Raw genomic sequence first — 72,089 nt, forward strand, 5'->3', positions numbered from 1 at the left:
ATTTTCTATCTACTGATTAGCTTAGCCTTGAAGGAAACTACCACAAACCAGATTGCCAGGAGAGTAATTAAACATAACTAATTCCTTTGCTAACCAAAAAATGCCTCATTCAGTATAACAATTAACTTTTGGATTGTACAAAGCCGTAAGTAATACAAGATCCTGGAGGCTCAAAGGATATAGGAGGTTTTGAAAATTTATTACTCTGATCTGAATGGTATCTATTTTATAACTTCTTTGACCATTGAGCTGCTCCTCTAGGATTCTGTACTTCATGTATTATCTATTTATATTTCACTGTTTTGATCTTTGAAAAACAAATCAGCTTAAACTACTAAGGCAAGCTTGAATATGGAACAGTATTCGATGCTGAGATCATGCAGTTATCATGTTATGGTCATTTGAATTAATGCCCACAGCAAGCTTATAAGCACAAAATATGATATATGTATTTTAAAATGTGAATTCAAATCAGTAGATGATATCCTAAAGTTCTGGAAACAATGCTGAGGCACAGAGCATGAAGTGATTCATCCACGGTTCCCAGAAGGAAGTGTCTGACAGACTAGCTGTCAGATTGTCTGATACCCCATTGTCTACACGGAAAAGGGTTTAAACTTTTGTAACATATAAAATAAAGTTTGTGGAACGTTACTTACAGTTTGCATCTTACTTTGTAAATGGATCTACTTAGAAAATAGTCATTAGACACTAACCCCACCCTTACTACAATTCTTGATTTGAATTTTTACCTGATATACAGGAAGACACAAATGTCTGTCAAATGACACTTTGCTTATTTTGACATATATTCAGTTTGTGGCATATGACATGTCTTCAAGCCCCATTTTTAGTGACTTCAGAACAATATATCCAGGGGATTAAGGTACAGATTCATTCATACAAAATTAAATTAATTAATACAGACATTTTAGCCTGGTATCCTTATAGGATACAAGTATGTAGTAGGATTGAATTCCCACTGTAATAACTTTATAAATCCCTGGCCCACCACAACCAATTTTAGTTTGGGCGCAGGGCACTTAAAAATTCTTCATAGAAACATATGCCTGCAGTTAGAAAAAAATGTTGTGGAGTAATGCCCATTTTAGACAGGAAGGAGTTATATAATACATGAGGTAAATTTCAAGATGCAAATCCGTAGAAAACCAGGCATCCTTAGCTCTACATTTTTCAAGTTATATAGAGGACTTTAAAAAACTCCTATGTAATACACTTAAAATATTCTGTGTTACAAAGTAACTGGGAAAATTTCTACATAAACACTAAATGATTCCTTAAGTCATTTCACTAGTTGCAAAACTGGCAATGCACAACTGTACTAGCAGTTTTATAAAGTAGCCTTTTTCTACCCAAAAGGATGTACATACTGCTTCTAGTGCACTTGCAGTCTAGGACAACTGTTCATTTTGTTGAACATATTCACTCCTTATTGAAGGCTATGAATAATGCCTTCTTGTGAGAGTTTAATTAATAAGCAGTATAGACTTAACTGATCCAATTATTTACATTTTCTAGACTTTCTTTATCTGACCCTAAGTGCTACTGGTACCTGAAAATGATAGCAGTGCCTTTGTGTTTAAAATGGCAATGCTATCAGCTGCATTCATACAGGAGGAGGTAAACACACCATCACCATAATGTTTCATAAAACCAGTCCTCGGATTTTGAGCCCAGCTGACAACAGCTGTTAATTCTAATAATCCAGAGAAAAAGTCCAGACTAATGCTTAGAGAACATGTCACTCGTGACACGTCAGAGCCTTACAAGGCATGTGGATGAACACATTAGCAGGTGTAGTCTGACTGAATTTCTGATCCCAGATTCTATCTATGTGCACTTGCATTTTGCTTGCAACGTGTATACCCTCATCAGTGATTACATAGTTGAGTTATGTAATTTGGTTCATAAATTCAAAATTACAAAATCAACAAAGCTTCAGAAAAAGCAAAAAAACAAAGTAAATGCAGCTATTATTATTAATTCAAATTACAGAATTTTTTTTACACAAAACCAATGAGAGGAGCAAGTTTTCTTGTCCACACTTTCATTAGAAGATGTTTTAATTAGCATAGATTTACTTTCCTGCTTTTCTTCCCACTCTTTGCTTATGCAAAACAAACTACTCCATCGCTGAATTGGACTAATACAATTGACTTCAACATTTCAAAAGCCATTTGAATATGCTCAAAGTGCTGCAAATACATTGTTTTGTAAGAATAACTTTAGTGTTTGTAAAAGACAGCTCAGGAATCTCCACTTTTCAGACAGACAACTGCTGTAGAGTGAGCCTTTCTAGATTTTCCTGCCAGCATTCCCCAGTGGTAAGCGCTCTAAAACCCAGCTAGGAAAAAGAGGATGCTCTTTCCCTCGCTGTCCACGTTGTACCAGCTGTCACTAGCACTGAAAACAATATCAAATGTGCTAAAGATTTTCCCTGTACTCATTCATTCAGTAGACACATTGCAAAACTCTTGACTTCATACACTTTGCCAAAACTAGTTCAGAGGTCACTAAAGAGCATGACATATAAACTTGAGGGACAAGATTTATCAAGAGATACAAATGCCTCCAGAACACAAAGTAAGACATTCAGGCTATTCCATCCAAGCAGATTTTGCTAGAAATTCATAATCTTAGTAGCAGATATCTGCATATGTATAATTATTATTGGGAATTGTTAGTTTTTCCTTCCTTTGAAAATTACTATTGCATGAATACATAATATCTTCCAGCTCTGCATACCTTACGTATATAAATTAATCCCTAGGGTCTGTTAGAAATAAATAAATAACATTTATCTAGGGAAAAAAAATTAATGATATCTAGTTTCATATGGATTTGTGTCAAATCCCTACACCCCTCTTCAGGCCACAGTAATCCCAGGTCCCATCCGTCCATGGTTTATTTCTCCTCCTTCCCAGAATATGCTGCAGCTTGTTCAGAAGCAGGAATGCACCACTCAGCCCCACAAGCATCACAGAAAATACTCTGAAACTTTTTCCTCAAAGAATGCCTTTCTCTGATTTCTGTCAACTCCCAATTTTCATTAAGGAGTTAAATTGTCTTAGAGCTTTCTAGCTCCTGTCCAATTTTTCTGAAACTGAACTATGTGCTCAATGTGGGTCTGACACATGCTTAAATCTTGCTTCCTTAGGAAAGCAGGCTAGAGATTCTGCAGCATGGAAGGAACTGTCGGTAGGAAGCTCTAATTGGGCTGTAAATAAGACTACTAGTTACATGGAAATTAAAGCAGTAAGAAAATTGTTTATTTGTCAGGCATAGAAATTGCTCCAGCTGTCACAAAGTGACAAATTTACATTTTTAAAACCAGGTTAATATATTACATAATAGCACACCTTCAGTTTTGAGAAACAATGAATTTTAATGCAGTGAGACTAAAGAGAATAAATTATTAGGATGTCTAGAGCAAAAATTTGTTCTCTATTAGCACAGTATCCAATCTTTTAAAAATAGTTAAACATCTCTTCCTTCTCAGCTTTTAGGAGATGTAGCTTTGTGTTTGAGTGTGTGTGCACATGAGCGTGTGTGTTTGCGTGTATGCTTGTGTATACATGGAATGATCTTGGGAAGAGGCAGATCTAAAGAGAGTTTATTTATAAGTCCTGTTCCTTACCCTGCGGGAGCATATTACAAAGTTTAAGTCCCATGTCTGCAGAAGTTCTGTTATGCCTGCCTTGGGCCACTCCTTCATTTGCCAAGGATTTTACAGCTGTAGTAGAACTTGGATATCATAACATTCACATGCTTAAATCCTGTTTCACAGGCGGCTTTGATTATCAGGACAGACTTTGAAATCAAACTCTGCATTCTGTGCACAGCCAGCTGAACTCCAGGGCAAAGTTATCACTGTGACCTGTTGCTAAATACATAGGACTGCAGTGTTTTACAACTGCATGAGTTTTTATAACACAGAGCTTTGTTCCTGAGGATGAGTTGCAGCAATGAAATATGAAGGTCAGTGATGTAAATATTGTCATGGTCAGGAGTGAGGCTGATAAAAAAGGACACAATGTACAGCTAGTTATGGAAAAAACCGGTTTTGTTATTGGCAGACTGAGCTTCACTATTAGACACAGGTGCTCTGTTGTGAAGCACTCCCCTGTTCCTGAAGGCAAAAATCAAGTTCCATTTAAGTTTACTGTCATCCAGATGCTAAATCAATGTCAAACAAGTGCTAATTTTGGCAGGCCACTTAGGATTCGGTGTAATCCAGATGCTAGTTCGGTTTCATCTGGATGCCAATCTTGACAGGGCACTGAGAATTCAGGAAGAAATTAGTATTGTTCCAGCTTCATACATTCATATGTTCAGATGAGAAGACTAAATTGTAATTTGACTCTTCAAGTGTGATGAAGCTTTTTAGATGTAGAAATCCTTACAATTACCTTAATTAAAAGGACTTGAGATACTTCAGAGCACTGTTTTAGCTCTGAGGATGACAAACAATACAAAAGGCATCAGGGAGCTGCAGCAGAGACATTATAGACATATTTTCTTTATCTTTTAACAGAATGAAAACACAGAGCGTAAGTGTTGTCTCTTACTGTGCACAGGCTTATGAATGATCCTGTAAATCTTAATTCACAGATGACATTAGGGGGAACTGTTTTTATCTAATTCCTCATGTGAATGGTTAGGTAGAAGGCAGTAGTTTGTGGAATCACTTTTACAGAGCAACTGTGTATTGAGCACTGTTGGGATAATTGCACACATTAGGATGTGTAACATACTCATCTATATCAGTGAATGATGATGTTTAGGGATAGCTACAGCTAAGGCAGAAGTAATCTCACATAATCTTACTCGTTTAAGGGAATTATTTTTTTTTTGCAGATACTCAGTTGTACTGTGCATGAATTTATTTGTGTATATCAAATTCACAATTAATAGTGCAAGTGCTTGTTTTGTGCAACTAGAAAGGTGTTCATGAGTGCAAGCACATACACTGTTACATTTTAAAGTTCACATGCCCCCTAGAACTGGCTTGCAGTTCTTCATGGTGAATTCTTCTGGTGCTTATGGCTGTAAAGGCAGATCGTGGGTTTTGCCCTTAGACAAAATTCTACAGCCAATATACAATTCCAGATATCTTCAAAACACACATTGAAAAAAACCTCTTATATGAAGACTGATTTCTATAGGCCTTGGTCATGCTAAACTGCCACTCCCAGTTTTGCTTGTATGTGCTTACAAATGGGATACTGAATGTTACCATACAATTTTAAATAAATGTTTTCAGTGAAGCCCAATTTAAAGCTTTCCAAATGTATCTTTTAAATAGCAGATGAAAAGTAACAAGCAGTTCACATATATTATTAGTTCATGCTTATATGATATTATCCATCAATATGATGAATAAACATTTATTCCCTATAAAATTCCTTACTCTAATAATGCATCTAAATATATTTAATTCTAAAATCAGAAGTATTTATAACTGTTCTTGACTACTGGAAGCCATTCACATGCCAGTGCAAAGCAGGCTGTTTATAATCCCCAATAGTGCATCTTAAGTTCTTTCTTAATATGTTAACTTAAGCTGTGCCTAAAATTAATCCTTACTTAAAAGCCATAAAGTAGAACACATCTGAGTTCCTCCCTCCAGGGGCTGATGAGTCAACTTAGACATCATGGGAAGATGAATTCCCGGCTGAGCTGTTGTAACCTCTGGGAGATGTCATGAGCAGACAACGGGCTGCCTGCGGTTCCATCTAGAATGATCTGAAAAAGAATTAAAAAAAAAAATCTTGCTTATTTGAGCATATTCATGTTTTGAAACAATCCAGCATTTCATAATACCAAAGCAGTAGGTTAAAGTTTGGATATGATCAGTTCCTGGTTTAGGTAAATAGCTAACTAGATAACACAGGATTATTCACAAATATTTGACCATGTGAATAGTGAATGAAACCTGTGACCCTCCACGTCAATAAAGACAAGCACATAAGGACTAAGAAATCTGATGTCTAGGTAGGGCAATGTGCCTGGCATGCAAATCGTCTCGCTCTGTACTGGGAACACCGTCTTAAGACTTCATTACAGATGCTCAGAAAACTGTGAGAAATACAATATATCTTAAAATAAATCATTGGTTATGACCAAGTGGTATTGGTGCCTAATCTCTATGATTTATCACCAAACTTGTTTTGCATCTGCAGAAAGTAGATAGAGCTGACTAACATCACTATCCCAGTATCTTTTTAAAAATTGCTGCTGCCATCTGGCCACCCCTAAATATTTACTAAGAGTTTTAAACCTCTTACAGGTGAAATGAAAGCCTATGTTTGTCAGAACATTGCATCTGATTTCCTCCCTTCTCTCTCCTGATATGGCAGTATTTAAAACCAATCACAAAGTTGTCTTTTCTTCTCTGCTTTAGGTGTTACTGATGCCTGCCGAAAAGAAAATAGAAACTCCAACAAAGAAGTTAATTCTTAACTTTTCCTCAGTTTTAATCACTATCAGGTGTGTGTGTGTTAGATTTATGATCTGGAAACCTTAGCAGTCAATAAGAATTTAAATTAAATTGACAAGAAATGTCAAAGATAGCAGTTTTCCAGGAGTTACTGTGGGGTTGAACACTTTTCCCTTAAGAACTCTACAAGTATTTTACTCAAAAATAAAAAGAAAGATCTTGTAACATTTTAAATCTTGTTAAACCCCAGCAGATGACCCAGCAGAGTCCTAATGAAGCTGAGATGGGAAGTGCATGTATAGTGGACTAGAAAATGTCTCTAAAAAAACATTTTGCATTTCTGCAAATGCATTTGCATTTCTATGGTATGATACTGTCTGGCTCTCAGACCAAGACACTACTGGTGTTGAGAAGCTACTGGTTCTCAACACCACTAGTCTCCAAAATCCATGCAATTCTTTGTGGATGCACTTGGGACATGCTCTATGTCTTTGCACACTGTGATTTTCTCTCAAGGTCTCTGGCTACATATGGAGGGACATCTTGGGACTTACCTAGTCCTAGATTCCACAGTCTTTGAATACAGTCTAATAGTTTCTAAGAGAGGATCCCTCAATCAGGATGAATTTAGGATCCCTCAATCAGAATTAAGTTAGGAGAAGATTTAGGATTGGTGAGGTGCAGTATAAGGAGTAATGCATAAAACTTTTGTTTGCCTAGTGACACTGTCATCCTTGTGCCTCACGTGTACTTTCCCTATTTCTTTGTTCCCACTCTGGGATACAAAAAAATTTGTACATAATCAGAAAATAAAAAGGATGGAAAACATAGGAACCACTCCTACCTATAGCCCCACGCTATTCTACTGCTGTGAGTGACATTTCATACTCCCCTACAAAAGAAATGCCTTATGTCTCTCAAGTAGTAATTTTTCTTTCTAAATACTAATGTAGTTAGACTTTAAGGGCCTTCTGCTAATTTTGATGAACACCATGGACCTGTTTCTAAATGTAAACAAAGTGCATTCCTTTGTAGCAAGGACAGAATCTCCTCATGTTTGTGAAGAGAACATGGAAAAAATGTGTCCGAGTGTCAGAAGCAATGAGTAAGAGTTTCAGAGACATCTTAGTCACTTATGGATCTAAGCAGTGACTTCTGATCCCTGCTACTTAGGTGTAGCTTCTGATCTCTGGCAAGCTTAGGTGTTGTGGACCTAACAGATCCATGTTCTGACAGGATGATTTTCGGAGCCTGACATAGGTTCCTTGTTTTTTTGTGCTGCCAGTGGAAAGAGATGAGCACCCTGTGAGGGTTGTGCAGTGTCTGCATTGCAGAGCTGTCTATCCAGTAACTGTATAAGGAATTTACACATGTTAACAGTGCAGCTCAGTGGTCCTACAGACTGAATGTGTAGCTGCCTGAAGTCATGGTGCTTAGAAAACAGGAGTCAGAAGATTTTGTACAGCTCACTGACAGGGGTCTGCCAACGTACAGAGAAGACCCACATTGATGGTTCAGAAGCAGTGACAAGTCTGACATTATGCTCCTCGTTGCAGAACACACCCAGGACACAGAGCTGGTAGGTCCTCTTTATCCACAGGTGTAGGTACCACTGCTTGCCTACGAGGAGAACATGCTCCCTGACTAGGTTATTCCATATGTCTGGCTAAGGGTATTTCTCTATTTTGTTTGTTGAAGTGGATCTTCCAGACAGCAAAGAGTGTCCAAAACCAGAAAAAACTAAAGGGGAGATTTCCTTTCTGGCATTTCCCTCAGAAGGGAAGGAACCACTCTTGGTCCAGTCATTCACACATTGTCATGTCAGCATTTTTCATAGTTTTGTTAAATTAAATAGTGAAAAAAAATTCAAACGTGGGATAAAGAATTCTGCTGATTTCTCCTCAGCTAGATATTATGAAGACTACTGGAGGCAAACATAGTTACACTAACTAGCAAAGAAATTAGTTAACAATGAAAGAAATAGAACAAGAAGAGATTTACTTGACTTTGGTCAGCCTAGAAGTTTACTGTCTAGTCTAAATTCATTTCCACAGCTCAGTTTGTAGTCAGAGGGAAAAGACAAATACTTTCCAGAGTTATTGATCCCATCCACTCTCAAAATCTATTTAAAGATTAATTATTCTGTTTCTCTCCACTTAGATTTACAGAGCAATTTGTTTGCAAAAAATATTCAAGCTGCAATGTATAAAAATGTATAAAAATGTAATGAATGTATAAAAATATCAGGCATGGCAACTTATTCTTTATGGACTTCATGAAATTAGTATCTCTACTTGAAAGTAAAGCAATTCAACTAAGAATTTAAAAAATACTGGAATAAATATCTATACTGAATTTGTTAAATCATAGAAATATCTCTACTATCTTACACATTGCCCTAACATTAACATCTTGTAGATGTTAAAGAATTCTGTGTAAAAAAATATTACAGCAAAGTCTTGCAAACATACAGAATCACTTCAATGTCTACAGTGCTTCACTTATTATGTACTTCATATTTGCTTTCTTCTTCACTCTCAAGCGCTAATTATTATAAATATAATATAATTATCTAATTTTTCATGTCTTTTATAGTGTCCTGAAATACATAGCATCATCTAGGGTACTCTACGAGTTCAGTTTAATAAAAAAGAAATTGCTATATTAAGAAAACTATCATTGGGGATTTTGAGACAAAGATAGAATGGAATGAAATAAAATGCAGACATTCTTTCTAAATTCTTGTATTTGTAAGAAATATGCAAAGAAACAGTCACTGAGGACTTATGCTTCTTACGACTTATATACTGTTAAGGAGAAGTAATCTCTGAAATTGAGTTATATCAATAAAAAAATTACTTATTCATAACACCCTTCAATGAAAATCAAAGCATAAAACTAAAGATTTAAGCAAGTGCTCTTAAATATACAGGATCTGATCTCTTGCACCTAAATGGACATTTCTATGCTGATATTTAAAACTGACCTCATCCTGTCCAAAACCCATGAGGCTTATTTTCTTTCTTATGTTTCTTTTGGAAATGAGAGTTCCGGGGATAGGCATATGTAAGAGGTGAGTGTCTGAAGGTAAAGTGTCTTGGGTACTAGTAACTGAAATGTATACAAAATTAAAACCTTGTGGCTCTGAAAATAATAGAAGAGATTAAGATAAGCAGGAAATGCTAGAAGCCATTAAAAAGCACTTGAAAGGGATTGCTAGAACTTCTGTCAGTAACAGAACATAAATGAAAGACAGATGCTTAAACTAAAAGGTCAAGAATAAACAGTACCCCACACATTTCAGAACCTGTTTGCTGGCTGTGATCTGAATATTCCTATCAGAAGTCTCTGCAAATCAAAATAAATATTTAACTTGTAAATCTGTGTTCCTACACTGCTTTGACATTCCCTTTACCCTCTTTTTTTTTTTTTTTCCCCTAAAAGAACAAAGAGTTCTTATCATCAATAATCCTGGAAAGGAATCAAGCTCACTCCAGAGTTTCCAAGTTACCAGAAACTCTTTGTAAAAAGGCGGTACAGCCTATTTAGAAATTACAGAGGGAATGCTTGATTATCTGGGAGCAATCTAAGGAGTTCTCTGAGCCAACAATTTTCCCATTTCCTAAACAGAGAAAAGGTATTTTTGAGAGAATGGTGGGTGTAAGAGCATCATGCTTTGTTTAGAGCGCTGAATGCTACTGAAATGTAGTTAGACAACAATCAATAACGGGAACAAACACTGTAAACTGCAGTCTATTTGACGAAATAGATTGCAGAAAGGGACCCGGGGGTCCTGGTCAATGGCAAGTTGAGTATGAGTGAGCAGTGCCCTGGCAGCCAGGAGGGCCAACCATGTCCTGGGGGGGCATCAGGCAAAGCATCACCAGCTGGGCGAGGGAGGGGATTGTCCTGCTCTGCTCTGCACTGGGGAGGCCTCATCTGGAATATTGTGTCCAGTTTGGGGCACCACAATATAAAAAACATATAAAAATATTAGAGAGTGTATCAGGAGGCCAACCAAGGTGAAGAAAGGTCTTGAGGAAAAGCCTTATGAGAAGCAGCTGAGGCCACTTGGTCTGTTCAGCCTGGAGAAGAGGATGCTGAGGGGAGACCTCATTACAGTTACGACTTCCTTGTGAGGGGAAGAGGAGGGGCAGGCACTGATCTCTTCTCTCGTGACCAGTGACAGGACCTGAAGGAATGGTGTGAAGTTGTGTCAGGGGACGTTTAGGTTGGATATCAGGAAAAGGTTCTTCCCCCAGAGGGTGTTTGGGCACTGGAACAGGCTCCCCAGGGCAGCGGTCACAGGACCAAGCCTGACAGAGTTCAAGAAGCGTTTGGACGCTCACCAATGCTCACATGCACATGGTGGGACTCTTTGGTTGTTCTATGCAGGGACAGCAGTTGGACTCAATAATATTTAGGGGGTCCCTTCCAACTCAGGACATTCCATGATTCTATGATAAAGGAAAAAAAATTAATTTCCTTGAGGAAAACAGTACTTATAGCCATTACTGTCCATGACCTGATTGTTGTTGAATAGCTGTTGAAAGGAAGGTTTTAAATATAAGGACAATATGTTACCTAGGTGCAGAGGGAAACTAAGCTGTGACCTACAGCTCAAACATGCCTGATGTAGCCCATCTGTTAGAAAATAAAACATAATTGGCAGCTTCCTGTATCCACTGTAGCAATTTGACACAAGCAAGTGAATTTTCTCCAGAAACGTGACCTTAAAAGCTAGAAGAGCTTTTAAGTCTAACAAGTCTGTTTCTGCCTTGCTTTCTGCAAATGTGACCCCAGCTCTGTTGTGAGCTGTATTAACAGAAGGATTAAGTCATTAATATCTTTTATCTTTTATATCTTGTTTTATTGTCATTTTTCCTTTTGAGGAACCTACATTTTTGTCATGTTGAAGAAAGCCAGCAAAACTAGTGTGTAAATCCTGCAAATTTCCTAGGGAGGTGGTTGTTTCAGCTGATCAAGAATCAGTGTTTTAAGTGAACTTAATCGCTACATAATAAATACCTTAATAAACATATTGTGCTTCAGGCTATTAGTAACAATCTAAGCACTGATGTGAATGGACTCACCCTTCACTTACTCAAGGCAAAACTGATACTCAATATCTCTAGTCATTTCTACTGAAATATACTGAAGAAACATTTAGGTAAAATTTGATAATATTAAATTTCTTAAACCTCAGCCTTTTGTTAAAAGAGTATTCCACTGCTATAAATATGTGGATACTTGAGCTGTCATTTTAATAACAGTAAGTCAAAATACCAAAAGGAATTATCCCATTCTAACTGAAAAAGGGTTATCTGTAACAGATGAAAGTTATAGTCAACATGAAAAACAAAAGGCCTGATTTTCATTCTTTTAAGGAAATACCCTGAAAGGATTACAGCATCTCCAGGAAAACTTCTGCTTACCAGATCCACTGCTGCTCACTGGATTTATTTTTTCATCATCTTCATCATCACTATCACAATATAATGGCTGAAAAGCTATTTCTGACTCTGCATCTGCTTGATTAGCATCTGGCTCTTGCTCAGCAAAGCTTCTCAATGCCACAAGGCGATGATGTATTGCTGCATACAGGTCTTCAGTATCTTTTGAGCCTGCCTGCAGAATATAAAATGCATACAGTCCAAACTAACTGAGAAAAATCTCTATTTTTCACAGAAGATCTGACTGAGAAGTTTAAAAAAATAATGAAAGAGTTGTGTTTTGTCCTTTTTAATCAAACCATCCATTTCAGATTCACACTAATAATTAATATCCAAATATAAATTTCAATACAGATAACGTCAAGTTTCTGTAAGCAGTCCGAGTTTTATAATATGTAGCTGATTATTTTCTCTATAGTTACAAGAAAAATAAGTTTAAAAATTATTTTCCCTGAAAAATGGCTCAGTTTGCATGGAGTACTTGATATTTCAAATGATTCCTGAGTATGATTCTAGAAGTAAGAAAGCACTGAAATGTTAATATATGCAGTCACTAGATGGATACTACAGGGGTGGATACCAGCCACTTCAGTGAATGGAGAAGCAGCTTACTGCAACCCTTGCCACACCCATACAGCTGTCATACATCTTCATCATGTCTATTTTTACTGCCCAGAAGTGCCAGGACAGAATTTGTGGAACATCTCTATAGACTAGAAAAACTGCAGCACCTCTGGAAATCAGGCCATTTACATGTAGACGAGCAGTCCAGCATAGCCGTATTTAAGTCAGTCCTTGTCTGGAAGTGACAGGCTTACAGTGCTTTCCATACACAGTGCATGGTGCTTTGCTTGTGTATGACATGTGACACTTCCTGGAAATGATGATTTATTTTTCTTGCCTGGGAGGCCGAATCCTTCCTAGAAAGGTCTACTAGGGAAACTGTAAACATCCTTAAAATCATGTGGATGTTCTCACTTTCCAATCTAGGACATATATGCTATTTATTTGTAAATAAGTCCACCACATTTCCATCCCCAACTTAGCCCTTGCTGAACAAAACCAGGGTTCCCAAGACTATCGTCTTACATAAGGTGACTTGCAAACTCTGTGTTCTTCTCAGTTAAGAAATGGAGGTCCTACACCAGATGGATTATTGCAAGCACTGTGCTGAGAACCATGGCAGAAAACTGTTGCCTTTTACCAGAGTAACTTAGAAACAAGTAACTACTTGTGTAGAAATTCTTACAGTATTGCTTTCGTATAAAAGAGTAATTGATGCATATTACTGGAATGATATCCATTGCATTAGTTGCTATGTGAGCTAGTCCGGACATGTCTGTCCTAAGGCCATATCCCATCAGCACACCTAGTTTTTCAAAATACCAAAGGAGAGCACTTCTAACACATTCCGTAATAAAAGCCATGTAATAGCTAACCTAAGCACAGCATGAAGGCCATTTGTTAAAACCAGCCTTCAGCAAGACTTCAGAATCCTAGATGAACAGTGGATTTGGGTGGAGTTTTTATGTCCTACTTACCTGAGTTAGAAACACTTGAACAGAGTGGTCCTCTTGGTCTGTTGCAGTGAAGCACAGGCTTTTTCTGTTTGCTCTTTTTATAACCATTTGTTCCCAGAGTCGGGTGTTGAGAATCAGTCTCAAGCTGCCTTGATTTCGCATAACTGAAATAAGAAGGTTTATATGATAAGATATTGGAACCATCTTAATTTTTACTGCAGCACTTTTTTCTAACACTTGTATACAAGTAATATTTTCATCATTTATTCTTTTTAATTTGGTCTAAAACCCTGGTGAGATTTATTTTTTTTGTTATTTTTTTTAAATACCCAGATATATCAGTTTCTTTCAATACACTGCCACACAAAGGAAATAAATAATCTGCTGAAACTGTGTAATGACAACGCAGTAAAAACAACATTTCAGAAGTGTCTTGAAAAGTGTTCCTGGAAAAGCAGAATCAACAAAGAGCAAACTGTCAGACTGGTGACTGAGCTGAAGACACATTGCAGCAGAAGTGCACACAACAACATATGCGAGTGTGGTTGTGTAAACCAAGTGAAAAATGCCCAGTGCCTCAGTCTGTAACACAGCAAACATTATCAGGTAAAAAGATTCTCAGCAACTTGACTTAAATAAAACTAGGTTCTCAGTTTTAAATGATCTGAAATAAGCGTATTCTGGCCAACATTAGTACAAGTTACTTGGTGTTTTGTGTACGGGGTACTTGTTATTTCATTCTTACTTAGCCTTGACTGCAACATTCCATGTTTGCTGCTTGAAGTGTCATTAAGCCTCAGGGATCCCCTGCCTCTTTCAGTCCAGGTTAAAGAAAGCTTATTAAATACAAAGAGTTTGCAGTTGATCTGAAAGAGAAATACTTGATGAAAATTGCCAGCCAATACTGGTTTTATTGGTTCCAAAACTTTATGGTTTTAAACTTTTGATATGGCTTTTGATACATCCATATGCATGTATACAAAGATAAAGAAATAGATATATCACGATTGTTACCTAAAATGAAATGGCTCCTAAATCTGTGCTAAATACTTTGCTCACCATGGAAAGCATTCAGCATGAATTCCAGTTTACTTTTTCAATTATTTCATCTTCATTAATTTTTCATCTGTAATATCCACCAACACAGCTGAATTTGGTGCAGGTGTTCTACAGTCTGATTCCCTCAATCAATACAAACATTATTGCACCTGGAATACCAGTACCACTACTAGAAGCGTACTGTTCCAAAGAGAGTAAAACTTTCATATTCTGGCAAGACAGAAGAATTATCCAAAGATAAAATGATGCTAAAATTTTTTAAATCATATACACCATTGTTCTTTTCTGAGAAAATAGCATTTTGAAGAATAGGAAGATATGTCCTGCCAGGTTGGAAAAATAATTGATATTTTAGATGAACTATAAAACAAATCAGTTTAAAAACACATTGCTTTTTTTCCCAAAAAAAGTTTTGTTATAGAACTCATCTTTACTCAAATCACTTCCAATTTTGAAGCTTTAGTTACTGTTGGTATACTGTGTGGATGCTTGTAAAATACCACTATAGAATGAAATTCTGAAGAAGTCACTTACTGAAAGGGACTATAAAATGAAGAAATATAATATGAAAATGAAAACACCAGCCTACAGGAAAATGGATAACCTGAGGCATGCCTCAAAAAAGGTGAAAAATTAAAATATAAGATGAAGTTATTTTCAGATTGTTTCAATCTGTAATAGATCTAGATGTTCTTTTGAACAACGAAATTGCTCACCATCAAGGCTTTATTTAATACACACCTGCAATACATTGTGTTCTGCTTCTTCTCCAGTTATAACTTCAACTTTATCTAACAGGATTTTCTCCATTGGCTTGGAAATAAAAGCAGCTGCTGATTCAATTAGTGTTGCATTTCTCAACAAAGCTCTTTCTGTAGGGGAAAAAAAAAAGGAAATCCTTTCTGTACGGGGAATATTTTAGGATAACAAAACTAGCACACAGGATGCCCTGTGACCTCCATAATACCTGTGTTGTCGGACATTATTTAGTGTTACTAATAAGTTTTTGGCCAAAGCAATAAACAGAAGAGAAAAAGAAAAAGGCTGGAATACAAAATGCCTCACAAAACAGGCTCTTTCGCAACTGAACAGGGCTGTCTGCAATTGCAGAAGTTTGTCCATAGGGAAACAAGCAGAAACAAGGCCTAAATAACGAGAAGATGATTTTCCAAAATATTGGAAATATTGTATCTGTTATATTGCTTTGCAGATTAATACAGAAGGAAAGACAAACATCCCGATATTCAGAATAGTAATATGTATGCAACAAATATTTGACAGGAACACAGAAGGACAAGATTTGACAGGAACAACATTGTTGAAAAATTTTGTCTGTTTGCATAATCTATACACATTTTCCATTGGATTTTTTTAACTTGTAAGAATACGTGAAACCAGAGGATCCAATGCAACCATTAGTAAAGAGGGGTACAAAAATTTGCAAGAGGGCTCAAGATAGGGTGTCCTTGGGATTCCCTCACAGCCTAGATTTACATGGCTTCCCCAGTAGAAAATCTCACATCAGAGTCACAAACAACCCCTGAAATCTGTCTGTACAGGACTTTCAGTCCTAAAAGTAGAATCCAACATAATGAGGTAATTTATGTAAGCAGTTGCAAAATACAAGCAGGAGATAGCTTAAAACTGAAGTTCAAAAAGGTGGTCCATAAGGTATTCTTAAAGTTCACTGCATTTTTTTTCAAAAAATAAATAATAATCTGTACTAAATAATGATAATCTGTAAAACTCTATAATTTTCTGCGTAACTTAGATCATGCATTCTGAACTTAGGCCAGTTTGCATGACATAAAATATAGCTGCTTTCTGAACAGATTTTGGCACATACTGCAAGCTGGAGAGTAGATGAACATTATTGACCACCGCTCATTTGACATCCTCTAAAATAAAGTGAAACATGAGAATAAAACTAACTGTACTTGTTTGCTGAGTATGCTTACTTGTTTGTGGACTAACATAAGAAGATCCTATGTACATGGATGTTATTTCTCCTTTGTATAAATCAGCTTCATTACACAGCTTGGGGTGCTTCCCAGGACTCTGGAAAAACATGGTGGAAATAAGAATTCCTATTTAAATAAAATGGGTATGTTACTTTATACCAAATAGAACATTGAATCATTTAATGCAGGCTAAACTGCACTTTTAATATCATCAGAGTAAAAACTGATGGAGATGATACAATTTCAGTCTCTAGAGGAAGTAATTTTATTATCATAAAATCAGTACCTCTACCAAGAAGAATGGCCTTTCTCTATGGATCCTGGACTAGGATTTAAATTCACTGAAGAACTAGAATGTTGAAGTACCACCTAATTTCCAGTTAAAGCACTTAGGTCCCAGAAGAGTAGTCTAAAACTCCCAGACAAACTTAACTTTTCCATCACTTTCAGGTTTTGCAGATAAAGGTTCTTAGGCTTGTCTAAATAAATACTTCTGTCTCCTGACAATGCTCAGTGGTTCGATTCCTACTATTCCTATCCTTTCAGAAGTCATGACCCAGACCTATGGTTGCCAACATTTTGCACTGGCAGACATGCATACTGTTTTCATTCTACTTCTATTGAAAACTGAATTTCAATTCCATTTTCAATGGTGCAGTCCTCAGCTTGGGAACCACCTTTTAGTCCTAGCGCCTTCAGGACTCAATCCATTAAGCTGTCTCACAAGTGTGCCCAATATGCTTTAGCAATGACACTGTCTAGGATGGGTGTCCAATCTTTCGCTCATACTTATTTATCACAGGATCATAGAATGGCCTGAGTTGGAAGGAACCTTAAAGATCATTTCATTTCAACCCCCTGCCATGGACAGGGGCACCTTTTACAAGAACAAGTTGCTCAAAGCCCCATCCAACCTGGCCTTGAACACTTCCAGGGATGGGGAAGCCGCAGCTTCTCTGGGCAACCTGTGCCACGGCCTGACCATCCTCAGAGTAAAGAATTTTTTCCTAATATCTAATATAAACCATCCCCCCTTGTCCTGTCACTACAAGCCCTTGTAAATAGTCTCTCTCCATCTCTCTTGCAGGTTCCCTTCAGGTATCCTATCTCTTCAGAGTTATGATACAAATTAATTATACAGTGGTAGGGACCACATTCCTTTATTTCATGTTGTGTGTGTTTTACATGGAATATCTAAAAACCTAAATATCTATAAAAATCCTTTTCAGGTCAAAAAACGAGCAAAATAGAAGTGCATATTGGTCCATCTTTAAAAGAACAGGAGCAGCTAAAAATAATCAATATCTGAAAAATTTATACGCTTAATTACATTAAGCTTGATAAAAAGTCTGCTGGCATTTACAGATCTTACCAAAACTCTTTCAACCATGTTTTCCCCAAACACAAAATCAGAACTGCTGCTGGTTTTCACACTTCTTTCTTCAAGCAACTGACTTCTGTGGGAACAAAATAGCATAAGAATGCTATTTAGGATAATTTAAAGCTTTTTAAAGATTTCCCACACCTAACATTAAAGACAAAAAATGACTGTGTAAGCAATGAAATTCATTAAGAGAATCTGAGAATATTCTCTATGTAACACTTCACAAAAGGAACAGAGAGTATCTGCTGCATTTCATGAAGATTATTGAGGATGTTCCTTAAAAGCAAAGAACAAAAAGCAAAACAACATGCCTTTTCCTCCTCAGGGAAGTGTCTTACCCCAAAACTTTAATGAGTTACTTTTGTTTCCAGCTTTCCCTTTGTGGGAAGGTTAGGGAAGGGAAGGTTTGGGAAGGTTTGGGAAGGTTTGGGAAGGGGAGGGGAGGGCAGGGCAGGGCAGGGAAAGGAAGGGGATACTTGCAATCCTTTGGTACTGGACAACTGTAGTTTTGGGATTAAATTCAAGAATATTCTAATATAAATGGAGATGTGATTTGACCTGCTAATTACAAACCCACTTTAACATTAACATGGTCCATTTTTTGTAAAAGTCACTAGAAAAGTCCTTGTAAACTTCTTTATGTAGAAGTTGTCTCTGATGCTGGTTTGCTTTTGCTTTTGCTTTTTTTGTTTTTTGGTCACATTCTGTTCCAGAAGGATGACTTGGCAGGAAGACAATCTGATATTGCGTCACAAACCGCATACTTCAGCACCACTTACTTCTCTTTCACACTGTTTATAATTCTTGGGAGGGTTTAACAGCACATATGTCATTCAGAGGATATTCCTGTTAATAAGCTGGGCTTTGTTGACAGAACTTTGATAATTACCTCTAAAACATAGTTTCTGTGTTCACGACTGCAGTGTGCTTGAAATCTCTTCAAGTATAAAGGGCTTACCAAACACTACCTATCTCCATTTTACACTTAATGAAAAAAATGTTCCTTAATACTCTCATGCTTGATGTGTTGCTAAGACTAAGAGCAAAAATTAAAGAGAAAAATCAGAAAATACATCTCTTTTCATCCTTGAAGTGTCCTATACATGTTTTGGGCCATGAAGAGGGAATCTGAAGTGTACTTAAATTAATGAGTTTCTTATCCTTAAACACACCCCTCTCTAAAATTCAGTGAATTTTGATCGGTTTCCATCCTGAAGTTTCATCTGCTACTTCTGTGCTGCTCCGGTAGCAACTTCTTAAGGACAGCACACCAAAGGAGCCAAAAAACAGGAACTAGAGGCTTGTTTCAAAGAAATAATGTGGGAAATGGATTTTGATTATTTTCAGAAATGTAAGAAAAAATTAATCAGTGCAGAATCTTTATTTTTTGAGACAGTTAACTGGAAGGACCAGCCTTAAAATGTTATTAAAAGCTCAATACCCTTATGCTGCTGCCTAGCAAGAACTAAGTGTACCAGGAGATGCAAAATAAAGTCACTGAATTCAAGGCATGATCACTAACAAGGAACAATGTACAGTGCTAGCCTTGAACCCTCTCATTTTCCAAGCAAATCCTTGTGCAAAGCTGAATACATGACCAGAAGGCTGTTTTCCCAGCACTGTATTTCTGTCACTTGTGGCACAAGATTTCCAAACTTTTAATCAGAATCAAGCAACTGCAAATTTCTCTTTTTCAGCTCATTACTACAGCCAGCCCAGGAAATAAAACTGGTGGTGGTTTCCTGGGACATGGACAGCTGCAGCAACTGCAGAGGGCTTACAAGCCATTTCTGTCTCTCCACAGAACCATATCATATAGAGAACAAGTGGAAGAGGAGAGAAAGTGAGAGAGATGTCTGCAGGCAGCAGCAATCCCTGCTGTTATATGTCTCTGCATTTAATTTTGTAAACAACTGTCAGTAGTTATGCCTTGATTGAAAATCAAAAACAAACCTAAAAAGATATTTTCTTAGCAATGATCTGCTTGCAGTGTTCACTATTGTTTAGCATGTGAAGTGGAGTTTAGCATGTGGAGTTTAATAAAATTTTTTGTTATTTATGAGAAAACAGCTCTGCTAGAAAGATTTTACTTAAGAATTTTAAAGCATCAGTCACTTAATACATATCAGAAGAATGGCACTTACACCCTCCTGCAATCTCAGAAGAGCAGTAAGCACTGGTTGTAATTAAATTAGTTTTCAACTGTCAAATAAACTGACATTTACCCCAATGGCGATATACAGAATTAATGAGGCTCAAACACCACAGATTAGCAATTTCTCTTTTAAAAAAAAGAAAAGCACCTTTAACTTGTCAACACTGAAACACTGCATTGCATTTCTCTATCTACTTCAGAAGAGAAAGTTACCTATCTTTACCTAGGTACTGTGCAGGTGACAGAAGGTAAGTAGATCAAAAGTATCAATACAGACTGATTTAGCTTTTCCAATATGTGCATTACCATCATTCTGAATCTGCTAAAAATCCAGTGTACTCTGTGGCTCCATGTTGTCCTCACAGGGCATCATCACAGCGTTAATTATAATAAAAAGGGACAGGCTGGCTCTTCCAAAATCACAGTGAGCATCCGCCCTCTAATGATGTTCTTTTCGTGGATAAGCATTAAGAATGAAAGTTGTTTGTACATCTAAAAATCCCTTTTCTCCTTAGAACCCTGGCATTGTGCATCCCAACTTTTTATCTGTGGCCCATCCAGCCCTGTAGAAGACTGGCACAGCCTCCTTTGCAATTAACATATTTTCCCCCTTCTTTAGGTGGGAAGGGCAATTAGGCAACATCACAAATCTGTTATCTGTGGCCCTAGGAATTTTAAAAAGTCATTCTGTCATCACAACTGATATCAGAGGGATTCCTGATGCTCACAGCTTCCATGTAAATAACCCTCATCAACCATCAGCAAGCAGTATTAATACCCACAAGATCACCTGCTGACACTAAACTGGCTAACCACAGACCTAATATTCTCACAAGCCAGTCTTCAGAAGGAGGCAATAGCCCACTTTTGCAACAATATGAGCTTTTTCGTTCCCATACAGTGTCAAGAGGGTGGGGTAACATCCTAGTCCAAGGAAGTCATCTTCCCCACGGAGAAATTGTAAAGTCTGTGCTTCACAGAAATGCCAGCCTATCACAGTCATCACAGCTTGCTATTTGTGCCAGAAGCACAATATTCTGTGAGCAGAAGTAGAGCGTCAATTGAATTTGGTCTTCCAAATCAATCTTATATGTTTTTCTCTATGCCTCTTGGGTCCAATATGCTGACATATTTTAGTAGTTTCTCAAAAGACTGAAACTTCCTGAGTTTCTTTACACCTTTTTATGAGGTGTAGCAGATATGCAATCAGAAGAGAGATGGCAAACCGAATAGTCTCTGGCTTGGTGGTTGCTAGTGAGAAGCAAACTGTCCCACAGAGGTTAATTCCAGTCTGGAGTCCATTTTTATGGCATGTGAAGCTCATGTTAGCACATGCAAACATTGGTACCACACACAAACATCACTGAACTCTGTGTGGGTGTGGATAACATTGGTTTAGTACTATGTTAGACATGAAGGATGAAAGGGCATGCCATCAGCCAAGTGATAAAATTATGTAGAATTATAATAAATAAAAACTTACTGTGTTGTTTGAGAGATAGAAAGATTTCTGGTAGTAGATGACCTCACTGCTGTTTTGGAACTTGCTGAATACTCAGCTGAGGAATAAGAGCTGTCTTCAGATAGCTAGGAATAATAAAACCAGATGGAGTAATTAGACCTTGTGTATTTTCTGCTTAAACAGATTTTCTAGAATCCAGGTACTGATATATAGATAGACAGACAACTATAGATACAGGTAGTTACAGGTAGATATGTGGTAGTTGGCAGAGCTTCCTCCAGCCAGTGCCCTGAATTAAAATGTTAAAATCTCACTTTCTAAAAAAACAAAATCCAGAAGACCCAAAGCTGATTTGCCCACAGAACCCTCACATCAGAAAGGTGGGACAGCCTGCAGAGAAGACATGGCTTTTCAAAGACATTCATCATGTCTTTGGGAAGGGCTCTACCCACGTTTGTCACAAGCGCACTGGTGGCTAAGAAGGCCAATACGAGATAGACACGTCCGGTTGCAAAAGGCACAGCAGAAAGACTCCTTAGATGGTAAATTCTACAAGACACGATTCTTTCTGCGCTGTCTTTTCTCCTCGAGAGTGATCCTGCGTGTGTTCTCAAAGGCATCAGCAGTGTTATAGATGGTGTGTCTCCAGACCTCCCGATTGGAGGCCAGAGTAGACCAGTTATGTTCATCAATGTGGCCAAGGCTGAGATGTTGTTTCAGGGAGTCCTTGTATCTTCTCTTTGGGGCTCCTCTCTTGCGACAGCCAGTGGCAAGTTCACCATAGAGCAGGATCTTAAGGAGGTGGTGGTCCTTCATCCTGGAGACGTGTCCTGCCCATCGCAGCTGTGTTCTCAGTAACATGGCCTCAATACTTGTGACTGCTGCTTGTTCTAGAACAGATGTATTGGTCACATAGTCTGACCAGTGGATGTTTAGGATTGTACGGAGGCAGCGTTGATGGAAGCGTTCTAGGAGACGCAGGTGGTGGCGGTAGATGACCCATGATTCAGATCCATATAAAAGAGTAGACAGCACAGTGGCTCTGTAAACACTGATCTTGGTACTTTTTTTCAAGTGTTTATTTCACAAAACTCTTTTATGAAGCTTTCCGAAATCACTGTATGCCTTTGCTAACCTGTTGTCTATCTCTCCATCAATCTTACCATCCGAGGAGATGAGGCTACCTAGGTAATTAAACTGTTGGACTGATTTGAGCTCTGATTGGCCAATGGTGATATGGGGATCAAAGACATTCAGCATGAGCTTAACACCATATCAAGTCAGTAATCCAACAATTCCACTGAGAATTGTATGGGAACTTTCTTGAAAATCATAAAGTGAAATAACTTGTTTTAAAACAGCACTGTTTTGTTTGGTGGGGGTTTTTTTATTTGTTTGGGGTGTGTGTGTGTGTGTGTGTGTGTGTGTGTTTTTAATTTGAGCTCCAAACATACATTAGCCAGGAAAATTATTTTTCTTTTTACCTGAACAGATGCTTCTTTCTTAGTCACTAGAGATACTACAGGATTTTCAGGACAGGTCATGGCTTGTGGGGGTTGTAAAATGGCAGGTCTAATGACATTCCGCAATTGACTTGGTGACAAGGATCCTTGCAAAATACAAACACAAAATATTTAAACAGAAACTTTTTCTTCACACCTAATCCATACCTGTATGTCTTGCCTCTTTAACTGAAAGTTTCAAAACATTTCAAAATAATATTTATTGTTGTTTACTTGCTACATATTCTGAAAAATTGTAATGCTTTCTGAAATACATGACTCTGCAGTGAAACCAACCCCTGTTACCCTATCAGGATAAAAAAGTAATGTGTTATATACATAAACATACATATTTGTGTTCATAAAATATATTTCTATTTATATATTTAAATATATATTTATATTCATACTTGTATTTACTGCTTTGTTTTAGATCTGTCTTCTGGCATTTCAGATTTAATACCTCCTCTGCAGATGCCAATAGGGTTTTTCATTGCCTTCTCTGGGAGTAGAAGTACTCAGAAGCATGGAATTTCACTATTCAAGGCTATATTCAGTTCTATTCGGTTATATTCAGTCCACTCAGCAAATAAGTAGTCAGAGTGATACTCAGACCAGAGTTCATAGGACATTTGCACTGTCAAATGAATAACCTATAAATTGCATAAAGACACTTAGCCTATCACTCATTATGGAAAATAGCTGATATTTTTATGTCTTCTAGATCTGTTAAGAATGTCTTTGTGCAACTACAATGAGAAACTCTTACAACGACAGTTACCTTCTTTTGTACTTTTTATGAAGTCAGGGTTTCTTCGAAGAAGAGCTGCAGTCATGAATATGTTATTCTTCTTTACTACAGAAAAGGAAATTAAACTTCAATAATTAATAATAACAAATTTTAATCATTAATTCATGTTTCTGTAACCCCTCCCTATTTTGGAGGTATCTGAACAATATTCTAACCTATCCATCTAATGAAGTTTTCCAAGATAGCTGTTTACTATCTGACTTTTACAAGTGGGTAGACTTAGGCACAGAAAGCACCATAGCTTTCCTGGCTATGTCAGAGACAGAAGTGTTTTGGATATTATTGAATGTTTTAAACTCAAAATTTTTTTCAGCTTTGGAGACTGGGTGCTGCTGTTTTGTATAAGTCGTTGAAATGGCAATGCCATCTAGTTGAGTTTTGGGCATTATTAAGATGAATAAACGAGGCCCAAGCATATGGGCATAAATAAATGTACCCTGTCCTATTCTGCTAAAAAGAGCTTCAGAATTACTGTAATAATGATGGCAATGCACTACTGATGCTTTCACTGTTTTAATAAAGATATCAAAGGCCAGTAAAAAAGTGATGACAACTATGTTGTCAAAGCCTAGAAGATAAGCAGGTTATTGTGTCTGTCACCAACATGTGGATAGCTGTGGAGCCAGCCAAGGATTGTTGGTAATAACATGCTGTGTGAAAGTACAGGATATGTACTTTTTGGGGGACGAAAGTCCTTGTTCTGGCTCCTGGAGATAAGCACAACACAGCACAGTGCAATCACAGGAATGAGGCTGAGAAGTGGGGATGGACTGTAGGGGGGATCAAGACCACCCAAGACACCCAAAGCCTCCAACTCATTTCCAGAAAGACTTGAAGAACAGACTGCTAATGGTAAATGATTTGCATAGAAAGTGAGAAACTTATAACAGGGTGGGAAAAACTTCTCTATAAAAAGGTACCCTCATGAACCCCAGGTGCATGTGCACACCAGGGCCCTGGACACCCCATCAGCTGAAGCTAGGACTAGTGATCTCTTTTTCTCTCTTTCTTTATCTCTCTCTCTCACTGTCTAATTCATCTCTCTCTTTCCTTTCACCCTACCCCTTTATCCAAAACCCACTGCTCATACTAGGAGATCAGGGACTAACTTGTACCAATTTCCATGCCAAGTATGTTATTTACTAATAAAACTTGTAACCTTTTTTGGACCGTCTTTCTTTTGCACCACAAGCATCTCTGAATCTTAGGTGCTCCCTTCCCCTTAAGGACATCATACTTGTCCTCAAATGGCACAACTGATACCCTACATACAATCACTACATTTTCATTGCAGAAACAGTGTGGTTTGTTGCTTTTGCAGTGCTGTGTCCTTTTATAATTGTTTAGAAATCCTTTATGCCACTGTCTGTCAAGGACCTGACTCTGGTAAGAGACATAAACTAGGATTCAAGACCACTTCATTGTTCCTGTTAGTGCTAAGTGGGAGAATACTCCCTGGGTCACTGGTTAGGTGGAAGACTGGATAGAAAATTATATTCCTATATTCCATCACCATTAAATTGCAAGCAAACTATTGATGTAATTACTGTAAGTACATTCTAGTTTTTTTCAAATATAATTTGTACCACATTCTGTAATTGCCTATTTGCAAATTATTCAAAGATTCCACCCCAACCCTGCAGGATGCAAAAAACATGTCTTCTATTGAAGTGCCAGTCCTCCTCCTAAAACATTCCTTTTTTCTGTCTAAATACCAGACTAGTCCAATGCACTTCAGCTATGTCCTGCTGAAAAAGCATTTCTGTACACCTCTTTATTGTAGCTAATACCTGCTTTTCTACATAAATGTTTATTTTTAATTACCTGTCTGGGAGGGAGGGAAGGTAGGAGGGATGGTAAAGGAAGATGATCTCCCTCTTTTCTGTGTGAGAGCCATATCTGAAAGAATAAGAGACTGAAATTATCATCTGTTTGGAGAATAGGAAAGATCAGAAAGATCAATTTTAGAGTTAGCCAGGTTGATGTCATGCCTTCAGTGACGGTAGAGTAAATTATTATCTGCTATCTACAAGCTTTATGAAGTAAACTGTTAGGTAATGTCTATACTGCTTATTCGGGGAGGTCTCTGAGGCTGAGGGCACAGCCTGGCTCAGGCACACAGCTAATCCCCTCTGTAACTGGAATTCTGTCCTGGAGACCTCCAGCTGGAGAGATCCAAAACAGAACCAAGGAGTGAGCTATCACTTTAACAGTGCGGGCAGTCAAGAGGTCAAATACTCAAGTTTCCTTCTGCACCCCATGTTATCATAGGAATACCCTACAATTTCTACCATATATATGATTTTTTTTTTTGTATGATCTCAGTATAATTTTCAGAGTAAACCAAGCTTAGCATATCTTAAATCCTCTGAGCTACATTCGGGTGTGTCACAGAACTATATAAAACAAAAAATAGTGTACACTATAATGTATTAATACACATAGTGTACACTATGTGTATTAATGAATTATTAATTTATATTAATAATTAGAACATATCAATGCCTAAATTCAGAAGTACCTTTCTGGTCCCATCCACATGTTACATAAACATTGTAAAAAACAGATCAGTCCTTCTGCACTCAGTGATTTGTTTGCATTTCCCATGGAAGCAACATACAGTCCTTGAAGGGCCTTGCCAGTTAGCTGTTTGCTGGACAGAAGGAGGAGCCCTTTTGGAAACTGCTTTACATTTTTAAGTATTGCCCAGGGAAAAAATGCTGATCTCTTCCAGAAGCCAGGGAATATCGCTCCTTTCCAGCTTTCCTCCTCCCTTGACTGTGTGAGCAACTCTAGAAAATTATATGAAATATATAGATTTTTCAACTTTGTGTAATTATATAAGTATGGAAAAAGAATATATTTTTACTTAAAAAGGTATTTATTGGAAATTACCAGTGAGTATATCAGTGTTTAATTTTCATGACTTTCAGTATGCCTATAGTGCAAAAACATTTCTTAGACAGGAAAATTTATTCTCTTCTTCACCAGATAAGAATACGGAACTACAGGAATTAGAACATGACAGGAGCTAAATGTCATACCAATGTTAGGCTGAGCGCCAGACTTTTGGAAAGTAAAAGATGATGATCTTGCACGTTTTCTGGAACAACTAATGACATCTAGAGAACAGGAAATATAATGTTATGCAGAGACAGGTTGGCAGGAGATTTCAGCACAATCTTATGATATAGAATTAAAACCTGAACACAATAAATTCTAGGACTGACTTACAGAACAGATTTAAGGCAATACCTAAGAGCAAGAGGTCTTTGGAATCTCAGTCAACACCTGCCACAAAGCCCTAGGGAGTCTTCTTTATTTCTACTAAGTTCAGGGAACTCAAAGCAAGCCCTCAGAATCAGTTCATAGCCCAGAAGACATTAAGAATGAGAAGTTATACTATAATGCTGCCTAAACAAATAGAAAAGGCAGTGAGAAGCTCATGAATATGTTTGGTCAATTTTCAGGGCTTCTGGAGTTGGTCTTTCTGGTAAATATGAGAGTTAGGACGGAGGAATTCTTGAGGTAAGACAGGGACATGTATATAAGGACATAGTAGGTTGCTTTACAACCCACAGGGTCTTAGTCCACTGACAGGCATTTGCCCCTGCTCCTACAAAGTAAGGGTGCAAACACTGTTTTCCCAGGCAACAGTCAGACCTATGAATAACCCATTGTGTATTATACATGAAGTGTATAAAGAGGTTATTACCATTTTCAGCTTTGCAAACTGGGTCTTCTGCAGGACGCTGGGGGAAAAAAAAAAGGTATGGAAAGGTCAAGGAAAAAAGAACAGTCATTTTCTAGACCAAGACACAAAGTATACCAGTTCAGCATATATGCATTAAAAGCAGCCTTGTTTGTACTTTCTACTCTTCCCTGTTCTATTTTGAGATCACTTATTACAAGTCTTAGCCTGGGCTAAAATCTTTTACTACTACTAGGATAATTTCTATAGAAACCCCATTTCTCAGCAATTTTCATCAATAAAGTAAAAAAAAAAGCTTTTCACCTTCAAAAGACGATCCTTCTTTTCAAAAACAAATGTTGGCTGGGCAAGCACTGATTTCTCTGGAAAAGAGATCATTTTTAATAATAGTTCTGTAATAGTACTTCTCAACCACAGTTTTGAAAATGCTGTGCAATAACAAACAGCATTTATCCTTTTGAGACAAAGGAAGAAAATACAGAGCTGCAGTGATGTACAGCACAGTACATCAATTTTTTTAAAAAAGCTATAGTCCTCAAATCTGAGTGTGAGTTTTGCCTAACCAGATGCCATGGGATTTGACCTCATATATTTTAACAATTCTTTTAATGAAAAAGAAAAAAAATGTGCTTGTAGCCTTTACAAACAACATCTGCCATCCTTTAAGAACTAGAGTGAACTGCATCTTTGGGTGTCAGAAAAGTGCAAAGACGTGACATGTAAAATATCCCTAAAGGAAAGAAAACAAGGAAATGTGTTACACTTGGCCTCTCAGCTATATTCACACATCCCACTCTTTAGGCTTCAGGGAGGTGAATGCTTGGTGTTAGTTTTAATGTGTGAGTATGATATATAAACATAGGAAGCTCTGTAAAGCAAATTCTACTCTCAGCATACCTCTGCATTTCTTAGTCATGACTGAAAAAAATTTTGGACCCATGTTCTTTTTTCCTATGAAACATTTTTCACCACACATTTGCCTCACATCAGATTTTGTGTTGATTCAGGGTTCACCACTTCTACATCTTATACAACTTCTTGAGGCTACTTACTTTTCTAAGCTTGTGATCTGCACAGCCTGTGCAACCCTAATGGACTAAATTTGGTTGTCAGGTTAAAAGAAGAAGGGGTTTTCACCAGCATCACTGGTTAGTGGCACATTTATTATTCAAATAAATTGAATAATTAATGAGCAAAGAAGCAGACACAAATAGATTTTTTAGAGACTACCACATTCAGGATTTATCTCATGCTAGCCTGAGGTATCTGTAATGTGCAGTCAATAGGAACAATCAGCTTCTGAGTATGAGCATGTTTTAGCTGTGTACTTCAGATGTTTAATTGGAACCTAAGTGCGTGCATTTCTCTCCATGGCTGATAAAGACAGACTTGTATGTCCACTGAACTATTTGACTGGTTTCTGGCCAGAGAAATTCCACACTTGTTAACTTTTTAAGTGACATTTGACAGAATACTTATCATGTACACCACATATTTATAACACTAGCTTCCTCTCTTACCTCTTCATCAAAAATGTCCAAGTGAAAACATATTTTTATCTTGGCTTGCACACCCATCTGTGACGAAACCACTCTAGCATTGATATTAATTACTTAAGGGTTTAATAAAGCAAACATCAACCTATCATGGAGGAGTTAATATTACTACATAAAAATATTTTCAATAATCAAGAAAAAAGTAAACATTGTTAAAATAAATGCTTCATTTATGTAAACAGGGGCAAGAAGCATGAAACTATTACTCTAAACCAAAGATATACAGACACAGGAGTAATAACTAATACAGTTTTGCTGTTGTTAAAGTTCATTTTATATTTACTGGGGCATTATGTGTGTGTAAAAGACAGATTTTAGCAAACTTGACATGCTTGGCAATGCAAGTCTAGTTGGTCCTTAAAGAAAAAGCAGAAAAAAGTTCACATTGTTCCTCTGAAGAAAGATAACTCTCTGTCACTCAAAGTTGAAGAAAAATTCCATAATCCAGTTGTATCTGGGGTCCACGGCATGGCATGAGATGGAGCAATTCCACTTTTATTCACTAGAGGGGAGTGGCATACATAAACAACAGTATTTCACTGAAATATGATTTTTTAAAAAGAAAATAGGCTTTTTCCTGTCCCCTTAAAAAAGAAACAAGCAAACAAACAAGCAACGCTGGTATTCTTATTGAATTAAGGAAAAATACAAAAATTAAAGCTTGACTATAGAAACTTTCATATTCTCCACTTTAATTCTCAAAGCTCAAAAGCTTGCAATATTTTTAAAGGTACATTTTCTACTCCAAATAACAGAGTTAGCAAAGAGTGAATTACTGTGAAAAAGGAATTGACTTTCTATCACAGAGTGAACTTTTGATGGAGCTAAAAGGCTGTAGGAAGTTTGAAGGAATCAGGAAAGTTCATTATGTTTTAAACGACAACATTCCAATAGTAGTTTAAAACCCAGAAGTTCCTGAAGAGAAAATTATAACTGGTTGATTACCAACAAAATCATGTGAAGCTACCATATAATGGTATCTCAAGATAAACAGACATGTTTTAATGTTGAAGTAAATATAAAGGATATGTCCCATCAACTGCTCTTGAGCCAAAGGGTTGCCTGTAGATTTAGTCAGAGGATGCTGGGGTTGCCACAGTTATTTATAGTTGTTACAGTTCTATATTGCTTCTACACGAATCAAGAAAACCTTTTCATAATTCCTGAAGAGTACTCCACAAGAAGAGTACTCTACTGATTTTACTCATCAGTAAGACCTTCACTCTTCAATCAGGCTATTCATAACAGGGTTTTAAACATACATTTGTGTTAACCATGTATGCCTACAAAGCATAAATTTCCAATTACATTTTCAACTTCTTAGATATTCAAGCATGAAATATTTGCAGCTGACCCCCACAGAAAAAGAGAGGCAGAATTTCTTGTGGATGTAACACGAGGGCATCAAGGATTTAACAGAATTGTGTCCACGTGATAATTTTAACACGTGCAGATGGTGAGTACATCTGCACTTCTCCCCTTCATTTTCTGCACTAAGTCTGATGCTTCCAAGGTGGATGACTGTGCCGGGAGGAAGAAAAGTCTTTCTGCACCCTCTGCTCTTGGCAGCACTGGGGTCACCCAGCCAGACAGTGCCAGACTCTGCCCCAGGGAATAGGCAGCAGCAGCCAAGGCTGGGTACAAGCAGATACAGAGGAACAGGGATGGGGTGGGCTGGAGCCATCCCACTCATCATCACCAACAAGACACAGACAGACACAGGCTGGCTAGTGCCAGGTTAGGACTGGGCCACTCTGGTCCTCAGCAGCTCGGCACTTGCACACAGAAGAGCCTGATGGAAAAGTTACCAGAAGAACATGCCAAATGAGCTGCCTCTGGCTGCAGGGACCGGAATAATCCACCAGCCTCAGCCAACAGTCCAGACACAGAACCTATCTGTTTGCCCATGCATAATCACCACAGACTGGGCTCTCTTTCCCTTGCTACAGGTCCCCTGAAGCTGTTGAATTAGAAAGGTCTTGGCCTAACGTTTCCTGTATTCAAAGTTCAACATAGGCCCTTGCCTGTAAGATGCATTAAAGTGTCCAATCCCTCTGCTTAAAATCTCACCTGGATGGCCTCCTGGCTCAAGCCTCCTGTCCTGCACAGAAGCACTGTCAAGTGTGCTCCAACCTGAGCTACTGGTGACATGGAAGTCACCCAGGATGGAGCCTGCATTTATAAAGTTCCATTTGAAAGAGTCATTTTGGGAAAAGTTGTTGGCTGCTGCCTAAGAAGCACTGCCAGAATGACATACAAGAAATAATGTAAAATTGCTTTTACCAGCCTTGCTTGTATCCCAAAAGCCAGCATTGTCCATGAGATGTAAGGGTCTCTCCGTTTTAGCTGTGACGTTCCACTCTTCATTTCCACTGCTATTGCTTTTTCTAAAGCTCTTGAGACTTCACAAAATATATACATTAAAGTAGGTAGGACACTGATGGGTTTAAAATTTTTAGAGTTGTTATTATTATTGTTCCATCTTGCCCTAAACACAGATAAATGATCCTTAATTTTTGAGGGCTAAGGACATAGTGGAGAGAATATAAGGCCATATCTGTTTAATTTTCAGACAGTCCTATGCCTGAAATCATATGTGAAAAGTGGTGAGAATTCTATTCCTCCCAAAGAAATGCAAAAAAACCCAAAAATCTTTAAGAAGGTAAGATGGCAATTGTTATCTCAATAAAGGTTTTTAATTTCTGACTTTGAAACCATTAATTTTTATGTTTTTTCATTTTCAGATTAAAGGAAAAAATTTTTTAAAATCAGTTGCATCTTCACCATTACCAACCTTGACAGAAGTCTGAAAATATTTTAATTCATATTCATACCACATACTTTCACATTTTTATGTCTAAAGATGGACCTGCTGCTGGCCAAGGCCAAGCCCACCAGCCAACAGTGACAGCGCCTCTGGAATAATGGATTTAAGAAGGGGGAAAAATTACTACACAAGAGCAAACACAGCTGGGAGAGAGGAGTGGGAATGCATGAAAGGAGCAGCCCTGCAGACACAAGGTCAGCGAAGGAGGAAGGCAAGGAGGTGCTCCAGGCACTGGAGCAGAGATTCCCCTGCAGGCCACGGTGCAGAGCATGGTGAGGCAGCTGTGCTCCTGCAGCCCATGGGGATCCACAGGGGAGCAGAGATCCACCTGCAGCCCATGGAGGACCCCACACAGGACCAGGTGGATGTCCAGAGGAGGTTGTGACCACATGGGAAGCCCATGCTTGAGCAGTCTCCTGCCAGAACACATGGTCCCATGGAGAGAGGAGCCTACTGGAGCAGGTTTGCTGACAGGACCCCCAGGAGCCCATGGGGGAGTCACACTGGAACAGCCTGTTCCTAAGGACTGCACCCTGTGGGAGGGACACACACACTGGAGCAGTTCGTGAAGAACCACAACCTTTTGGAGGGACTCCTGTTGGAGAAGTTCTTGGAAGACTGTCTCCTTTGGGCAGGGCCCCACGCTGGAACAGGGGAAGAGTGTGAGAAGCCCTCCCCATGATGAAGAAGGAGAGGCAGAGATGACATGTGATGAACTGAACAAAACCCCCATTCCCCATCCCCCTGCTCCACTCAGTGAGAGCAGATAGAGAAATCAGGAGTGAAGTTAGTGCTGTGAAGAGGGGAAGAGTGGGTGGGAATGTTTGGGGTTTTTTAAGATTTGGGTTTATTTCTCATTACCCTACTCTGATTTGATTGGTAATAAACTAAATTAATTTCCCAAAGTCTAGTCTGTTTCACCCGTAACAGTAAATGCTGAGTGATCTCTCCTATCTTGACCCACAAACCTTCTGTTATGTTCTTCCCCCTGTCCAGCTGAGAAGAGGAGTGACAGAGTGGCTTTGGCGAGGATCCGGCATCCAGCCAGCATCAACATACCACAACAGTAAATAACAAAACAAATCAAAACAAAAAATCCACCCCTCTTGATGAAAAATCATTTTTCTCAAATGGAATATGACACTGGAAAATTGTAAAATCTTTAAATAATGGCACTGACCTACAAAACCTTTACCTGCATTCTGCTTTCCTTCACAACATCCTAGTAAGCATTACACAACATGCAAAAACTACGACATGAAAATTTATAATCAGATTATAATTTTATCCTATCATATGATGACTCTGACGTAGTATTAACAAGTTTCTGTGCTCTGATATGCTATAGCATGAATTTCAATAGCTTTGCACATTACTGCGATAATTCGCAACATTAAAAGCAGAAACACTACTGTGTTTTGATGTTATAGCTTAGACTGCTGGTACTCAAGTCACAGAACTCAAACCAAGAAAAGTTAATCAATAATAACAAAATCTTGCACATAACATTGCCACTTTCCTGGTTTCACATATAAATTAGGTCAATGGGATCATGTAATTTGGGAAGATGTTGGGAAGACAAGTAGATTTACTGTGACTTTAGTTTCTACAGCCCCAGAGATAGTTTTGTATTACTAAAACTAAATAAAAACCACAAGGAAAAGCTCTGACTCTGTCACTTATGAATATATGTTGTTTAAAACTGGTTACTTGAAAAAACACTCAGACAAAATTTGTGGTATTTTGTGGCAATATACATGAAGAAAAAGCAACCATCCACTAGCATTTAAGGGGGAGACATGGATCCAGAAATTTATATAGTTCCACTCAAAAAAAGAAATTATTTTATCTATTCTAGACAATCATCTGTCCATTAACACTTGGCCTCAAGAGTATCAGAGTTAAACTGTGTACTTATACAACTAATTTTTGTTCAATATGCTGCAAAAATATAGAAAACTACACCTATATTTTGGGCAGTAAAACTGCAATGACAAGGAGGAGAGAAATACATATAGTGAAAATAAGCAATAGGATAAACTAACAAAATACTTTGCCCTCTAAGCTCAGACTCATGTTTAAATACTGTTTCTGGCTTTTGATACAAAAAGATATCTGTCAGTATTTCCAGAGATGGATCATTTTCATTTGAAAAGAGGTGAAAAATAGCAAAAACCTTCTGGCTGAGGACTTCCCAAACCTGCAATAAAACCATGGTTTCTCTTTTGAAAATACTCACTGGAACTGGTAACGTAAAGTAAGAGTCAGTTCACAGCCAAACAAAAGTGCCACAATGCTGCCAGCCATCATCTCAGGTCCCTCAGTGACCTCACTACATAAGCCAGGCTTTCCTCTGCCTAAACTTAGGTAAGGAAGACTACATGAGGCAAAATTGAGGTGTCCTAGAACAGTACTTTATGCATCCAACTTAATAAAAGTTAAAGAAGTATAGAAAAAGGTTTATAAAATTTCACATTGCTGATCCCAAGGAACAGGTGTGTTTCTGGAAGCACTGGAGAGTTGTGTGCTCTGGTGGAACTCACATGCACAGTTGTGGCTGGTCAGTACCTTTGAAAAACCAGGTCACTAATTTAAGACCCTAAATATGGGTCTAAATAAAGCTTCTTTCAGATTCTCATTTATTACCCTTCACGCTTTTAGTTTTTGCTTATGGAGTATATTCAGTACTTTCTAAGACAACTCTCTTGAAAATTAAGATCAGTTTTAATGCCAAGACTGCAGGATTTTCCAAGCAAATTTACTTTTTTTTTTTACTAAGACATCATAAGATTGATTAGGTCCTTTGCATCTATCTATTATATTTATCCATTCCATGTACATAATGGGCTTTATTTAATCTGTAAACACTAAAACCAAAATGGGAAAATAAAACAGGGTCATAAATCAAATGAAATTCTAATCTGGTCAAATCTCCAATGCTAATCAGAAGAATTTTCCATACACAAAGGTACCAGAGATTGCATGTTGCTATAGAGTAACATCCAGGTTCAGTATCTTACTCATAATTCCAGACTTGTATGCTAATGGAATTTTTTTCTTCTATAATACCCTTCTGAGTGTCAGTGAAGTAATAAATTTGGAACAATTTCTCATGAATCCCGATTTTCCAAAAATATTCAATAGAAATTGTTCTAACTAATCGGTTCAAAACCATGTTGAAATGTTTTATGTGAAAAAGTAGTCTCAGTATTGTTAAAATAAAGTACTTCAAACATATGGGGATTAAATTTTGGACAAAGTCTTTTACTATTTTAAAAAGAACGTTGCTGAGAATTTTATTTCTAGAGAACTTAAACATATACCAGAGATATTTGGCCTTGCTACAGAAGTGACTGTACTGCAGTGGCCCACAAAGAGACTGTGTGCTGTTCACTCAGTGTTAAATATGAAGTGCACATTGCTTATCTTGGGTTCAGACATCATCCTCAAAATACAGGTTGGGGAACTGATAAATAACTTCGCACATCCCTGTTTGGATCAACAGAGGGTACATCATCAAAGAAGTCAGTTTCTGTTTCCACCACTCAGAAAGAAGAAAGGGAAAGTTCATCCAACTGACTATTGCAAAATAAAATTTCTGAAAGAATTTTTCCTGGGACAACTTTACTGCATTGTTAGGACTCCAATCTTGCACACTCTTTGTTGTAGAAATAGTTCACAACCCACATAAATAATTTCCCTGTCATCAGTGACACCAGTTATGAGAGCAAGGATTCTTCATACAGGCACAGTTGTGCATAGTCAGACTCAACTTTTGAGGACATATTCATCCTCTCTTAAGTCGCTCTTCTCAATGCTACAGATTCTAAACATAGATATGGATCAGGGTGGAAAGGGTTCTTTTATTCAAACAATTCCATCTAATACTCCTAGATCCCACTGTGGTTTATAACATACCATACGAGATTTAAAATTAACATAGTTCTCTTCAGCCATGAAAACTCAGATGACAGCTTGCAAAAGTGTTTATAAATACAGCATATGTCACACCCACTCATCTCTGTAGAGCACAGTCCTCATCTTTATATGGGCAAAACATAAACAGGCATTAAAAAAAAAAACAATAAAATTCACCCTATTTCAGCAATACTTTAATGTAATTTCTGAGAGAAATGAAATCCAGTTGGCTTTATTTCAAAACATTAGAGTAAAGAAAACATTTTTGGGAGTCTCACCACTACGGAGAAATTCTAGCAGTGACTCAATGCCAGAAGTAACTGTGTCACTAGACCAGCGAGACTGCGCCAAAGCATGTAACCAAAAATTGGTTTAGAAACACTGAAATTTCTGACATCCAAGCGCTCAGCATTTTTAATCTATCATAAAAGCCTGTAAAATACTCAATGCAAGGGCGATAAAATTCATAGGCATATAAAGTGTTACCAATTTCAGGGCATTGTACCAACATCTAATTTTGTACATCCCTACGAAGTAGCATAGAAGTAACACTCAGGGGTTTTGTGCAGAAATTGAACTATACAGGTAATAAGGCCATGACTGAACAACACTCACACATCCTTAAATTTCAGTTAGTAAATTGGACGGTGTGCTCAACATTAAGCAAAAACTGAAAGGCTGATCAACTGATAAATTAGCTCAAGCGCTCTAAACTATGTCAGTTGTAGCACCAGGTTTAGACTTTGAGAGTGCCCACTTCCTCTTCCTAATTTGGGTTCTTTCATCAACCTGTGTGGTAAAAAATGGTTGGTGGCATCATCTGCAAAAAATCCTTAATATTAATGCCCGTTTCTTTATGCATCCTCTTAAAAACTGATACTACTAAAATTTCAGGTAAACCATTCTCAATTCATGGCCTTCCTCACTACCTCAATGACAAAAGATTTTGCTGCCTACCTCTGTAGTCAGACATCTGTCTGAGGAACTAGAACAGCGGGAGAGTTTTGTTCTCGCTGTGCATGGCAGGTCAGGGCAGGAATGGCCAGGAAAACAAGCACTGCTCTCAGGTATGGCCGGGATGCAAGTGCTGTTCCCACCCATTGCCAGGCCCAGTATTTTGGAAAGCTGCAGAAAGCTTAAATGGCAGGGGAGCCAACACTGTCAGAAGCATGGAAAGGCCACACACACTATCTAGTACTGTCCTTTCCTCAATTAAAATAAAAATTGGAGATTTCTGACAGATTATCACTAGAAACTTGCAATAAAGAAAGCACAGCCAGCCAAGCTCTTATTTTCCGTTATGCACAACACTGTTACCAACCAGGCACATTCTTTGTGTTTATCCCATTCCCCAGAAAACTCTGGAGGAAAACGAGAGACATGCAAAAGACGTTAGTTGACAAAACCTACCTGTATAGCATTCCTCCTGGGGATCCAACGTGCTGCTGCAGGAGCCACGGCAGGGCCTGGGGACGGTCTCTTCTTTCAAGTGAGCAGCTTGGTGCAGAGCCCGGGGACCACCGGACCGGTCTATTCTTTCGGGTGGGTCAGGCTTAGCCTTCTCACTCTGCCCAGGTCTGACTGAGAAGTCACAGCTAGCACAGGAATGTCGCTTGCCTTTGCAAGCAGGAATGGGCTCATTTCTCATTGTGAGGTCAGCATAAATATCCTTTTACGGATACACGTAATCATGTATGTTTTATATATATATCTGTATATAAGTCGTAGTTGGGTCTAGAAATCTGTATTTGCCCTTATCAGCTGTTCCCCAGGCCAGCCACCCTTCAAACTAGTCAGCGAGGCCCCGGACGCGCATTCCGGGCAGGCACTTCCCGGGAGGGAAGGAGGGATGAAGGGGCGGCGGCGGCGGCCGCCGGGGACTGCGGGCGCTGCGGCCGGAGAGCGGTGACAGCTCGGGCTCGGGGCCGGCTCCTCGCCCACGGGGCGGGCCCTGGGAGGGGACATGTAAAGCCAGGCACATGGACGTGGGGAGGGAGAGAGGGCGGGATGGGGAGTGGCGCGAACGGCGTTTCCCGGGAGCTGCTGAGAGCGCCGGGGTTCAGCCGCGGAGCGGGGCGTGAGAGGCTCCCAACGGGTGCTGTGCCTGGTATTGATTTTACTGGGCTCTTTGTTTTCCAAAAGGAGATGAAATATCAAGCAAGGCAGCCGAGCGCTGTGATTGTTCCCGTGCTGACGTGAACCAAGTGCAGCGTCAGCAGAAATAGGTGTTGCGGTCCCCTCCTTCCAGATGTCCTGCGAGTTCAAAGCCTCACCCGTGCCTCCTGCTGCTCTCTTAAATGACAACAGCCCCAAATTCTTCATGTGGGAGCAATTTCAGGCCATTTTATTTTGCAGGCCTGGTGTCAAACTGTCTGTAATCGTAACAGTTAAAGAAAAAAAGGCAGGCATTTGCTAAAAGTTCATCAGAATCATATGTGCAGTCAAATCTAGGTTCTCCACACAGCCACTATCAGATGTTTCACAGAAAAAGATGTAAGAAGTCCTAGAACAGGCAGATGCTCAGTGATTTTCCATAATTATGACACCCAGTGTGTGTCATAACTTCTGAAGTTTTAATGTTTTATACTTATATTGCATATTCTAGTCACCTTCTAGGATAAACTCTTTAAAATTTTTTGATCGTTATTGCTCTGAAGTGTGCCATTTTACCCCTGCTGCAATAGGATCATGTAAAAACTTTTACGTGAAAAAGACCTCTAAGATCATCAAGTCCACCCCTTAACCCATCACTGACAAGTCCGCCACTAAACCATGTCCCCAAGTGCCACAACTACACACCTTTCAAATACCCCCAGGAGTGGTGACTCCACCACTTTCCTCAGCAGCCTGTGATGACGACCCTTTTGGTGAAGCAATTTTTCCTAATATCCAATCTCCTAGATCAACTTGAAGCCACTTTCTCTTGTCCTATTGCTTGTTACCTGATAGAAGAGGCTGACCCCCAGCTGGCTACTACCTCCTTTCAGGTAGTTGTGGAGAGTGATAAGGTCTCCCCTGATCTTCCTTTTCTCCAGGTTAAACATCCCCACTCATCAGACTTGTGCTTTAGACCCTTCCCCAGCTTCATTGCCCTTGTATGGACACACTCCAGCCCCTCAATGTCTTTCTTGTAGGAAGGGTTCCAAAATATAGCATTTGAGGTGCAGAACTATCAACCTTAAATGTTAGTATTGGGTATTTTGGGGAACTTCAATTATATGTGCAGCCTCTATCTAAACCCTACTAAGCCTTTGACTTGATGTGTGCATTCTGTCAGAACATTCCACAGTCATCGTACTGCATGAAGTTTGCCAGTTTTTATTTTCCAAATTTCCAACTTAAGTTGAATGCTGCCTGATTAGTATTATCTTCAACAGATTAGTATTATCTGCAACAGATTAGTATTATCTACAACAGTCCTATTCTAGCTTCTGAACAACATTTTAGTGTTTTATACTTATATCACATATTCTAGTCACCTTCTAGGATAAAGTCTTTAAAATTTTTTGATCATTATTGCTCTGAGAATTGCTTCTGCTTCTGTTACAGTTTTCAAGCCTCAAATTCAAGAACACTCTTCTTTAGACTTAAGAAGTGTCTAAATAATTGACATATATCCTTACTTTTAACATTTCATTTATGAAAATGGAAATTAATCAAGAGTTAGCTTCTCCATAAGTAGTTTTTCATCACATCATGGTGAAATTAATTTTGGATTAAGAGAGAGAACAGTAAAAAGCAGAGGAGTTGGCTGGGTCTATTCTTGATTAGTCACAAGATAAATTCTTTATTTCTTCAGGCCTCCAAATGGTGCAAGGTTCTTTTGTAGGCAAAGTAACAATGAACCCTAGACCAAAGTCATTATAATCTAATTATGAGTCTAGCAGTTTTGTGAACACTCGATTGTAAAAAACAAAAGCAAGTGTTTGCAATTAGCATTCAGTAAAAGTCCTGAAAATGCCTGCATGTGTCCTGCTGTCATTTTAACCCCTTCCCACACTTCTTTTCTCAGACCATTTCAAATGCTGTCTGTGTGAAAGACTTTCTGGTCTGCCTGTCTGTTCAGCTGTGTGGTACAGCTGAACAGAGGGGAGCTCAGTGAGGTAGCTGAGTACATCCCTATTAATGCTCACAGCATGTTCTCCTTTCACCTGCTCCAAAGGCACGGCCAAGAGCTGGGGTTGCAATACGTTTGGTCTTTAAATAGGAAGGACATTCAAAAAAGTCTCCTTTTCTCCAAAATGGACAAACCCAAAGTCCTCAGGTGCTCCATCAGATTTGTTGACCTCTGTGAGACCTTCACATCCTGCTCCACCTGCAGGGCCCAGCACTGCACATGGTGAGGCCACACAAGGCTGAGCACAGCGGGATCATCCCCTCTCTGGGCCGGGTGGTTGTGCTGTGTTCGAAGGATCCTGGGATGTGTTTTCCCCCTGGGCTGCCGGGCCACACTCTGCTGACCCACACTGAGCTCAGTGCCAGCCAGGCCCCCACATCCCTCTCTGCAGGTGTCCAGCCACTCCTCTCCCACTTTATACCTGTGCCTGGTGTTAGTCAGTTGCAGGTGCAGAATCCAGCATTTGGATTTGTTAAATTCCATCCTATTAATGATCGTCCAATGCTTCAATCTATCTAGATAGCTCTGCAAGGCCTCTTGGGCCTCAAGAGAGTCCATGGCACCTTCCAGTTTGGATCATTAGCAAATTTTCTGACAGTGCATTCACCTCCTGCATCCAGATTGTTACTACATGGAACAGAATTGACCCTAGAATTGAGCCCTAAGGAACACTGCTGGTATAGATCACGAGTCAGATGTAGCCCCATTTGAGCCAGTTCTTCACCCAGTGCACCGTGAACCTGCTCATCCCACAGCTGGACAACTTGCTCAGGAGGATGCTGTGAGGGACAGTATCAAAAGTACTACTAAAGCCCAGAAAAAATGCCTTCCCTTCACCCACCTCATAGGTGACCTTATCATAGAAAGATATCAAATTAGTTGAACATGACTTTCCCTTCGTGAACTCATGTTGACCGTGCCTGATTGTTTTAAATGCCTTTCTTCCCACTCTCTACCCCCTATATGCTCTGTTTTTGTACCAGGAAAATCTAAGCAGACACAGACCTGTAGCTCCCTCCAGGACATCCTCTGAATGCAGGGCAGGAGGGCAGGGCTGCTTTAATACCACATGCAAGTGCAGACCTAGACCTCCCAGAGATAGAGCTGTTCCCAGTATGTTTCTCTCCTCTGTGCAGATGCACACATCCCCACTGCTAGAGTTGTAACTTCATATTTTGCAATATTAAAGCATTTGTTCTTTAAATAAGCCCAAGTTACAAAGCCAACTAGACAATCCACTCCAAAATCATGAAGCCATCCATTCAGTGTTGATGTAAATGTAGAACAGCTGCACACTTCCAATCTTTAGAAAAACCCAAACATTTCAATGGTCATTCCACAAAGACAGCTACTTTTTGAGCAACACCAGTCAATTTTTAATTCATTCTATGTGAATGAATTGTAGAGTAAAGCTTTCTAATAAGGACATGATGCAGTACTAAATCAAGTCTTGCAAAACTTTATTTGAAAATATATAAGGGCAATATCATTAATCCAGGCACAGATGTATGGAACAACTTTTACTCCAGAGCCTATTTCTATGAATAAAGTTGAAATATTTGGACCTTTATTTTAAATCACTCATGATAACTTGCAAGACAACAATAATTACTTTGATCTAACATTTTAGAGTGTGTCATGAGTAAGTATCCAACAAATGACTCAGTACAGTAGAAAACCTAGCAAAATACTTCAGGCATTTCTGGGTTTCAAATGGGAATCAAGAAAAGAATTGTTGACTAATACTGTAAGATATGTTAATGCCTTGAGGAAAGCACATTCCAGTTCTCTGTATCCAAATCCCTATTGCCTGAAGTTACACCTATCTAATAGTAGGAACTTAAGTAAGGCATCTAAACTAAGAGCCACATTACTCTACATCTACACTGTACCTCACAGAAGGTGATTATTGGGACCCACCCCTGAGGCAGGGCAAGCATGTTCATTGTTAACAGATATTTAGGGGTGGATTAAAGAGAAATGACACTAAATAACTGATATAACTGATATCTAATAAACTGATTTTATTAGAATAACTGCTTTGAAACTGTAAGTGGAAAAACCCATAACACATTAGAAAAGGAGTGTACAGCCATTCTGGAGTATATGATCACCCTAAGAGAGGAAAATTTGAAAGAGAAAAATAGACAAAGATAGATAGGAGAAGAGATGGAAAGGTATCACCACCCCTGGCTCCAGCAATGCCTGGGTGACCATGGTCTGTGGTTGGGATACGCAGTCCTGACCTGTTGGGGGTGGGGCCCATGTACACATTGAAAATTGAGGTTTTATAACCCTTGTTCTTCCAGTAAACGTCCCAATACCTCCTCCAGGAGTTCTGAGCATGTGCACTCTTCTTTCTGGAGGATTCCAGAAGTTTGGCAGCATCAAGCTGGGGAGGGATGAGTGTGTGCGTGTCCCCGGGTGTGCCTGGAGAAAGTTTCTGAACAAAGTTTCTGAGTAAACTTAACTGCAAGGTCCAAATGTTTCACTACAGTGATTTATTCCAGTGATCTGAACTGTCTTTGGACAGACACTGTCAATCCACTAACTGTGGAAGAAGCATAGATTCTGAAGGTTTTCCTTCAGACAGGTTCAAAGGGAGATGAAGAGTTTCTTGATTAGTCCACACTGAAGCAACTGTCCCTCTGAATTCTGTGGAACATTTTACTATAGCTTATGCATAAACATAAAGACAACATAAACAAAAAGCCAAGAGTTTTAAATATGTGTAGAATCATACATCCTTTTTATATACATTACCATACTTACTATCATTTAGTATAAAATAAGGTAGATGATAATAGATAGGCCTTCTTTTTAGAGTTTTATTTTATTTGTTAGTCATTTACCACTGGAATAGCTTTGTGTGCAAAGATAAGTTATAAAAAATAATTTCTCACTATTCTTCGGCTACCTACCTCATCCAACTGACATATTTCACATTATATTAACAGCATTATGGCATTACCAAATGTAAAATCAGACTGTCTGATACTGTGCTGCATTGTTGCTCTTTCAATACTGCTTGTTCTGCTCTAAGGGACACAGAAAATTAACTTGATTCAATATCCTGGCGAATTTCCAGTCTTTCTGTAATGAATATTATGGGACATTGTTAACATTACTTAATGCTATGTACAACAGGTTTGGTTTTAATCAACATACCTCCAGCAATTATTGAAAGAAAAGTCAAGGAGAATTAGGAGATAAAACTCCTGCTGTGCTCAGCAGGACAGGATCAGACCATAGCCTGTCTTGTTTGCTCTTCCAGGGAAGAACAGGACTGGAAAAAGTCCTCTCTCTGCTCTGTCAGCTGACTCCAAGACATGTTAACAGCCACCTCAAAGATTTCTGTACAAGCTAGTCCAGAGACGGAACTGAAAGAATCAAAAGAAATGAAGAAGAAACATCTAGGAATCCAAGAGAATACTGATTAAAAAGGATTAAATCTAAATAAATATGCCATTAAGTCTAGTAGTGCACAGAAGCTTAAGTCCTTCCAACTTACTGTAAAAGACTGTGCTTTTAGTCAGGAATATCTGGGGTTTGCCTTGCTGTTAACAAGTACTGTATTGGTGTCTGAGTCTGCTTGATACAACCCTCTTTCACTGAGTTTCCATTCTGTTCTGTTTGCATTGCACTCTCTTTCCTCCTGGGATAGGATATGGGCTCATTACCATCATCTCTCATCAAATACAGAAGCCCAATGAACTACAAGATTTACGTATAAATCTCATTTTTATGCCATAATTTATATAATATTTGAAATCTTTGTAAAATTTTGAATGTAATGTAAAGTTGCTTTTGAATGGCAGAAAATTGACAATTTTAATGGGCCCCTTTTAATAATGAATATAATGAAGAACGTGTCTTAAATTGAAACCATTACACTGTTTCCAGTAGGTTCGCATCTTTTCTACCTGTGGTTTGTGTCTTCCCTTCTTCTACCAGCACTGTTTAACATCTTTGCTGGCAACATGAACAGTGACATTGAGTGCACCCTCAGCAGGTCTGCTGATGACACCAAGATGTTGACACAACAGAGGGAAGAAAGCCAGTTGTGTCCTGTGCTGCACTCAAAGCAGGGTGGGCAGCAGGTCAAGGGAGGTGATTATGCCCCTCTGCTCTGCTCTGGTGAGACCCCTCCTGGAGCACTGCATCCAGCTCTGGGGTCCCCAACATAAGAAGGAAGTGGACCTATTGGAACAAGTCCATAGAAGAAACTGCAAAGAAACTCAGGGGGCTGGAGCACCTCTTCTGTGGGAATAGGCTGAGAGTTGGGGCTGTTCAGCCTGGAGAAGAGAAGGCTCATGGGAGACATTATAGCACTTTCCAGTAGCTAAAGGAGGTCTACAGGAAAGCTGGAGAGGGACTTTTTGCAAGGATGTGTAATGATAGGACAAAGGGGAATGGCTGAGGTCTCACCAGAGCAGAGCAAAGGGGCAGAATCACCTCCCTTGATCTGCTGCCCACGCTCCTTTGGATGCAGCCCAGGACACAACTGGCTTTCTCGTCTGCAAGCACACATTATTGAGTTATGTCCAGCTTTTCATTCAACAGTAGCCCTAAGTCCTTCCCCATAGGGCTGCTCCCAATTCCTTCATCTCCTCTCTTGATACTGTGAGTTGTCCCCAACCCAGGTGCAGCACCTTGCACTTGTTGAACGTCATGAGGTTTCCCACAGTCCCACTTCTTAAGCTTGTCTGGGTTCCTCTGGATGACATCCTGACCCTCAGGTGTGTTAGCGGTATCACTTGGCTTGGTGTCATCTGCAAAGTTGTTGAGGGTGCACTTGATCCCGCTGTCTGTGTCATTGATGAAGGTACTAAACAGTGCTAGGTCACATATGAATCCCCAAGGGACAATCACCACCTGGAAATGGAGGCATCTCTGGGTATGACCATCCATCCAATTCCTTGTACACTGAATAGCCCATTCATCAAATCCATATCTCTCCACGTTTTGGAGGGTTGTATAAGATGTGTTTGTTACTCATTTCTCTGCAAATGGAAAGTTTCACAGGTAATCCATATCTAACTGTTACTGCTTGTGAAAATCAGTTATAAATGGAAAGTTTAATTTTTAGTGAAATACAATGCCTGTGCTACAGTTTAGTGATGTAAAGAGCACATCGGATCATGTGTACTTCAGGAGTGTTACTACTGAACAATAATAATTACATGCATTGTATTCTGTAGTATGATGCAAATAAACAGAACTAGTTCTTAATAGTTCAGCTGTAGGGAAGTATTTCAGTTCCAAGAATACATATTTCTGTTTAGGCAAATATATACTACTCCTCTAAAGGTTAAAGCTTCCTTGAGTATTTTTGTACACTTCACTCAGCTGGGAGATTTTTCTTTCAAGCTCAGTGAGTGATTGTATTGCTATTTGTATAACCTAACTCTAGAAAAAAATTATTTCCAGAGCTGATTGAAAGAATTCAGGAGTAAAGTGAAAGGCAGCTGGATGCCTGGCTTCCATGAACGTCTTTAAAGTATGGATGTCCATTTGAGTAAATGCTAAATGGCAACTTAGCATTTACTAATTTTAAACTTAGTTTAGCATCACATAAAACAATGCTGGTTAATAATTGATGAAGATTTGCTACTAATAAAATTATGCCTTGAAATGTAGATATTTTGTGTAAAAGAATGTGGAGAGTAGGATCCCTATTACCTCCATTATCTGTCAGGACATGAGCAAATGGATGAATTTGATTAAAATATTGTTTTCCACTCCACTGTCTTGTTATGTCAGAAGAGCATTTTCCCCAAAGAATCCCATCCATGAACTGGAAGACAAGTACACTCTTCATGTTTGTTGGAAAAAAAAGTGGACTGGAGCCCTTTGTAGGCCTGGAAGGGTTTCTACATGTCGATTCAGCTACCAAGAACCATCAGCAGGTTATCATGCAATGGAACAGACACTTCTGATGATTCCTTCAGACTTCAGGCAAAGCTAGGTTTTATTACCAGTTGTTTGGGTTTTTTTCTTTTGAAAAATTGCAAATTAAATGACTGAAATGCAAGAATAATTTCATTCCTTTGTGGTCCCATAGTACTGCATTTTTATGTGTTTTCTTTTGGTTACTTGCACGTACAAAGTGACTTCCTGGAGCACTGGGCAAGAATAACTGAAATTTTTGCCTGCACTATGCAGGAGGTCATGAAATGTTCAGAATGATCCCTTTTAGCAATATCACATATTAATCTGTAAATCAATGAACAGCAAAAGCGGCTTCAAGTTTTAGGATTCATTAGTATTTTAGCACATGCAGAACAATCTCTTCTCACTTCTTTTGCTTCTGGAGACATGCAGAGGAAATCCCGTAGTCGTTTTCTGAGTGCAAAAGTTTATTACTTTAACTATTCAAATAGCTAAAAGTAGTGGTTTTCCCCTGGTGGGAAGGAAATCACATTCTTCAACTGAATTCTCATTTACCTTAGAATGGGAAGAGGAATAAAACTATAAGGTACCTTTCTTCTGGAAGAAGTCAAACTTGGATATGATCAAACCAAAAGTATACAGTGTTCTTGACCAAATGTGATGCTTTGTTACAAAACCTGGCTATAAACAGAGCCTGAGTTCTACAATACAATGAAATAGACAAATAAATGAAACAGTATTTCTCTAAGAGTGTTGGCAAAACACATCCCCACTTCCAAGGTGATTCCTTAGTAATTTTTTAGTAATTTTTTTAAAGCATAGGAATTGTCTGTCAGTAACACAGTATATGAAATCAGGTAGCTGGCCATGGTCAACAGCTGATGTTTCACAGAAATTTTGACTCAAACCTGAGGCCCCGAAGAGCCAGAACCATATAAGTTGTATGAAAGTCAGGGAAACACTTTTGATTTCAGCAAGAGTCAGTTCAAACCTTTATTAAATCCTATTAAACTTACTAAACTCTACTTCCTTGCAACAGGCAACCATGTGATATGAAACATGAGGTTTTATTTATATCAGTCTTTCACCTTGCTTAAATAGAGATTAATTGTCTAGTCCTTTTAAAGTAAAACATATATACACAATCCAGACACTGATTTTTGGTGAGTTCCTGTGGCATTAAATTCCCTAGGCTTATCCTGTGAACTAGATTTCCATATATGGAATTCATATTTTAATGCTTTTGGAGTCTGAACCCTTAGGAGTTCATTTGAAGTTGATACTCAAAGAAAAACTTTGGTTGTTTAAGCCTGCATTGAGTGAAATTCTAAAAAGAGCCTGAAAAAGCCTCATGGAATGCAAGTGTCATGTTTTGCACATCTCTGATAAACACATTTGCCTCCTGCTTTGGCTCAATTTCAAGAGCATGTTGTGCGCTAGGGGAGTTTGTACAGTAAACTAATAGGCAGGTCCCAGAAAAAGAAAACTGGATTTCAGCCACTGCCGCACCACGCTGGCAGGCGCTAGACACGAGAAGGCTTCCTTCCTTTGCAGACCCTCTCATGCGGCTGCCTGGTGTACTGCAGGGCTGTCGGTTTTCAAGCCCGGCTCCTCTGCCTGTCTGTGAATGATTTCTCGATGTTCAGCACGAAGGAGAGAAAGAAGGGCACTTCCCACATCCTACAATGGCTGGAGGACTTGCTGGCATGGATCTGGCAAAGCTGCATTTTGTTGCTCTGAACTTCCTCTTGATAAACTAACTTTAACTGGGCAGGGAAAATTCATCAATACACAAAAGCTACTGTGCTGATATAATCTCCCTATCCATGAGTAATTTGTTTTGGTTTTTAGTGTCAACATCTTTATGTTACTTTACCTTTGTGTGTACATATGCATAGTTGATCAAGTGATCAACTGTGATAGCTTGTTATACAGTAAATTAAAGTTACTATGGTTAACATTGCTACAGTGGAAAGTATCAACTTATTATCAGATCAGTTTCTCATCATTAGAAAAACATAAACAGGAACTACACTAGAAATGCTGGCTTTTTATTATACTTTATTCCCAGAAAATCAGAAAGCCAAGCAGGCTAATACAAAAAGGAAGGGCTGGAACTGAAAACCACTCTTCAAGGTTAAAGTTGAAAGCCTGATATGAGTTACTGGGACTGTGGCAAATGTAAAGATTGAGAGATTGTGATTTTGTGTAATAGATCAGCAAGTGAAAAGAAAATCAGAGAGAAAGAGAAGCATTTATGTTCTTTTGGGAGGAAACCAGACAGAACAAATCCAGCATGTAAACTCAAGCAGTTTTGTTACAGATGCTTTGTCAGTTTCCTCCTTTGTTACCTGGAGGTAATAATAACAAGAATAATGGATAATGATAGATTTCACTATAGTCCAGAAAGGTTTCATCCTTTAATAGTGATTGCAGAGCTCCTCAATGTGACTGGACACAAATTGCCAGGGAAATGAAAATTAGAGAACCCCTAGCAATTGAGGATAAATAATAAAAGGTAAAAGACAGCATTGTAAAGTATATTATTGTGGGGGTTTTCCCTCTGGAAATGTAATGACAGATATATCTCTTTGTGTCTGGCCTATAAAATAAAACGTTTCCATACCATCAGAGCATAAGTAATTACATGCCTTTGCTTCTCCATAACTGTACCCAGCTTCATTGAAAATTAAGTTTGAGACACTTTACTTGTGTAAAATTGCTGAGAAATGAGAACCAGCCAATGTTATACCCTATTGCACAACAATTAAAGCAATTCAGCGAACCATTTACCGTCCAACGAAAGGGATATGTGTCCTGAGAATAACTACATCTGTGTATAATAGAGAGCTGAGTGTTCCTGCGCCAAGCCCTAGCTCAGATAACAGCTGCTTATCCTGAAACTGCACAATAAAAATGCTAAAACTGAGAAAAACCATTTTTTACAAATTGGTTAAACAGAACTTTGAACTCTCTTCTGCAAGACATCCTTTTAGCAAGAGTGTAAAAAGAATATGTAGGGTAGCAATTATATAGACTAATAGATGAGTAAGGGATAAATTCTCATGACCCAAGGCATGAACCACCAGTGTATTTACAAGAGGTGGAAAGAAATATCCAGTTGAGGTACTATGGAATTGCACATTCCTCTGAAGTTCACTCAAGTTACTTTCATGGACAGAATGACAAACCATTTATCTCAAATATGTCTAAACATGATAGCCTTAAAGCAGGATCTGTCTTTCTGAAGTCTTGCATTTAGATTGGTGTGAAGCCTTCTGTGAAACGTTGGACTTCTTTTGATTTGGAGAACTGTGTCACTTCCCTACAGGTTGTTAAGAACTGTAACTTGTTAGTCACACAATGTCTTTCCTCAAAGAAACTGTTTCTGCTTCCTATCAAATAATGAATCTTCTGATACCGTGATTTTGTTAATATTTATTTCCTGACTTGATTTATCAGGTGACTTTTACTAAAGACCTGAGTATACTCTGATAGTAATTAGGTAAAAGGATAAAATAAGAAGGTAGTTTGGGAAGAGAAGGGAGAAGCCAAACAACTGATGAAATCATCAGTTCACATCTGCACATACATTCCTTCTTAAAAGTGATTCACACATGTGGGCAGGGAAAAAGGAAGAGGGTACTTAAATAAATAAAGGATTTTGAGGAAATAAAAATCCCCAATTCAAGACATAACAATGAAAACTAGAGGTTTATAAGGCAAAGGATCCAGATCAAGGGCAGGGATGGAAATCCCAACTACTAGGGGTCACTTCTTCTTTGCTACATTAAGGAACAGTGTCCCATAATGTAAAAGCCCTGAATTTTGTACTCCATCAACTGGCAAGATTTCCAGAGAAATAAATGGGACTTTAGGATTTCCAGGGGTTTATGTGGCAATCACATCTAACCCTTTGAAAAGAGTACATACACAACCCTGATAATAACACAGGCAGGTACTTTCTTCATCTCTGTAGTTCAAATAAATTGTACCCTTTTACTATGTCTCTTTAGGTGTGCACCCTCTTCCTCTTTTGAGGCTACAACTTTGGTTCCTCACTGGGACTAGAATATGAACTTATTCTTTCCTGGGTCCCTCTCTATCATTTTTCACATCTCCTTCTCCGAGGCAGACACAGACATGTACTCAGAGCTCAAAGGCTTACTTCCTCAAAGAAAGTAAGATTGACTTTCAATTTCACATCTGGACCAGAGATTACAAACCTAGGTTAAATAAAGAGCTCACTCTGTAGTGTTGCACCTGCTGTAAATGTGCACTGTCTGTTCATAGCTACATTATGGAAAAGTCACAGCTGTTAGTCTGGAAGACTGTTCAGAACAAATATGACACATGCTATGCAGCAAGGATGAGCCCATGGAAATATTTATCAACAGAAGACTAAAGTCAGCAGTGTAATGAATTCTAAGAAAAACAGGGATTTGGTATCTCACAATCTGTCACAGCGCTAGTCAAAAGCTGACCAACACCTAAGGCAGTCCAAGGGAATGCTAACCAAAGGCAACATGTGCAAAGTCACAGGTGTTGAAGCAGAACCAGCTGTATAATGGAAAGCAAAATGGTTTGTAGTACTTACAGACATGGAATCATTCAAGCCACCTCCTTTAGGATATTAAAAACCTATATTCCAAGAAGTATCTTTTGTACTGTTCTTTATGCCACATTGTTGACTGTCTTTTCAACATCATAATTTGTGTTTAGGATTTTTTTAATAGAAAAAAAGTAACTGCTGTTACTGTAGGAATCTTCATCAAGATTCATCTTCTTCAAGGGTAACAGCCAACCACTGGCTTTGTGAACCTTCTGTGAGAGTCTCTACATGGAAATTTGGAGTATATTGCCATATATTACAGTGAGAGGGCCATAAGAGCAAGGATCTATAATACGGCTGAACTGCTTTTATTACAGAGATGTCCTGGCTTAGAATTTGCTTTGGTATCTCTACAGTGTCTTACTTCATTCATTCTATCAATGTTAATGATACAAAACATTTCCGTAGCAAGAGAAGCATTTTCTTTCAAATGCATTTTCATTCAAAATTACCAACTTCTTCCATGCTGTAATCTAATCAACTGCTATCTTCTTTCCATTGAAAATTAATTGCCTATAAATATAAATTATACAGTTTTTGTCCTAGCACATATAAATGGACAGTCAGGAACACAAGAAAAGGCAAGAAGAACTGGCAATTTCCCAGACAGGCAATAAACTAGCATTCCTTGTATCTTTCTTCCAATTGCTATGAGCTGGGAAAGTCAAATTAGTATTGCCAGCTTCACTGCCAAAACCAAAAGGAACTCTTAAAATAATCTGAGATTTTTAAAAGTGCCCTCAGAATCCTTTCTCTTTTAGCTTTTTCTGGTCTTAGCTTTAAAAAAATTTGTACACCTCTGTGGATCAAAAGGGGAAGTAGAAGAGTAAATCTGGAAAGGTGGTCTTGGTTTATGGTATGACAGAAGCGTATTTCAGCCTTCCAGAAGTGCATAGTCTTTCCAGAAGTGTATTGCAGTCTCCCAGAAGTGCATAGTCTTTCCAAGAGAAAATTCAACACTGCACAAAAGCAGAATGCTGCCAAAGGAGACCAGAAACTCTGCTACATAACCCAGGCAAAACAGAATTTCAGCAGAAGAAACAAAAGGCTTACACTCTATTGAATCTTTGGTTTAAAATGGTGTGGTTTTTTCTGAATTAATTTATTTTAGTTCAGGTTAAGAATTTCTGATAAGCAGAGAAACAAATATTTATTCAGTTCTGTGCTGTATTTTATAATCTCTGTTGTCCTTTTCTCTGAAAGGTCAGAAAAGATCTAATTTAATTTTCTGGAGTGTTGTGCATTTTGTTTTGTTTATTTATTGAGTTAAAAGATTTCAAACTGTTTTCACATGGATGTTTTTAAGGATGGATAGACAGCTCTTTGTTGCCTGCAAGCAACTTCCTAGCTCCCCAGTAAAATATCAAAAGAATCAGATTAATTACTCTTGCAGTTTTAGCAGAAAACCTGCCACTGGTGACTAGTAAATATTTTGTGTTTGTAAATCTGCCTGGAATAAGACTCTTCTTGTTTCTACTGTATCAAAAAACCCTACTGTTCCTACTTTGCTTCAGGAATTCTTAAGGGATTTAGGACCCTTTGACATGCATTGGGTGATGAGTACTTAAGTAGGTTAGGCTCCTTTGAAATCCTAGCCTTACATTCTGAAAGGCTGACTAAAACTGCTCTTTGCAGAAATACTTAACCATCTAGTGCTCAGTCTTGGAGTTTGTAGTAAGCTGATACACAAAAGTCTAAGGAGACCCAAGGTGAAAAGATATTTATTGGTAACTAAAGCTAATAATAATTGGTAATTAAAGCTAATTGGTAATTAAATCTTCGTGAGTTTTATTCTTCTCAGGAGTTCCCTAGTCTTGAATTCAGACATAGTTACTTGATTTAGAACAACTTGGCTTATAATGGGTATGTATTTTACTTCTGGGAATTGGAAATGAGATTATGCTTATGCCAGTGAAGAATATACAAGCATGAGATATCTTTCCTCTAGTGTTCTTAAAGTAACTGATAGTTTGTTCATCTTAATGTAAACTTCATTAAATACAATCTAAAAAATATATTTCTTGAAGCTTTGGTCCTGAATCAAAATCTATTAGCTAATCAAAGGACATGATCTTCTGCTAGACGTCCAACAGATTTGTTTTGGGATTTTACCTCAGAAAAAACAAAAGATGAGTTAAAACTGGGCAGAAACTTCAGAGACTTGCTGAAGGAGTTGTTGTCCTGGAAACAGACTGGAAACAGTTTAAAAAAAAAAAAAGAAGAAACAAAAACCAGCTCTGTAGAAATGCATTTTTAATCACTGAGAAATCTCAGTGATCCAGAGCTGAATGTCCTCCAAAATTGAAGAACTATTCCGATTATTTTCTGATTATTTACATAAATGTATAAATATCAAATTTTTACCTTTATACCTAAAGAAATACTAAATATGAAATATGAAAATCTATACACATTCACAGTAATGCAATATCTATATTCATACAATTTATAATTATGCACTATAATCAATGGAAATTATTTGTATTTGACAGACCAACCATATTCATACCAAAGGTAGATAGAATGGAGGAAAAATATTAGGGAGAGCAGCTGAAGAGTTAAAGGAGAAATAAAAGAAGACAGTATAAAAGGAGTAAAAGTAATAAAGGGAAGAGGTAATGAGAAGGTGACAGTGAGCAGGAATGTTAAAACATCTGACATGTTTATTCAAACACCTTTCCTCCAGGAATCCCGTAACTTCAGTTTGCTCTGAGAACAGCCACATCCACTGAGACAGTGAAGCTAGAGGAGAGATAATAAACTTGGGCAGAAGATGCTCTGTGAGTACCCTTTCATGGTCCTGTTCATATTGTAGGCCAGGTCACTGCTCTACTTTGGGTACTCTCAAAAGTAACACTTCATTCTTACAACCAGTGGTTTCATGATCTCTGGATTCTCTACAGATGCCTCCCTCCATGGGTTCTTACAAGACTGAGCACACCTCCACTTCTCTTCATGACTCAGACTCTCCTATCTACCTACTGTCTTTTGTTCATAAACAGTCTTTCAGTCCATATGTTCATGGACTCTATTACTTCTTTGAGAAACTCTTCCCTGTGCCTGCTTTCTTTCTTTTTGTTTTTTTTTTTCTTTCTTTCTTTCTTTCTTTCTTTTTCTTTCTTTCTTTTCTTTCTTTTCTTTCTTTCTTTCTTCCTTTCTTCCTTCCTTCCTTCCTTCCTGCCTTCCTTCCTTCCTTCCTTTCTTCCTTCATTTCTTCCTTCCTTCCTTTCTCCCTTTCTTTCTCCCTTTCTTTCTTTCTCCCTCCCTTCTCTCTTTCTCTTTCTCTTTCTCTTTCTCTTTCTCTTTCTCTTTCTCTTTCTCTTTCTCTTTCTCTTTCTCTTTCTCTTTCTCTTTCTCTTTCTCTTCTTTCTCTTTCTTTCTCTCTTTCTCCCTCTCTGTCTTTCTCTCTTTCTCTTTTTCTCTCTTTCTTTTTCTGTCTTTTTCTCTTTCTTTCTAGTAGAACATCCGTATTTTGATAACATAAACCTGTGGTAGAGCTGGAGGCAGCCTATCAAACATGCTCAAGAATTCTACCCTACTATGTGAAAGAGCTGAGTGGTAAACTACATCTGCATGAATCCCTGAAATACAGGTGAAAACAGCCTCTGTCCCAGCTTGTGTGCCTCAACCCAGGGGCTGTGTTGGAGATACCCTCATTGGTGAAGTAACAAAATTAAATTTACTCTTTGCGTTTCATCTGTGGGTTTGTGGTTGTTCGTGAGCGTTTATAGCAGTCAAGTTATAAACATTACCAGTCCATTTAGGTTCTTCAGTAGCAACTCTCACAGATATACCAAGTCACCTTAGGATACATTCTCCTTCTCTTTATGCTTTCTTTCTAAAGGGCATCAATGTCGCCTGTCAGTATTGCTCAAGTTTAATTATAAGCTGAATATAAATTGTCAATCAGAAATTTACCAAGAATATCTCACTTTTTTGACCAAAGAGATTTCAGTCCTGGACTGCTTAATAAATGTGAATTTTATATATGTATATATATATTATTCATATCAGTGGTTCCAGTGTCTTTGTATACTCCAGAGAACGTCAGTCATAAAGAAAGCCAAGGAAAGATCTTCAAGGTTTTCCTATTTCCTTCTGGGCTACTGCTCATTTTCGCAAATATAGATGCTTGAGAGACAGAGAGAAACTGATGCCAGATTTACTTTCTTCTACTTCTTGCAAGTCTTATTTGAATTCAGGATGATCCGCTGTTTCACAACAAGATTATTGCATAACTGTGGGTACATGATATCCTAATGTATTTAACTAAAAAAGCATATTTTTAAAGCATTTTTAAATAATGTTCTTTTACTACTATTTTGCAAAGAACTGGGAATTTGCAGGCTCAGTTCTCTTTCTAGCTTCTACCATGTTTTCCTTTAATAAATCATGTGGTCAAAGACAGAGAAGCAAAGAAATACAAGGCTCTTGATACATCTAAATTGTAAAATATACACTACTACGAACAATGGATTATTTGTGCTGCCTCAAATACTGAAAAAAACTAGATTTATGTGATTAAAAATAACAAGGCACCACATAAATTACACTCAGTGGACTCATTAAAAATAAAAGTCCTTTGACAGTTGTTCATGTTCAAACACATATCTAATCTGTTAACAAAAATCTCACAAATAAATGTTGGTTTGTAATGGACCATGGGATTCCCTTACAGAACTGAAGGAATCTCCCATTCAACTTACCTGTTTTAGTGGTCAAAACTTGTGAGGACAGGTAGATTTTTTTTTTTCCAGTCACATAAGTTAGATTATAAATCTTTTGGAGCATATTGACACTTCCAAATCAAGTGATTGTAAAATGGTGTGAGGTGTTGCTTTCCAGAAGCTGATTAGAAAGGACACTTTGCTGATTGTGGGATAAATGTATATTAAGTTAGGAAGCTTGAAGAACAGCCATCTTACATACATCTATTTCATTTCAATGACACTTCAGTGAAGGGTCTGAAACTCTAAAATTTAAGATTCCTATCTAAAAATCCCAGAGAAAATTCAGCAACATGAAATACAGAGTTTTTCATAGAAAAAAATTCATAGAAACGTTTCCTTGTTTTAATTCATTTTACTTCTGTGTATAAAACCCTGTCACATGTGTCCCTCTCTGTCCATGTGGGGAAGCGAGTGAGCGGCTGTGTGGTGTTGGCTGCCTGACAGGTCAAACCACAGCAGTAACACAATTAGTAGCACAATCAGTCTCTATTTAGAAGTGTGCAGGAATACCTGACTGAGAATTGCTAAGCAGATCAAAGAAGCAATATACAATTTACAGTAGTGGATTGCTTGTTTTCCTGACGATAGAAGTCAGAAGTATTACCTTATTCAAGCTTATTGGTGAAGAATGTGTATATCAAATGGCTAGGACATATTACTACAGCATTTAAATAAAAATTCAACTTAATGGATTTGCAGTTGCAAATAAGCAATTTGATCTACATAATATTATTCCTAAACCAGTTATTGAAGTTTAAGTAACTACACCAGTTTTAGCTAACCTGACCTATTTTGTTTCATTCTAATATACTTATGGTTGTGTCACCTGCATGTCATGCTGAAGACATCATAGTAGATTGTGCGGGTTTGGCACTCCCATCTGAAATCTTAGCATCTTGAAAATGCTGAATGTCTTGCTTTTGTGGACGTTTTTGTCATTCGGTATCTTTAGAAAAATGATGTCTACTTCAGCACTTCATTCTGCCCACTGAAGTCTTCATTTGTCTCCAGAATAAGAGCCAGGACCGGGTGGAAATAGAGTTTCATAATGCTATTTAAAGCTATAAACAATGTTTTCATGGAGATTTCCACAAAGGAGAGGGTGTGTATGATGCTGACACAAGATAATTCACAACCTATATATCCGAAATAGCAATATATAGCTTAAAATGCTGATGTACCTCCTTTATATAATTTCATAGTCAAACTGCCATTTTAAGAAAGGGTGGAAAGTCTTTGTTAGCTTCACAGAATCATAATGCTTACAGTATGATTATAATAATATAGCCAGCCATGCTGTAAAATGGCCATAAAAATTATTATGGCATTTGCCAATTTCTGCACCAAAACTTAAGCATTTGCTTGAACTACACGAGAGCCATAGAAATGTGCCCAGTTCTAACTAAAAGTTAAAAGCAATTGAAAAAATCTAATATTAATTCTGTAACAATTTTATTTTTTATATATTCATGCTTCTCATGTGCAATCTTCTATTGTTCAACTTGCCTTAGACATGTTTCCCATACCAACACAGTCTTTACTAGAGTAACAGGGATTCCAGGGGGCATATATAATTCAAATGCATGCTATTCTGCTGTGTGCTGCTAAACTGACAAAACATTCCTAAAGCTTCTCTTTTTCTGTATGATTTCTGTATGCCTTTTTTTTTTATTACAGGACCACTCTGTTGGTTGTGCCTGAGAAACGTGGGAAATTTTTGCCATCTTCAGCATTGTAATCAAGTCTGCAAATTCATGTAGCTAATAGGGGCCATATTTTTAGAACATCAATTACAGACACAATCACTATGTCTGTTTTACTAAGGGTGATTAAAAGAATGAGATTATCTTCTCATGTTAACTCGTCTACCTTGGGTCCCAAATCAATATACAAAGACAGCTGACAAAGTTATCTCCATCTTCAGTTTGGCCCATTCCTGATACAGTGGTGGCTGAACTTGTTCATGAAACAGCTGTTCCATAAAACAGCTGACTTACATATCAGAATGGTGCTCTACAACAAATTAAAATCAATGACAGATTTACCTCAGGCGTGCTGCAGGAAACTGCAGATGGATTTAGCAGGCATGGTTAACACTCGCTTCTAGCAGCCCAGTTCTTGTGCAGGAAGCCACCAACAGGTATTTGAACATGGCAACCACAGCCTAGAGCTCTCACATTAATGCAGAATTGTCACTGATAGTTGGTTTTAATGCAGTGGCCTATGGAGTGATGTAGCTAAGAAACAAATGAAACAGTTCCAATCCCAATCACTTCAGCTGCCAGATCCGAGTGTGACTCCTGTTGGAAACCTTGAGCTGCTCTGTCTGGGCTGGTACTAATGTTTGTTGTATAGAAATTACCCTTCTAGAAAAAACTCCCCATAAGTCACCACAGCTAACCAAATCACTCATCACAATCCTTCCTGGAGAGCCATGGAAGATCTCACGTGTTCTAGCAATGGTCAATGGAATGAGCCAGTGGCTCTTCCTCAGAATGGCCGTGTTAGCTGCTGCTGAGTTGTGCTGGTTTGAGCTATAGGCCAGTTCACTCCACAGTAAAAAGCCAATCTGAGTTAAAGAAGAGTTGGGATTTCTGGGTGAACGATTTTAAGGCAGGAACGACGCACGTTACGAGTCAAATGAACTCTGCAGTGAAGATAAACCCAGTGAGGCAAAATGTCACTCAAAAAATACACGTCGGGATTTAGCTTCTGGAAATAATGAAGACCACCATGATACAAAAAAATTTCCCTCAAGGATCCCTTTTTGTTGTCTATTATCATTTTTTAGTAGAGCATAGAGACTAATTGACCTGAGGTATATCACCAGGTGGAAACTACGTACTTGGGAACATGGGGTAGCTATCTGTACAACATATGTGTCTTTAAAGTATTGAGAGTACAAAGTCACAGTAATGCACCACAGAGATCTGCCCTGACTGTACCCTATGATATTTGTCTGAAAGTTTTTTCTCTCTGTCTCAACTGCTTCAGAGGGCCCGAAGGCTCCATTAGAGAGGAGAATGAAAGGAAAACATGCAGTAACATCATCATTCCCTGCTTGCACAAAAATTAACCAATCTTGTTTATTGAGGGTGCTTTTATGAAAAACATTCTCATTTCTAATCTATTTCATGTATTTCTGATCCTTTTCCATGCTTGAGTCCTGTAACAGGGGACTGGAATACCTGGAAAGCTGGTCCTGCTTACAGGCACACATAGTGACAGGTAAATGATTACATTTTCTCTATCCCCACCTCCGAGCTGGGGATTTTCCACTACACTATCTTTGCTAAGGGAAAGTTTTAAAATGGTAGCAGTCTCAAGCTGTCTGATTTTAGTGCTGATAGAATGGTACTTGATTTGCTTGACTAAGGAAGCTGCTGGCAAAAAATGTTACAATTGGCAATTTACTTGTCTCCATGCATATTTTGGCTCCATATCAAGTTTCTGAAGTTTTTTTCCAGACAGGTGCATAATACTCAGCACATCTGCCATGCAGGCAAATGCAAATTTGATGAAAACATTTTATTTATACAGACTAATGCAAAAATTTAGTCTGATGTGTTACAAATATCAGTTTTAATATTACCAATCAGAGCTCTAATGTCATTGTGGAATGAAAAGAGGTTTCTCATTTATTGGGACTGTATTCTCTTCTTAAAATCCAGCTTCAGGGTATACAGAATCAGAAACCTTTCTTACACAAATAATACTAAACACAGGAAATCTTATATGTGTAAATATTTGATGCTTACTCCCCTTCTCACCCTCAAATATGTAAGTTTACATGATCTGTTAACATCAGCAAAAGTCATAGGCCTAAACAAGATATGTCCATGCCCTCATGAAATGCCTTCTGAACACAGATGGAAGCAGTCTGCATTACTAAAGTACTGAAGATTAATTGCCATGTATTTCCACTCTTACAAGCATTCGTATTTTTTTCCTAACAAAATGGGAAATATGAATTCTTACTCTGCATGTAATATGTTAATATGACATATCATTTTGCATAGGCTGTACAGGGTTTTTTTGAAAGACAATCATACAGTTAATTTGGATATATATACAGCATCCTTAAACCATACAAAAGTATTTCTAATCTAGCCAGACTTTCAATTTTTCATCTTAAATATGTAAAATAAACAACACAGGAAAGATACTATTCAGTGCAAGTAAAGACATCAGATTCTAACTCTTATTGCTAGCAGAATGTCCGTCATAAAAATAATTTGTACAATGTAAGTCAGAAAAAAATGTAGTTTAAATGAAAACTTGGAAAACATGAGATAAAGAATGCTGATTTAGTTCTAGTTCAGCAAATCATCTCTATGTGACAAAGCTTTTCAATGCATACGTATCTATATACATAGCATAAACTCATGCTTAAATCACATTTATTTGAATAAGACTTAAACATATGCTTAAGTTCTTTACTGAATTACAGCCCCAGGATAGCTGATGTGTAAGGCCAAAAACTAGGATGATATAAAGTAATTGACATTATAATTTCAGCTTTCCTCATCAATTTGAGTTCCAAAGTTCATCCTTAAAGGTAGTAGTCACATAATTTTGTGCTGACACTTGTGACTAAGTTGTGAGAGGGTTTGTTGCTAACAGCAATATAGAGAATAATGACATAAGGAAAAAAGTTAACAATTCTAACTGATCAAAAAACTTTATAAAATTACAAACCATGAGGTCCTGAGTGACTGGATAGAAATCTAATTTCTTTCTGTTAAATCCCCAATATTAGTTGAGAATTTTCAACCGAAGTTTCTTTGGTACAAAGTTTCAAAGTACTCTTCGTACTCTGCTACAATGTGCAAGACAGACATAATGGTGTAAGTTTTTTTGATCGAGCTGTATTTTCTAATACTCATACCTCACATGTTATGTAAGTTGCTAGGGGAATTCTCCTGTAAATTAATAAAGTCACATCCATTAATCCATCTAAAAACTGAGCTTCTTTTTTATTATATACCCAGTGCAAATCATGTAAGTAGAAAGTTCAAAGCTCAGAGTACACATGCATACTCATTTTCTACATCTTCCCTATGTGTTACTGATAAGTGCATTTTTTTCTACTTTAATCGTTCAGAATTGTGATTTTTATTCCATTGCTTCAGTTCACCTAAGTTCTTTCAGGTGGGGATCTGAAAGTAAAGGACACAAAGAAGCAAGAACCCAATATTACATCCCCTTAAACAGGGAAGAATTTGAAATACAGGGAAATTGACCTCATCACATTCACATAGAAACTTTAAAAATATTTTCCAAAAATATACTTGCTAATCTAATCTAATGCTACAATGGGGTCAAGTTGTTTATTTTGATCTTCTACAGCCTGTTGTATTTGATATTTAAAATTCAAAAGTGAATTTGTATTTATCAGCTTGGATATTTCCTGTCTGCTCTTTAATTAGATTCATTTTAAATGGAATTTAAAAAAAATCAGACTTCCAATAAGTCTCCACTTTCAATAGAGTCAGAACTTTCAACTTCAGCTTATGACTGACACCACCAGCTGTCAGAAATATGCAAAACTGGTTTTCTTTTTGTACATTTTGTCCTTTCCACAAATTTCAAAACACACTATGTGCTCCAACAAGATTTGTGAAATAATTTGTCTAAACAATTTAAAACAATAGCTCTATATAGCTCCTAGTAACTGCAGCAGTGTGGGATCAAGGGTTGGACTTAATGATCTTGGAGGTCTTTTCCAACCTGGTTGATTCTATGACTCTGTGATTCTATTATATAGATGATTGTTAATTAATATTTGACTAAAAATTCCACTCAGACCAGAAGAACATTTAAAAAGTTTGATCTCTGCTTAGATGAAAGCCAAATTCTTCTTTCCAAGCCCTGCATGGAGAATACACAGCTTAACTGCTTGGATTGATACCATTCGTACTTACTCAAATACACAAATGAGCAGAAAGTCAACTTTGAGCCTAAAACCCAGCTTAAATCAGCTAAAGCAGTTTGGAAAACAAACCATACATTGGCATCAGGAAAAGAGAAGAAAAGAGACTTGAACGCTCTGGATGGAGGGAAGAGTGGTTTCAACAGACTGAAGGTGTGGAAACGAGAAGAGAAATGTGCAAGAAATCTGTGGTCGCTGAGCAGTAGGCAAGAGAGTTACAAAAGGGTGACAAAAGACTTCAAGATGCAATCATGGGACCTAGAACTCCTGAACCATGGATAGATACAGTGAGAGGGTACAACTGAGCACATACCCAAGGGAAACCTCACATCTACACAGGAGATGATGCCAGAAGCAAGAAAAATCTGGTGAAGATCAGCTGCACTTTTATGGAGAAGAGAAGAGAGCAGTAACTGTGATAAATACAGAAATCTAAACATGGCTCTGTAAAAAAGACCAATTCTCTGGTGCCTTTGTCCTTTAAAGCTCAGAAAGGAGAGAAGCAGATAACACGCAGCCAGTATTCAGAAGACAGTCAGTACTTCATACCTTCAAGGAGAATTTCTGATAACTGTAAAATAAGAAGTCAGAATGAAGTCAACTTTGCACCAGAATCACAGTTTTTAAGTATAAACCTCCTAACTGAGTATTTTCGGATGAAACCATACTTCATGAAGTTAGTCTCAGCGACTTTCTCACAATGTATTATTACTAACAGTCCTTGGTTGGCTCCACAGCTTTCCAAATATCAGTGTTTGAGACATACACATTACCCCACTTATCTTCTGGGATTTTACAGCATCACTAATTACAATTTTTTAAAAAAATACTTACAAATGAAAAAGCTCAAGAACATATATAAAATACTCCCTTTATATACTACTTCAAACCTTACAAAAATTAAACTCTTTCGTAATTACTGCAAGATTCTTAACAGCTTTTCTAATTACAATACTTTAATCCATCTGATTTTCCATGCTTATCTAACAATAATCTTGTCCTTTAAAATCTTAAAATGTTTTAAAGAAGAAATTACAAGCTGCTAGAAAACTGTAAGCTTCACTTTTTAGAGAAAGTTCAGGTTTTTACAGTATTCTTTTAACAGATGTTACTTTAACTTCTACATATATTTCCTAAAATTTACAGATGAAGTCCAGGTTAGTTACAGAATGTAAACTGGGCAGAAAAACCATAAATGAAGCGAGGGACTATTGGAATTTTAACTGTTTGATGACAGAAACTGGTTTGTTTTAATGTTAACAGGTTCCAGAAGGGACAAACGTAATATCAAGGGTCTTTCACTTGACATTAAGAAGTCAATCTTGTATGAAAAACATCCTGGATTTCCCATTCAGTTTTCTTTCAGGAAGTTGAGGATGCAGTGGTTTATAAACAGAACACTCTTTTAATCTCAAAGTTATGGACATTTTCCTAATTTATATGAAAACTTTTTTAATAATGAAGAATTTATCTGCCATACGGGAAGGGACATTTTGCTATTATACAGCCACATTGGAGCTTTTCTAATCAACCTTAACAATAATTTAATTACAAAACAGAAAAGAGATTGGTATCCATCCCCTCACCATTCAGAGAACTCCAACTTGAAAAAACAATGGCACCACATCTACTCCATAACCGCTATTTAAATTCCTTTAAATTTTTCCTCCTAGTAATATACTTATATGTTATAAAATGTCTGAGCATTCAAAAGTTTTGCTGAAAGATTCCAAGACATTTATTTTTTTAGTTTAAAGATTTATATTTTCCCCCTCTTCTCCACTATTCTGAGACCTCACCTGGAGTACTGTGTTCAGCTCTGAGGCTCCCAACATATGGGGGACTTGGAATGACTCCAGAAGAAGCCATGAAGATGGTCAGGGCACTGGAGCATCTCTGGTATGGAGACAGGTATGGTGCTGAGGTTGTTCAGCCTGGAGAAGAGAAGGCTCTGGGGAGAGCCTTAGAGCAGCTTTTCAGTACCAAAATGGGGCCTACAAGAAAGCTGGAGAGGGATGTTTTACAATGGTGTAGAGTGATAAACCAAGGGGGGAATGGCCTTGAACTGAAATAGGGAAGGTTTAGACTAGATATTAGGAAGAAATTCTTGACTGTGACGGTGGTGAGCCCCTGGAACAGGTTGCCCAGAGAAGTATGGATGCCCCATCCCTGGAAGCGTCAGAGGCCACTTGCACAGGAAATAACAACAGTATTTTCAGAGGTGTCAAATTTTCTATATTAATACAATTCAATAGGATTCATCTGTTTTCCTTATAACTTGAATTTTGACATTACATCTGTGACAGGGAAAACAAAACTCTAAGCTTTCTGATAAACCTGGACCAAGGTGTGATTAACTTTTATACCATAATTGGATTTTTAGTGAAAGTCATTAAGATTATTTGCTTTGAAGTTTTTATCAAAAACATGATGGTTTTAGCTTAGTTTCTTCTTACATTTTTGTTTGAATTCTCAGTGTATGCAAACCTTATGCAAACTGCAGCCAGACTTAAGTCAGAACTCTTGCCAGCAAAAACTGCTGAGTTTCACACAGCTTTAAATATTTTACAAGGTCTGAAGCTTTGTTTGCTCTCATTTGAAAGAACTGTTAGGATACTGCTCACAGTTTGCCTGACCTCAGCCTGTAATTTGGAAGGTTTACTCTCAGGCATACCTGTAACTTTCCACTTCACACTCAGTCTCAACTACTTGGGAAGAATTGAGTGGGCAAAATATGAAAGGAGAGTCTCAGTCTATATCAAAAATGGCATTGCCTTTTTACAAGTCACTGAGAAGTTAGAAATGGAGTTCTTGAATGCTTACAAATCAGTGTCCTAAAGAATGAACAAAGCAAAGTATTGTGTGGAGCTTGATACCTATCACACTAATGAACATGAGATCATCACTGTAAGAACCAGTGATGTATAATGTATAGGCTAGAAAGCTGTATTATTACAGGTCACTCAACCTGACAAACATATAAATAATGGCATGAAATCTAAAAACAGGTAATGGAGTATTCTCATTCATCGTGTGAACAGAATGTGTCTATGCTCATTCTTTCAACTTTTTAATTTCAAAGTATCATTAATGAAATAGTGGTAACAATAATTATCAACTACAAATTTGTAACTCTAAAGCCACTGCACAGGTAAAGAAGATGTGGGCATTTAAAGAAAAAGTAGCTTTGGTTAAGTAGCAATGAACTGTAATTTGAGCGGATCTTGTAGGCAAACAGAAGAAAACTGAAATTAGTAATATGCATGTATTTATACATCTATCAGTATTTTTTAGAGGCTAAGTTTATATTGCCAAAAATCAATGAATCAACTACCTGAGAGAAAAATGTGACTGGTAGTAGAAAGCATTTTAAGGATATCATGAAAAATTTGGAAAACAAAACAATTTTCTGATGAATGTGGCAGCAGCAAGATTCTGTACGTACAACTATCTATATACAAAAATGCATACTCAAATGGAAAAAGCAGGATACTGTCAGCAAGAAAAATAAACTTAAATCTGAGAAGTTTAGAAAACTGGTAAAGAAATTAATGGCTTTAAGAAGAAATCTTAAGAAACTTGTAAGGATAAGGACAGTAACAAGATTTTCCATATATTAGGACCAATTAAGAGGTTGCTAATATTGGATAAAGACCATGGCCACACAGATATGGTAAAACATTAGTAAAAGGCAGCATACTACTATTATTTCTGGTCTGTATCTGCAGAAGAAAAAAAAAGGCAGATTATTTATTTATTCCAGGAAGATAATTACACAATTTCCATGCAAAAACTGAGCGAGGATATCATATAAGTACTGGAGGGTTTGGGGGAAGTCAGTAGGTCAATGTAATTTGCATTTAAAGTTTTAGCAAACCAGAGAGTTCAGTTATTTGAACCATAACTGTTGATTTTCAGTAACTGTTGGAACACTGAAAAATTCCAGAAAGCTGGAAAGAAAACTAATGCTGAGAACATGTATTTAAAAGGTGGGCAGTCCAGATAACTCCATATTTATCCACTTGAGATTGATTATAACAAACTCAATCACTAATACAGATAAATTGAGAATTTTGAAATGGTACTAAAACTACATTCATCAATATAAAGATAATGGAAATAGGGCCTGACAACCCAACCGACCCTTTTTTGCTAAGATGCCAAGACAGGAGTACTCTTTCTCACTCTTCTGTACGACAACTGACTCTGTACTGTTACCTCTTATCAGTTATCTGGAAGAAAAGGTAAAATTATCATTGCTAAAATCTGTAGATGACACAGTTTGGAGAACTGGTAAGCAGTGATACAGACAGGTCACTGGTACGTAATGAGGTCATTTACTAAAATGGATATGCTCAAACAGCATTCAAGACATCCAATCATGAGATTCTATATCAAACTACATTACCACAATGGGCACTTTCTCATCTTACAATCTATACATTAAGTCATCTAGTGAAAATCATTCTTTCAGCTTCTGGGCATTGGAAAACTAATCAGCACAGATCAATTCCAGACACAGCCTTGCATTACAATTTTGGTATTAAGCCATCTGACATTTAATATAGAAACATGCAAACAGTAACACAGATTATTGCAGCCTGATAGTAACAGTGGTACACAAAAAGTCCCCTTATTCTCTGTATGCTCAAAAAGAACAGGAACAATCTCTCTAGGTTCAGAGAGATTTTAATCACAATGCACACAGATCCACTAAAACTCTGCAAGAGTTGAGATTCAAATGGGTCATTCAATTCCTTGTGTCTGAATGTTCTTCCTGACATGGGGAAATAGGGAAAGCTCTTCACACTAGAAAAAAGAATGAAGAAATGTAAGAAATAATAAAGGATAGGAAGCTTGAATTGAATGAGATGGCAGGTGGAAAGTTTGCAAATATGGGAAGACCATGGTCAAATAGAGGGACAGGAATATGGGTTTCAGAGTCAGCATTTTTGAAGGACCAGCTCAAGCAAATGATGTTGCAGTAGGTAATGCACAGTGTAACTGAAGGAGTTTGGGGAAATTTTGTCACTCATCCACTGTATCTTGAAAACAAGCCCTTCTTTCCTTTTCCCTTGTCTCATACATCCAAACCATATATAATTTTTTCTTTGTGCTTAGCAACTTCAGGATACCATTATTTTCCTTATCACTCTCATTTCTAGGTCTTTTGTTCTCTTATTTCTCAAAATTTTGCCTTAAAAAACATTTTCCTGGAAACATTTCCTGCTCTTTTACTGGTTATTTCTCCTTGCCTCTTCTGTGCTCATCTGCTACATTCTTTTGATTCTACATGCTTTAAATAATAAGCTTTTTAGGATAAGAAAATGATCTTATTGAATGGTTCACAAATGCACATTTAGGTATATGGACATTCATTCAGATGGCACTACTGAACTGCACAGGCTTAAAAAAAAGCTGTGCTCATCAAGCAACAAAGGAGCTGGCTTCTCATCACAAAGCATCCTGCTAGTCAGCATGCTCAGGATGGAAATGATTTGCTGTCAATAAAACAAATCTCTTTTTACATTTTGGCAACTATTAAATATTAAAACAAAAAAACCATCTTATTTGCCATACATATAAATACTGTTTTCATCTACAAAAATGCTGACCCACGTGAAATTATTTAAAATTCAAACAAATATTTATGATTTTGGTAACATGTCTGCTCATCGTTTGAATTACTTTATCCTTGTATTTCTCACTAGAATTGTAAAAATGCATTTTTAGCATTAAACAAGAAAGATAAGATTAGGTTAGGTTAAAAAAAGCAGATTGGTTATCTTCAGTAAAGTAAAGGTTATACATTTCAACTACCATAAAGAATTGCAAAACTTCAGTGTGTGTAGGGTTAAAGGGTGGAAATGTGCTGTAACTTGCAGTGGAAATTTCCACTGCATGCTTTATTGAGAGAGGAATGAGCCATACCCATGCTAAGGGGGGCTGGGGGTGTGGTCTCTTCATAAACATATCAGAATGCTTTGTCACGCTACTTTTCCTTCCAGTTTTCTGACCAGTTTCTGGTTTTGGTTCTCCTGAGTTTTGTGGGATCACAATGCACACAGATCCACTAAAATCTGTGGGACATTTCCTTAAGGATAAACTGCAGGATCATATTTTAGCCTGCTCTACTGTTTTCTCATAATGACAGATTGTACTCTGTAATATTCTCCAATCTCTGCCACCCATTCCCTCAGTCACCCTTTTTTATTATTGAATATAACTCTGCCTTTTAAAAAATTCTCTACAGAGACATAAATATGGATATGGGGAAAAGTATAAGGTTTGGGGGACAAAAACTGTTCTGTCTGTAAAATGGTAGTTACTGTACTTCTAAACTAGTAGTTGGTTAGAGGATACAAGAAGAAAATTAGGAATACTTGGAGAGAAGTTACCTAGAAAGTCAAAAGAAGGTTAGTACTGGAACCTGAGATATTTGATTTATTTATTAGTTATTTGTAAAAGGCCTTGTACAATGAAGCACCATCTCCCAAGGTCCCTTCCAGCTCAAAATATTCTGTGATTCTGTGATCTTGTAACTAGATGAAAGTTTAGAACTCACGAGGAACCCTCCAGTCATTCCCATCACTTGGACCATATGTTAACATATACCTTTCTAAAGAAAAAAAATATTAAAGCATTTCCCCTATAGCAAATGAAAGGTGATTAGAAATATAGATTTCTTTGGTTTTGATCTGAAAGCCTTGCAAAGGCTGGATGTGCTTATTCTGCTAATGACTTGGGGGAGAATGGGGAGGGGGTTTGTGTAGGTCATGTCCAGCTAATATATGACCCAATGAGAAGCAACATCCTCAAGTAGATCAGGTTGCTCAGAGCCCTGTCTAACCTGATCTTGAGTGTTTCCATCACCTCTTGAGGCAACTTGTTCAAGTATCTCGCCACCCTCACAGTAAAAAAATTGTTCCCTACCTCTAGTCTCAATATACCCTCTTTCAGTCTAAAACCCTTACCCCTTGTCCTATTGCAACATGCTCTGATAAAAAGCCTGTCCTTGTCTTTCTTATAGGCCCCTTTTAAGTACTGAAAGGCCACAATAAGGTGTCCCCATAGCCTTCTTCAGCCTGAACAACCCCAGCTCTCCCAGCCTTGCTTTGTAGGAGAGGTGCTCCTGATCATCTTTGTGATGCTCCTCTGGACCTGGTCCAACAGGTCCATGTCCTTCCTCTGCTGAGAACCCCAGAGCTGAATGCAGCACTCCAGGTGGGGTCTTCAGAGAGTGTAGTAGATGGGGAGAATCCCCTCCCTCACCTGCTGCCCACACTGCTTTGGATGCAGCCGAGGACACATTTGGCTTTTTGGGCTGTGAGTGCACATGGCCGGGTCATGTCCAGTCTCTCATCCACCAGCACCCCCAAGTCCTCAGCAGGGCTGCTTCAAATCTGTTCATCCCCCAGTTTGTGTTGATGTCAGGGGTTGACCTGACCCTTATGCAGTACCTGGCATTTGGCCTTGCTGAAGCTCATGGGGTTTCCATGGGCCCACTCCTTAAGTTTGTCCAGGTCCCTCTGGATGGCATCTCATCCCTCAGGCATGTCACACTCACACTAACCTTGGTGTCATCTGTAAATTTGCTAAGGGTGCATTCAATCCCTTAATCTGTGTCATTAATGAAGATACTAAATACACTGGTCCCAGTATGGACCCCTGAGGGACACCACTTGTCACTGATGTCCAATGGGACCAACTGTTGACCACTACCCTCTAGATATGACCATCCAACCAATTCTTCATCCATTGAACAGTCCACCCATCAAATCCATCTCTCCAATTTAGAGAGAAGGCTGCTGTGGGGGACCATGTCAAAGGCTTTACAGGAGTTGAGATAAATGACATCTGTAGCCCTTCCCTTGTCCACTGATGCAGTCACTCCATCACAGAAGGTCACTGGGTTGGTCAGGCAGGACTTGCCCTTGGTGAAGCCGTGCTGGCTGTCCCAAATCACTTCCCTGTCCTCCATGTGTCTTAGCACATCTTCTAGGAGGATCTTTTCCATGATCTTCTGAGGCCCAGAGGTGAGGCTGACAGGTCCATAGTTCACAGGATCCTCTTTTCTTCACTTTTTAAAGATGGGTACAATGTTTCCCTTTTTCTAGTCACCTGAGACTTCACGTGACTGCTCTGACTTTTCAAATATTGTGGAGAGTGGCTTGGGAACTACATCAGCCAATTCCCTCAGGACTCTGGGATGCATTTTGTCAGGTCCCATAGAATTCCATATGTTCAGGTTCTTCAGGAGCCTTGAAACTGATTTTCTCTTACGGTGGGAGGGACTTTGCTCCCCTAATCCCTGCCTTGAGTTCCATCCACTCAAGAGGTGTGGGAAGGGAGACCACCCATGAAGACTGAGGAAAAAATTGTTGGGTACCTCAGCTATCTCCTCATTCACTGTTACCAATTTGCCAGTCACGTTCATCGGGGTGTATACTTTCTTTGACCTTCCCTTTCACAGAAGCCCTTTCTCTTATTCTTTGCATCCCTTGTCAAGTTAAACTGCAATTAATTCTTGGCCATTCTGACTCCTCCCTACACAACTGGGTAGTGCCCCTATAGTCTTCCCAGGATACCTACCCCTGCTTCCACTTCCTGTGCATTTCCTTCTTACATTTTAGTTTGACCAGCAGGTCATGGCTCAGCCATGCTCTTCCCTTTCCTGATTTCTTACTCATGGGGATAAAGAGCTCTTGTGTTCTGTGTAACGCACCCTAAAGATCTGCCAGCTCTTCTTCACTCCCTTGTCTCTGAAGGAAGTTTCCCAGGGCGCACTGTTGGCAAACTCCTCGAACAGCTCAAAGATTACTTTCTTAAAATTTGGAATCCTGACTCTACTTTTCACCTGACCCATAGCCCTGCAAACTAAAGGAAGGACTCCAAATTTCCAAACTGAAGGACTGCAAACTTCACCAGTGCACGACCACTGCAGCCCAAGCAGCTTCCACTCTTAATGTCACCAATTAGCTCACTTACATTGATGACTGACAGGCCAGACTGGCTGTCTACTACCCCTTTTAAGAAAATACTTATTAAATATTTATCTCACCTTAAACACTAGAGGGCACCAATGAAATCACCCATCAGAAGACCTGATAATGTCAAGACAAAATATTTTTTCAGAGTAACACAGTTCACTGAGGTATTTCTTGCTGTGAAGTGTTGTGGTAATCAGTATTTTAAGAGATTCAAAAGAAAAGTGACAAAGTGCAGTGAATTTAATGCCTAGTAGTGAAGCTCTGCTGCTGCTGACTCAGGAAATAAGTAGGCAAAGGATGCCCAAGCAGAGTGCAAGTTTTCTCTCACTGAGCCTTCCACAAGCACCTACTGTGGAGCCACATTAGAATCAAAACTCTGAGATGAGGCAAAACATTGGGGTGTCCAAGCATGACAAATAAATGTTCCTTACTCTAAACATCCAACACCACATTTAACAATAACCTAATACCAACACCTAAAATCTGTGAAACCAAGACATTTGTAATATAAGTGAATGAACAACAGGGCTCAAAGTGCTGTGGTCACTTCTGGCTGGCCCAAATGGATTGAGGGCAGTCCTGAGGAGAAGGACTTGGGGATGTTGGCAGATGAGAATCTTAACATGACCTGGCAATGGCACTTGTAGCACTTTCACACGCTCCAGGAAACTCCTAGACTGCTTCCTCACCACTGTATTGTATTTCCAGCAGATATTTGGTAAGCTGAAGTCGCCCTCAAGAACAAAGGCTGGTGATCACGAGACTACCTCCCACTGCTTATAGAATATTTCATCTGCCTCTTCACTTCCACCAGGATCTGCCTTGTTGGCATTACCCCACTTCTTATCTACAAAAGCTCAATCCTATTGTCACCATAAAGCTTCAAAGTGTAATGACTTAATGACTTTGAATGACTGCTCCAAATTTCGTCTACTACAAAACAAAAAAAAAAAATTAAAAATTGCAAGGGATCAAACTACATTGTCAGGCAGAAGTGTACCTGATGAAAATTTTCTATTTATTGAATAATCAAATGGTGGAACTCACTGTCACAGTATTCTCTGAATATAAACACTATAAATGGAATCTGAAAATCAATTAGACAAAATAATGGAAGAAAAGAAATCAAGTAAAAGCCTCTAAACACAAACCCACATTTAAAAATTCCATTCACAAGTCACATATTGCCTCAGGCTAGAAGGATACATCAAAGGAAACACCACTATGTTCCTGTGTTGCTTGCAAACTCTTCCCCTGAGCAACTACTTTTGGCCATTGGCAAGGACAGATTCTGGACTAGATGGACTTTTGAACTGACCTAGAGCAATATAAAGATAATTATCTCAGATCTTCCTACAGCATTTGGTCATGCAGTTTGTAGAATGAACATCTATTCAATAGGCGTAAGCTCGTTTCTCAAGATAAAAAAAAACATAAAGACTTGACCATATGTACATCACTAATTCACTCTCAGGATATACATTTACACATCTAAATTATTTTAGGGAAAAGAAATTGCAAAATGTAATAAGGTAAAATGGCAGCAGGCAGAGTAGCTTGCTTTAATAAGAATTAAAAAAAAGGTTTGATTTTTTTTCTTTTGAAGCTTTTTACTATTATTCTTTAAATTTGAAACTTAATGTCTGCCAATGAATTTTTTTTGCTTCTTTAAGGAGATAAGTCAGTGCAAAAATAAAGAGAAGCAAAGTCCACAGCTACATGATATCTTGATAAAAATCCAGTTTGGTCATAGAAGAAGCCTGGACTGCAATAGCTAAAGCAGTAATTCAGAATATCAAGTGGGTAAGGCTCCAAGTATGCGTTTGAGGGGAAAATATCATTCCTCCGTGAAATTATGTTTGTAGGCAGCAGTGATTCCCCATGCTACCTGAAGGTGCCTAGTATGTTAAGGGGAGCAATAAATTTCATTTGGAATCAAATCTAATGGAATAGTGAGAAATATTTTAAACCAGCTTTGTGTCAATAGCAACAAATTATGAAGTCTTGATCAACATGCCAGAATATCTATATGCTGT

General features: G+C 38.1%; 1 protein-coding gene across 1 annotated transcript; it reads right to left on the reverse strand.

Annotated features, from left to right (window-relative positions):
• Positions 1-3,268: 3,268 nt before the first annotated feature.
• On the reverse strand, positions 3,269-37,641 carry RANBP3L (RAN binding protein 3 like). The gene is made up of 15 exons (XM_027745703.2): positions 37,191-37,641; positions 27,783-27,841; positions 27,483-27,519; positions 26,812-26,889; positions 25,592-25,666; positions 23,738-23,812; positions 22,939-23,063; positions 21,476-21,579; positions 17,826-17,910; positions 16,451-16,550; positions 15,234-15,364; positions 14,179-14,299; positions 13,455-13,597; positions 11,896-12,088; positions 3,269-5,766 (listed from the first exon to the last, which is right to left on the reverse strand). Exons 1-15 carry the CDS (start codon positions 37,426-37,428, stop codon positions 5,723-5,725), a joined length of 1,608 nt encoding a protein of 535 aa, XP_027601504.1. The 5' UTR covers positions 37,429-37,641; the 3' UTR covers positions 3,269-5,722.
• Between the last annotated feature and the right edge of the window lie 34,448 nt (positions 37,642-72,089).

This window comes from Pipra filicauda, unplaced genomic scaffold, assembly GCF_003945595.2.
Source record: "Pipra filicauda isolate LSUMZ 115617 unplaced genomic scaffold, ASM394559v2 scaffold86_size2582843_pilon, whole genome shotgun sequence".
Lineage (NCBI taxonomy): Eukaryota > Metazoa > Chordata > Aves > Passeriformes > Pipridae > Pipra > Pipra filicauda.

What these genes read in the sequence shown, in the direction of transcription:
- RANBP3L (XM_027745703.2), bottom strand. Translation starts at nt 37,428, where the DNA reads ATGAGAAATGAGCCCATTCCTGCTTGCAAAGGCAAGCGACATTCCTGT. An exon ending in AGAAAGAAGCATCTGTTCAG is followed by an intron (nt 21,580 to 22,938) that starts GTAAAAAGAAAA and finishes TATTATTCCTAG; the next exon opens with CTATCTGAAGACAGCTCTTA. An exon ending in CAGAACACAATGTATTGCAG is followed by an intron (nt 14,300 to 15,233) that starts GTGTGTATTAAA and finishes TTTCTCTTTCAG; the next exon opens with ATCAACTGCAAACTCTTTGT.